Source organism: Cibotium barometz, chromosome 29 (genome assembly GCF_041138505.1).
Source record: "Cibotium barometz isolate CiBa-2024 chromosome 29, ASM4113850v1, whole genome shotgun sequence".
NCBI classification, from domain to species: Eukaryota; Viridiplantae; Streptophyta; class Polypodiopsida; order Cyatheales; family Cibotiaceae; genus Cibotium; species Cibotium barometz.
The window spans coordinates 49,289,659-49,361,747 of NC_141074.1; the positions used below are offsets into that span (position 1 = coordinate 49,289,659).

Genomic DNA, 72,089 nt, shown 5'->3' on the forward strand with positions numbered 1-72,089 from the left:
CACTCCCCATCCAAATACAAAGCCATTGCCTCGCTTAACACCCTGAGTGTAAGTGTAGCTCCACAACTTGAAGCAACCACCCTTTGGGTATGGATAGATTTCCCCTTTGGTAGAAACATGCAAAGAAAACATGTCTTGCTATCTCCCATAGTTAGCCATAATCTTTTGCCATGGGAAACATGGGTCTCTTTGGGCAAACCATCTCTTAAAACTGCCCATGCCAAAGTTTAGTTGCCTAGTGGACAACGCATACAAAGCCTTGGGTCTTTTACACAAACTGTCCATACTGTATCTAACCCATCGGCTTGTAAGTTCTATGTGGTTCCCACAAGCGAGATAAAAGAAGCAGTTGTCCTCCTCAGAGGAAGCTGGGTCCAGAACGCTACTAGTACAATCAACTCCGCTGACAACATAGCTACCCTAAAGCTTCCCCATGGCAAGGTAACAATGATCCTTTGGGATGGGCAGTGCATTGACTCTGATCCTCTGCCCCCACCAACTGCTTCCGAAAAGGGTATTCTCACACCCCACACAATAACTGGTAAAGCTTCCACTGCCCCTGTCCTCGGAGGAAGGTGGGTCCAGAATGCTACAAGTACAATCAACTCCGTTGACAACATAGCTACCCTAATGCTCCCCACCAAGGGCAAGGTATGAATGATCCTTTGGATGGGGACTGCATTGACTCTGATCCTCTGCCCCCACCATAAAGGATATTCTCACACCCCTCACAATAACTGGTAAATCCTCCACTAGGACATGCATCATGTCTACCTCCAAAAAGGGTCTCAAATGCTTAAGGTTAATTTATATACCTGGCACTTGCATCCCACGGCCAATGCTCCCTTTGCTGAAGATTCTGCGAACATCGACATGAGCAATGAGCTCCTAGTTTGCTATGCATGTCATCAAGCCCTTCATGATGCATGGGTGCCATACACGGTCGCTTCTATCAATAGTAACAAAGTCGACCACACGATTAGCTTAAAATCCTTGCTACACTTGACACCCTCCCATGTCTCACAAACTTGGCACACAACTCGTGCTCCCAAACGGCCAAACCCTTCATGAACTCTACAAAGCCATTGCCTCCTCGCTTAACACCCTGAGTGTAAGTGTAGCTTCACAACCTAAAGCAACCACCCTTCGGGTATGGATAGATTTCCCCTTTGGTAGAAACATGCAAAGAAAACATGCCTTGCTGTCTCCCATAGTTAGCCATAATCTTTTGCCATGGGAAACATGGATCTCTCTGGGAAAAACCATCTCTTAAAACTGCCCATGGCAAAATTCAATTGCCTAGTTGACAACGCATACAAAGCCTTGGGTCTTTTACACAAACTGTCCATACTGTATCTAACCCATTGGCTTGTAAGTTCTATGTGGTTTCCACAAGCGAGATAAAAGAAGCAGTCGTCCTCGATGGAAGCTAGGCCCAGAACGCTACAAGTACAATCAACTCCGTTTTGACGACATAGCTAAACTAAAGCTCCCCCAAGGCAAGGTAACAATGATCCTTTGGGATGGGTAGTGCATTGACTCTGATCCTCTGCCCCCACCAACTGCTTCCACAAAGGATATTCTCACACCCCCCACAATAACTGGTAAATCTTCCATTGCCCCTATTCTCAGAGGAAGCGGGGTCCAGAACGCTACAAGTACTATTAACTCCGCTCACAACATAGCTACCCTAATGCTCCCCAAGGGCAAGGTAACAATGATTCTTTGGATGGGGACTGCATTGACTCTGATCCTCTGCCCCCACCAACTGCTTCCACAAAGAAAATTCTCACACCCCTCACAATAACTGGTAAATCTTCCACTGGGACATGCATCATATCTATCTCCGCAAGGGGTCTCAAATGCTTAAGGTCAATTTATATACCTGGCACTCACATCCCATGGCCAATGCTCCCTTTGCTAAAGATTATGTGAACACCGACAGGAGGAATGATCTCTTGGTTTGCGATGCTTGTCATCAAGCCCTTCATGACGCATGGGTGCCATACACGGTCGCTTCTATCAATAGTGACAAAGTCGACACCACGATTAGCTTAAAATCCTTGCTACACGTGACACCCTCCCATGTCTCACAAACTTGGCACACAACTCGTGCTCCTAAACGGCCAGACCCTTCATGAACCCTACAAAGCCATTGCCTCGCTTAACACCCTGAGTGTAAGTGTAGCTCCGCAACCTAAAGCAACCACCCTTCAGGTAGTATGGATAGATTTTCCCTTTGGTAAAAACATGCAAAGAAAACATGCCTTGCTGTCTCCCATAGTTAGCCATAATCTTTTGCCATGGGAAACATGGATCTCTCTGGGAAAACCATCTCTTAAAACTGCCCATGCCAAAATTCAGTTGCCTAGTGGTGGACAACGAATACAAAGCCTTGGGTCTTTTACACACACTGTCCATACTGTATCTAACCCATTAGCTTGTAAGTTCTATGTGGTTCCCATAAGCAAGATAAAAGAAGCAGTCGTCCGTGGAAGCTGGGTCCAGAACGCAACAAGTACAATCAACTCCGCTGACAACATAGCTACCCTAAAGCTCTCCCAAGGCAAGGTAACAATGATCCTTTGGAATGGGGAGTGCATTGACTCTGATCCTCTGCCCCCACCAACTGCTTCCACACAAAGGATATTCTCACACCCCCCCACAATAACTAATAAATCTTCCACTGCCTCTATCCTCGGAGGAAGCTGGGTCCATAACGCTACAAGTACAATCAACTCCGCTCACAACATAGTACCCTAATGCTCCCCAAGGGCAAGGTAACAATGATTATTTGGATGGGGACTGCATTGACTCTGATCCTCTGTCCCCACCAACTGCTTCCACAAAGAAAATTCTCACACCCCTCACAATAACTGGTAAATCTTCCACTAGGACATGCATCATATCTACCTCCGCAAAAAGGGTCTCAAATGCTTAAGGTCAATTTATATACCTGGCACTCACATCCCATGGCCAATGCTCCCTTTGCTAAATATTCTGTGAACACCGACAGGAGCAATGATCTCTTAGTTTGCGATGCTTGTCATCAAGCCCTTCATGACGCATGGGTGCCATACACGGTCGCTTCTATCAATAGTGACAAAGTCGACACCACGATTAGCTTAAAATCCTTGCGACACTTGACACCCTCCCATGTCACAAACTTGGCACACAACTCGTGCTTAGACCCTTCATGGACCCTAGAAAGCCATTGCCTCGTTAACACCCTAAGTGTAAGTGTAGCTCCACAACCTGAAGCAACCACCCTTCGGGTATGGATAGATTTCCCCTTTGGCAGAAACATGCAAAGAAAACATGCCTTGTTGTCTCCCATAGTTAGACATAATCTTTTGCCATGGGAAACATGGGTCTCTTTGGGCAAACCATCTCTTAAAACTGCCCATGCCAAATTTCAGTTGCCTAGTGGACAACGCATACAAAGCTTGGGTCCTTTACACAAATTGTCCATATTGTATCTAACCCATTGGCTTGTAAGTTCTATGTGGTTCCCAAAAGCGAGATAAAAGAAGCAGTTGTCCTCGGAGGACGCTGGGTCTAGAACGCTACAAGTACAATCAACTCCGCTGACAATATACACTACCTTAAAGCTCCCCAGGGCAAGGTAACAATGATCCTTTGGGATGGGGAGTGCATTGACTCTGATCCTCTACCCCCACCAACTGCTTCCACAAAGGATATTCTCACACCCCCCACAATAACTGGTAAAGCTTCCACTACCCCTGTCCTCGGAGGAAGCTAAGTCCAAAACGCTACAAGTACAATCAACTCCGCTGACAACATAGTACCCTTAAGCTCTCCTAGGGCAAGGTAACAATGATCCTTTGGGATGGGGAGTGCATTGACTCTAATCCTCTGCCCCCACCAACTGCTTCCACAAAGGATATTCTCACACCCCCCACAAAACTGGTAAATCTTCCACTACCCCTATCCTCGGAGAAAGCTAGGTCCAGAACGCTACAAGTACTATTAACTCCACTCACAACATAGCTACCCTAATGCTCCCCAAGGACAAGGTAACAATGATTCTTTGGATGGGGACTACATTGACTCTAATCCTCTGCCCCTAGCAACTGCTTCCACAAAGAAAATTCTCACACCCCTCACAATAACTGGTAAATCTTCCACTGGGACATGCATCATATCTACCTCCGCAAAGGGTCTCAAATGCTTAAGGTCAATTTATATACCTGGCACTCACATCCCATGGCCAATGCTCCCTTTGCTGAAGATTCTGTGAACACCGACACGAGCAATGATCTCTTGGTTTGCGATGCTTGTCATCAAGCCCTCCATGACGCATGGGTGCCATACACGGTCGCTTCTATCAATAGTGACAAAGTCGACACCACGATTAGCTTAAAATCCTTGCTACACTTGACACCCTCCCATGTCACAAACTTGGCACACAACTCGTGCTCCCAAACGGCCAGACCTTTCATGAACCCTACAAAGCCATTGCCTCGCTTAACACCCTAAGTGTAAGTGTAGCTCCACAACTTGAAGCAACCACCCTTTGGGTATGGATAGATTTCCCCTTTGGTAGAAACATGCAAAGAAAACATGCCTTGCTATCTCCCATAGTTAGCCATAATCTTTTGCCATGGGAAAAATGGGTCTCTTTGGGCAAACCATCTCTTAAAACTGCCCATGCCAAAGTTTAGTTGCCTAGTGGACAACGCATACAAAGCTTGGGTCTTTTACACAAACTGTCCATACTGTATCTAACCCATTCTTGTATGTTCTATGTGGTTCCCACAAGCGAGATAAAAGAAGCAGTTGTCCTCGGAGGAAGCTGGGTCCAGAACGCTACTAGTACAATCAACTCCGCTGACAACATAGCTACCCTAAACCTCCCCCATGGCAAGGTAACAATGATCCTTTGGGATGGGCAGTGCATTGACTCTGATTCTCTGCCCCCACCAACTGCTTCCGAAAAGGGTATTCTCACACCCCCCACAATAACTGGTAAAGCTTCCACTACCCCTGTCCTCGGAGGAAGGTGGGTCCAGAATGCTACAAGTACAATCAACTCCGTTGACAACATAGCTACCCTAATGCTCCCCACCAAGGGCAAGGTAACAATGATCCTTTGGATGGAAACTGCAGTGACTCTGATCCTCTTCCCCCACCATAAAGGATATTCTCACACCCCTCACAATAACTGGTAGATCTTCCACTAGGACATGCATCATGTCTACCTCCAAAAAGGGTCTCAAATGCTTAAGGTCAATTTATATACCTGGCACTTGCATCCCACGGCCAATGCTCCCTTTGCTGAAGATTCTGCGACGAACACCGACAAGAGCAATGAGCTCCTAGTTTGCTATGCATGTCATCAAGCCCTTCATGATGCATGGGTGCCATACACGGTCGCTTCTATCAATAGTAACAAAGTCGACCACACGATTAGCTTAAAATCCTTGCAACACTTGACACCCTCCCATGTCTCACAAACTTGGCACACAACTCGTGCTCCCAAACGGCCAAACCCTTCATGAAGTCTACAAAGCCATTGCCTCCTCGCTTAACACCCTGAGTGTAAGTGTAGCTCCACAACCTAAAGCAACCACCCTTCGGGTATGGATAGATTTCCCCTTTGGTAGAAACATGCAAAGAAAACATGCCTTGCTGTCTCCCATAGTTAGCCATAATCTTTTGCCATGGGAAACATGGATCTCTCTGGGAAAAACCATCTCTTAAAACTGCCCATGGCAAAATTCAATTGCCTAGTTGACAACGCATACAAAGCCTTGGGTCTTTTACACAAACTGTCCATACTGTATCTAACCCATTGGCTTGTAAGTTCTATGTGGTTTCCACAAGCGAGATAAAAGAAGCAGTCGTCCTCGATGGAAGCTAGGCCCAGAACGCTACAAGTACAATCAACTCCGTTGACGACATAGCTAAACTAAAGCTCCCCCAAGGCAAGGTAACAATGATCCTTTTGGATGGGGAGTGCATTGACTCTGATCCTCTACCCCCACCAATTTCTTCCACAAAGGATATTCTCACACCCCCCACAATAACTGGTAAATCTTCCATTACCCCTATTCTCAGAGGAAGCGAGGTCAAGAACGCTACAAGTACTATTAACTCCGCTCACAACATAGCTACCCTAATGCTCCCCAAGGGCAAGGTAACAATGATTCTTTGGATGGGGACTGCATTGACTCTGATCCTCTGCCCCCACCAACTGCTTCCACAAAGAAAATTCTCACACCCCTCACAATAATTGGTAAATCTTCCACTAGGACATGCATCATAGCTACCTCCGCAAGGGGTCTCAAATGCTTAAGGTCAATTTATATACCTGGCACTCACATCCCATGGCCAATGCTCCCTTTGCTAAAGATTCTGTGAACACCGACAGGAGGAATGATCTCTTGGTTTGCGATGCTTGTCATCAAGCCCTTCATGACGCATGGGTGCCATACACGGTCGCTTCTATCAATAGTGACAAAGTCGACACCACGATTAGCTTAAAATCCTTGCTACACGTGACACCCTCCCATGTCTCACAAACTTGGCACACAACTCGTGCTCCTAAACGGCCCAGACCCTTCATGAACCCTACAAAGCCATTGCCTCGCTTAACACCCTGAGTGTAAGTGTAGCTCCACAACCTAAAGCAACCACCCTTCGGGTATGGATAGATTTTCCCTTTGGTAAAAACATGCAAAGAAAACATGCCTTGCTGTCTCCCATAGTTAGCCATAATCTTTTGCCATGGGAAACATGGATCTCTCTGGGAAAACCATCTCTTAAAACTGCCCATGCCAAAATTCAGTTGCCTAGTGGACAACGCATACAAAGCCTTGGGTCTTTTATACAAACTGTCCATACTGTATCTAACCCATTGGCTTGTAAGTTCTATGTGGTTCCCACAAGGGAGATAAAAGAAGCAGTCGTCCTCGGTGGAAGCTGGGTCCAGAACGCTACAAGTACAATCAACTCCATTGACAACATAGCTACACTAAAGCTCCCCCAAGGCAAGGTAACAATGATCCTTTGGGATGGGGAGTGCATTGACTCTAATCCTCTACCCCCACCAACTTCTTCCACAAAGGATATTCTCACACCCCCCACAATAACTGATAAATCTTCCACTGCCCCTATCCTCGGAGGAAGCTGGGTCCAGAACGCTACAAGTACAATCAACTCCGCTCACAACATAGCTACCCTAATGCTCCCTAAGGGCAAGGTAACAATGATTCTTTGGATGGGGACTGCATTGACTCTGATCCTCTGCCCCCAGCAACTTCTTCCACAAAGAAAATTCTCACACCCCTCACAATAACTCATAAATCTTCCACTGGGACATGCATCATATCTACCTCCGCAAAAAGGAACTCAAATGCTTAAGGTCAATTTATATACCTGCACTCACATCCCATAAACAATGCTCCCTTTGCTAAATATTCTGTGAACACCAGCAGGAGCAATGATCTCTTAGATTGCGATGCTTGTCATCAAGCCCTTCATGACACATGGGTGCCATACACGATCGCTTCTATCAATAGTGACAAAGTCGACACCACGATTAGCTTAAAATCCTTGCGACACTTGACACCCTCCCATGTCACAAACTTGGAACACAACTCGTGCTCAGACCCTTCATGAACCCTAGAAAGCCATTGCCTTGTTAACACCCTAAGTGTAAGTGTAGCTCCACAACCTGAAGCAACCACCCTTCGGGTATGGATAGATTTCCCCTTTGGCAGAAACATGCAAAGAAAACATGCCTTGTTGTCTCCCATAGTCAGACATAATCTTTTGCCATGGGAAACATGGGTCTCTTTGGGCAAACCATCTCTTAAAACTGCCCATGCCAAAGTTCAGTTGCCTAGTGGACAACGCATACAAAGCTTGGGTCCTTTACACAAACTGTCCATATTGTATCTAACCCATTGGCTTGTAAGTTCTATTTGGTTCCCACAAGCGAGATAAAAGAAGCAGTTGTCCTCGGAGGAGGCTAGGTACGCTACAAGTACAATCAACTCCGCTGACAATATAACTACCCTAAAGCTCCCCCAGGCAAGGTAACAATGATCCTTTGGGATGGGGAGTGCATTGACTCTGATCCTCTGCCCCCACCAACTGCTTCCACAAAGGATATTCTCACACCCCCCACAATAACTGGTAAAGCTTCCACTGCCCCTGTCCTCGGAGGAAGCTAAGTCCAAAACGCTACAAGTACAATCAACTCCGCTGACAACATAGTACCCTTAAGCTCTCTTAGGGCAAGGTAACAATGATCCTTTGGGATGGGGAGTGCATTGACTCTGATCCTCTGCCCCCACCAACTGCTTCCACAAAGGATATTCTCACACCCCTCACAATAACTGGTAAATCTTCCGCTAGGACATGTATCATGTTTACCTCCACAAAGGGTCACAAATGCTTAAGGTCAATTCATATACCTGGCACTCACATCCCATGGCCAATGCTCCCTTTGCTGAAGATTCTGTGAACACCGACGACAGGAGCAATGATCTCTTGGTTTGCGATGCTTGTCATCAAGCCCTTCATGACGCATGGGTGCCATACACGGTCACTTCTATCAATAGTGACAAAGTCGACCACGATTAGCTTAAAATCCTTGCTACACGTGACACCCTCCCAGGTCACAAACCTTGCACAGAACTCGTGCTCCCAAATGCTCAGACCCTTCATGAACCCTACAAAGCCATTGCCTCGCTTAACACCTTGAGTGTATGTGTAGCTCCACAACCTGAAGCAACCACCCTTCGGGTATGGATAGATTTCCCCTTTGGTAGAAACATGCAAAGAAAACATGCCTTGTTGTCTCCCATAGCTAGCCATAATCTTTTGCCATGGGAAACATGGGTCTCTCTGGGCAAACCATCTCTTAAAACTGCTCATGCCAAAATTCAGTTGCCTAGTGGACAACGAATACAAAGCCTTGGGTCTTTTACGCAAACTGTCCATACTGTATCTAACCTATTGGCTTATAAGTTCTATGTGGTTCCCACAAGCGAGATAAAAGAAACAGTCATCCTCGAAGGAAGTTGGGTCCAAAACGCTACAAGTACAATCAACTCCGCTGAAAACATAGCTACCCTAAAGCTTCCCCAGGGCAAGGTAACAACAATGATCCTTTGGGATGGGGAGTGCATTGACTTTGATCCTCTGCCCCCACCAACTACTTCCACAAAGGATATTCTCACACCTCCCACAATAATTGGTAAGTCTTCCACTGTCCCTGTCCTCGAAGGAAGCTGGGTCTAGAACGCTACAAGTACAATGAGCTCCGCTGACAACATAGCTAGCCTAAAGCTCCCCCAGGGCAAGGTAACAATGATCCTTTGGGATGGGGAGTACATTGACTCTGATCCTCTGCCCCCACCAACTTCTTCCACCACAAAGGATATTCTCACACCCCCCACAATAACTGGTAAGTCTTCCATTGCCCCTGAACTACCACGAAAACTCAACCTACCAAGAATATGGATAAGGGTAAATTTTAAGGACTAAGCATTAGATCCCAAGTATATAAATTGGACTATTTATTTAAAAAAACATAAATCCATCTATATCATTTGGGCAAATGTTTTTGGACTATATTTTGGGGTATAAATGATTGGCGAATCTTTTGGATTCTATTTACAAAGTGTATAGTATGAAACTTTCGCTCACTGCTTTATGACTCTACAATAATTTCTTACAAATAGATATATAACTCAATAATCCCAAGTATAATTTTATTATTTTTATAACAAGGTCTCTCTCTCTCTCTCTCTCTCTCTCTCTCTCTCTCTCTCTCTCTCCCCTTTAATTTTACAAGCAATGCCCATGATGACCCCAAGTATAATTGTGGGACTTTCTTATTTTCATAAATTTAACAAAGCCTCTCTCTCTCTCTCTCTCTCTCTCTCTCTCTCTCTCTCTTTAATTTTACATACGCAATGCCCATGGTGTCATCTTGTTGAATGCACGTGTCTTGTGATTTGGCTATAAAATCATCATCATTCACAGCATTGTATTGCTCATGAAGCACCTAATGTGCCCAATGCCTTTGCAAATGCACTAAACTTGGCAACCTATCTAATAAAAATACAATCCAATCATAGTACTTCTACCTAGCAACCAATTTTTGATGATCTTGGCACCTATTTCTCTACTCGTAACAAATACTATTTATTATCTTGCCACAAGTGAACATCAATTTTATTGGAAAAGAGGCTACAACCCTTGGATTTACTCTATTTCCTTAAAATATCATGTCATTAAGTGCAATCCATTTTGCATACAATCTCAATTCTCATGAGATGAGAGAATCTCCTTCTACTAATGATTTTTTACATCTCAAAATATATTTCTTGACTACAGCTATGGCTCCTATGCTTGCACATATTGGTAAGCTACAAAAATGTGGAAGGGTCCAAGAGAGGCCAACTAACATCAGTATCTCTCATCTTAACACTTTGAATACATCGATCCCACATCCATGTATGTAAACGACAATACGATCAAAGAAGAGTACTCACATGGAAATAGGATCTAAGCACACCATCCACAATCAATTCAACTTTGATCATCAGAAAGCCTATAACCATATAGACCCATCCACACATGAAACTCAACATTAGTTCACCATTAAGGCCCGCATCAACTCTTCTAAATCATGCATGAAATCTCATCCAGTCCACAAAGAACAACCAATTCATATCTTCAACCCTTAAAGATAGACCCAAGTCATATTCAATTCTAGTGACAAAGACCAATCCAATACTCCCTTTTATGGAGAACACACTGGCCATAGACTACACTCATGAAACTAAATATATGTGTCAACTAGTCCTTAGTTACAATACTTTTCTTCCGAATGAGTTCAAGCAGTTCCAACACATTTAAACTAACTGTAGAGATCACCAAAAACACCTAGATTGTATGACGCAATAGTTACAATACTTGGTTTTGTAACCTTACAGAGCACTAGGTCAGGTTCCTGCAATCTACCACATGAATAAAAAGTCGAATAAGATTATTACCTACAGCAGGCATGAAATCAAGTCCATTGCTGATTAATAGCAAATACACACATCTTCTGCACATTCATGCAAGAGGATACATGAAGTTTCATGTGACATGGGTGGCCCTGTGTCGAGCAAGACATCTTGGCACCTCTCCTACGCTTTTGAACAATGTGACCGTGCACAGAGTTGAAAACATTACCATTGATACAACATGCCACATCTTGGAATGACTCATGCAAGTTCTCAAGTATGTACATGTGAGCAACCTGCACAGTAGGTCTAAATACATCACCATCGAGAGGCTTTGCATCCTGGATTAACTCATCTTCCACTGAACCATGCATCATTGTTTGACATAGATCAGCAAGCTTGAAGTACTAACATTCTCTCTTTAAGATACGAACTCGTCTTTAATTTCCTCCACAATCTTGTCATGGATCTGAGCTTTGATGGTTCTTCTAACTTGCTATATTGCTCCCACATAGTCTGCCCGAAGATGCCTGGCTGATTTATGAGCTCTTTGGGATAGAGAAGTGCATTCACTCTATTGTCATCCAACTCCACACTTTGACCAAACTGATTTGAAATAACTTGAACCTTGTTAGTGAAGTCAATCATCAATGATTTTTTGTCTTTTCCATTGTTCCAATACATGGGATGAACAGTAGCAAAAGATTCAAGGAGTTCATCTTTGGGAAACCATTATTGGATCTCATCAACTAGAGTGGCACACACAGAAATGAGCTCTTTCTTGACAAAGCTTATGAGTTGTGGAAAGGCTAATTGTTTGACCTTTTGACACTTTTTAACTCCCTTCACCTTTCTCGTGAGATGAAGCTCTATCTACTTTCCTTTTGAGTTCATGCACAAACATCCTTCTTGATTTTCTATGCATAAAATCAATTTTAATGAAAATAACACTTCTGAAAGAAAAATAAATCCTTTATGCATCTTTCTATGCATAAAATCAATTTTAATGAGAATAACATTGGTGAAAAATAAATAAATCTTTTATGCATCTTTCTATGTATAAAATCAATTTTAATAAAAATAACACTTTTGAAAGAAAAATAAATCCTTTATGCATCTTTCTATGCATAAAATCAATTTTAATGAAAATAACACTTTTGAAATAAAAATAAATCTTTTATGCATCTTTCTATGCATAAAATCAATTTTAATGAGAATAACACTTTTGAAAGAAAAATAAATCCTTTATGCATCTTTCTATGCATAAAATCAATTTTAATGAGAATAACACTTTTGAACACAAATAACTATTCCCATTCCCAACATCTAGATCAGTATTCCACTCCTCAAACTCTTTACTTGAGAAGCTTGAGCTTTCTCCATAAAGGGTAATTAATTGAAGGCATGCCAACTGCCATGCTACGATATACTCCATGATGTAACAGTCATGCGCTTGTGCTATTTTTTAACATGGGAAGTAATCCACCAAGATATAAAAATGTTTCAACATCAATAAGGAGATCTAACAACCTTGTGGCATTTTCTCTTCCTTTTCTCTTCTTTAGAGCAAGTGCATGCACAGTCCCAATGACTGATTTATTTTTTTCAGATAGGCACCGAACTGGACCAATGAGTGAAATCCACCTGGTATCGACCTACTTCAAGAGCTTCTTACCTTGGCTAACTCCTTTTGCAAACACCTTAAACTCATTAAATCATTTAGGACTCCTTGAGTAAAAAGCACACGATCAAAACTTTGGAGAGTCTTATAAGCCACTTTTGTACGGTGAGCCATACAATGTATGCCGACCATGTAAGGAGTATAAAGCTTCTTCAATTGGACACAAAATCCAGATCGATTCCCATGCATTACAAAACAACCATCAACACCCACACAAACAATCTTTTGAGACATATCTCTCAAGCTCATCCCACCATTTGTTGTCATGCCTTCAAGTAGCAACCTCACTATAGCATTTGAAGTTGCACTACATTCCAACTTGAAGACACCCACATAGCACACCTTTCTCACATGTTCTTCCACATAATATGCATTGATACATACCCATGAGCCATTATCACGAGTGATTACCTCATTAAGTGAGACAACAATGAACCTAGCATTTTCTAATTGCTCCTGCAAGCTTCCCTTAACCACTTCTACCATGTAGTTGGCAAATTCCCAACCTGAAGTCTGACCCTAATGGTTTGTTGGAAAATGTGGAACACGAAGTCCAATGAAGCTCAAAGGCCTCTCCCACTTGGAATATTTTGACATGGGCTTCCCTATGGAGAGTATGTGCAATACAATGGCAAATTGTGCGAGTGTGGATTGGATAGTTGCTCTAGCCTTTGTATCCTCTTCCAATTGCAACAAGTGAGCTTCATACTCAACCATGTTTTGAACATGCCTGCATTCATCATTGATCTTCCAACGAGCAGTATTTCCATCAACCAGCTCTTTCTCATAAACTTTTCCAAGGTGCTTCTCTATCGTGTCAAGCTTTAATTGCAACTTGATTGGCCGACCCAACTTCCAGCTACAAGCTATACAAGTAGAAAACTTTGATGGCTCCTTGTTTTTTGACTCCAAAGGTTGTATGATAGAATACTTTGAGACCCAATCAGCTTGGAATGTCCTCCCAATGTCCCACTGACCTCTCTTCCTCTTACTTTCCTTTTTAATTGTCTTTATTTCTTCTCTTGGATTTGATGGAGATGAAGATGAGTAGCTGTTGTTTGGAGTTGACTGTAATACATCTACTCCTGCACTTTGAACATCCTGTGACTGTAATACATCTATTCCTTCACTTTGAGCATCTTGTGAAGATGTTGATGCAATAACTGTATTTGGTTCCAATGAGTGTAACATTGCATTGCTTGAACAGCCTGGACCATTTTCAACCTGCTCAGTAAATGTTGATGCAAAAGCTATAGTAGGTCTTGCTCCTGATGACTTGGACTCATTGAGGATGCACCCATGGTATTAAAATACTGTGTTAAGCCTCTCTTGGCATTTATTTGAGCACTCTTCTTTCTTGGAGCCATAAATAGATAAAAACCAAAGTAGAGCTGAAAATTTCCCACTACCATGATTAGTATTCTCTCTCTCTCGCTCTCTCTCTCTCTCTCTCTCTCTCTCCACACACACACACACACACACACACATTCATCAGATCATAACACCAGTGTTTACAACTCTTACACGAGTGGGAGCACATCAATTAACTTACCGATGGTGGATTGTTTTACACAATCTCACATGCCTCCTGATTGCTCAAATGCTGCCACAAGCCATCAAATGCATTCATTTTATGGCATCTGGATGAACTCCATACATGTCACTTGACACCCCATCCACTACAAGAACCAGACCCCATATGGTCTCGCCCTTGCAATGGTCACCATGTCTAAGATGATTCCATCATATAGTTATCATGGAGGCACTCCCCAATCTAGCTCACATCTGGAGGAAACATAGCAACATCATGCTACTAGCCATATAGTTTTGCATTGTCACATGCACATGTGCTGTGCAAAGTTGGCAGGTGACAGCTGGCAGCACAACTAGCACCACAGCCAAATCAGCACCATCAATACAGCAACATGCGTAGGCATTTGCACATAGGCAGAAGGCATGTAAAGCATGTAGACATGTTTGTATGGATAGCCAGCAGGTGTGGACAGTTGGCACGCTTTGTCATGGGCAAGGCTGCAGGCCTTGCCGACCAGCAGCCAAAGTGGCCGACTAGTAGATATTATATATATATATATATATATATATATATATATATATATATATAATATCTACTAGTCGGCCCAATATATATATATATATATATATATATATATTGGGCCGACTAGTAGATATTATATATATATATATATATATATATATATGGTTTTTATGCTTGTCCATAACAGGCCGACATCAGCTAGGCTGGCCAACTGGCAGTTTCATAGGCCTATAAATGGGCACATCTTCTCCAGTCATTGGACCATCTGGAGTCCAGCAGATCAGCAGAAGTTCAGCAGCAGTAAGGCCATAGGCAGGCAGCAGTCAAAGCATGTAGAAGATCAAACATCAGCATCACATCAGTAGAATACAAAGCATCAGAAGTATCAGCATCAGCATCATCATCAGTACAGCATCATCAGATAGAAAAGACATTCATAGATCTCTTTTAGATCTTAGTTGTAAGCATTTTTTCGCATATAATATAGTTTGCATTGCATTGCATTGAACACTTGTCTCTCTTGTGTCAGATCTTGTCCATCGATCATTAAGTCTAAAGTGCAGTTAAGGCTGTCTTAGGTTGTTTAACTATGTCCCAAACATCTTAACATGCAACATGCATACCTCATGGTCATGTCAATCACCCATGAACATGTTTATGGTTAGTATATCATCTCATATGGCATTACAAAAGCACAAATCTAGGGGTTTCCACAACTCAGTTTTGGTACAAGCTTATAGCACCTTCTTCAAAATCCAAGTACTCCCCTACTACGTGGCCCCAACATATTCACAAATATCTTCGGAACCATCAATACCCCCTCTCCATTCATCATCATGGAGATCTTTTATCTGCCTTAACCATCCATCAAATCTCCCTCAAATTGAGATTGAGGGAAGCCTCAGACTTTAGAGAGGAGGTATGATGTGATCCAAACTTAGATTAGGATAATCACATCATATAATCATGCATTTTATTATATCTCATTAGCACCTCATCACCTCATCACCATATCATCATGTCATTGTTATTATATCATGCATTTTATTATATCTCATTAGCACCTCATCACCTCATCACCATATCATCATGTCATTGTCATATGAATCATTTCACATAGTATTTATACATTAGCTTAGACGTTATAGTCACCATGCATAGGCATCATTAATAACACCTTTGAATAGAACTCACAAAGGTTTAGAAACCCTAATCAAAGCCTTATGTTGCCTGCAGATGCATGCAAAGCATAGTTACCGCGGAACGGGAACGTTCCGGGAACGTCGGATGCTAGAACAGGAGCGGGAACGGAAACGGGAGCAGATCGGGAACGTCAGGGAACGCCACGTCATATGAGGAGGGGCCAAGAGGAGGTAGGGAGAGTGTGGGGCAGCCAAGAGGAAGGATGGAGTAGTAGGTGGAACGGAGAGTTTGTGGTAGTGTTCCTGGATGATATTTTGATTTATAGTCGTACTCTTGAGGATCATGTCAGACACCTCACGATTGTCTTATCTATTTTGAGACAGAATCGACTATATGCTAAGTTGAGTAAATGTGAGTTCTTTATGACTGACATCATTTACTTGGGACACAAGATCACTCGAGATGGGTTGAGCATTGACCATGACCGAGTTCAGAAGGTTCTGGACTGGCCTATACCGCGAACAGTGAAACAACTTCGTTCTTTTCTCGGTTTTGTAGTTTTTCTTCGGAAATCTGTACGGGAGTACAGATTTCCGAAGAAATCTGTGCGGGAGTACTCTCAGCTCACACTACCGATGACCGACTTATTGAAAGGTTGTGGACGTAAGTCAAATCAGCCTATCAGTTGGAATAACGATTTGGATATGGCCTTCAGACTTTTGAAAGATAAAGTCAAGGAAGCACCTATCTTAGCATTGCCTGATCCTAGTCCTTATGTTCTTGAAACTGATGCCAGTGACTATGCTATCGGGGCTGCTTTATTTCAAGATGGTAGACCGGTTGCTTTTGAAAGTAAAAAGCTAGACGACACTCAATCTTGTTGGCCAACCCTTGAGAAGGAGCTTTATGCTGTGATTCATGCTCTCAAGGTTTGGAGATATTATTTATATGGCTCCAAGTTTGTGGTATTGACTGATCATCAGTCAATCAAGTATGTGTGTGATGCGGATGATTTGAGAGGCAGGAAAGCTCATTGGACAGAGTTAATGCAAGATTTTGATTTTGAGATCCGTTATCGGAAAGGATCCATGGATAGTATCGCAGATGCGCTTAGTCGGATTCGAGAGGTGAATACTTTGTCGTTCACCGAGATTTCTACTGACTTATTTCAGTCATTGAGAGGGCTTTGCAGGACTGATAGTTATTTTGGTCCATTTTGGCAGAAGATCCAGGACGGGAGCTCATTGATTGACCAAGACTCGATGACTGAGCAGTCTACTATTGAGGCTGCAGGAGGCCAGTGGATGATTCGGAATGGTTTGCTATTCCGTAATGACAAAATTTGTGTACCACAGATCCCGGACATTAGGTCCAAGATTCTTAAGGAGTGTCACGACGCTCCTTCTGTTGGACACCCTGGGGTACACAGGACGCTATCGTTAGTGAAACACTCTTTTTATTGGCCGAAGATGAAAGGGTATGTAGAAGATTATGTTCTCAAGTGTCAGATTTGTCAGGCAAACAAAGCTGAACGCTTTAGACAGGCTGGGTTGTTGCATCCTTTGCAAATCCCAAGTAATAAATGGAAAAGTATTTCTATGGGTTTTATTACCGGATTGCCAAGAACACATCAAGGCCATGATTCTATTTGGGTTGTGATAGATCGCTTGACAAAAATGACTAGATTTTTACCGACCCGGAAGACTATTACAGCTACGCAATTAGCTCGGCAGTTTATCGAGCAATTGTTTAGACTGTACGGGTTACCGCAGGACATAGTCAGTGATAGGGACTCTAAGTTTACGAGTGATTTTCGGAAACTTGTTTTTGAGAAGTTGGAAAACTTTGAATTTGAGTTCCTCTGATCATCCTCAATCTGATGGCCAGACTGAAAGAGTGAATCAGATTTTGGAGGATATGCTTCAAGCATATGTATCCAAAAGACAGAGTTCATGGGAGGATTATCTTCCTATGTTAGAATTTGCATATAACAGTACTAAGCATACGAGTACAGGGTTTAGTCCTTTCATGCTTAGGTATGGTTTTCAACCTAGATCACCTGTTACAGTTGGATTCTCAGGACTTCAGCATGATGCAGCACGTAATTTTTTGCAAGATATGCAGGAAATGTTACAAGTTGCGAAGGAATCTATTAGAAATGCTCAAGACCGAGACACGTTTTATTCTAATAGACATCGTTCACCCAGAGAGTTCTCTAAAGGAACGATGGTGTATTTGCGAGTTCCGAAAGATTTCGAGACTTTACGGACAGGTAGATCTCCGAAATTATCCCCCAGATACTGTTAGAAGTCATCTCTTGTCCAGTTTTATACACCAGGGCCTTTGTTGTGGGTGTGCCCGCCCTTATGAGGCGTTTTATCATTTTTCCCCACTCTCCGCATTTTTTTCCTATTTTTTTCCATTTTTCTGTGGCTTGGGAGGCAGCCCATGTGCTGGCCGACTGCTGAACTGGTCCACGACTGCATCTGGGAGGTGGCCGACTGCTGTTGATCTGGCCGACTAGAGATGTGTCTGGTCGTGGAGTTCTCAGGGCCAATCGGCCTGCTGTAGGCAGCCGACTGCACATGTGGGGGCATATAAATAGGCCCCCAACCCCCATACCACACTTGTATCATATTCGGGATCTTCTTGTGTATATCAGAGCAAAGTTACACGCCTACATCTATCTCTCTCCTGTGCTGTTTTTCTGCTTGTGTTTTTTTGCTCATGTTCCCAGATCTCGTCATCATCTCCGCTGCGTATTCTGACATGGTATCAGGTGTTCCACGACCGGAAGTAGAGGAAGGGGAGTTACCGTCGACCCGAAAGGACCGGGAGACCCAGACACAGATGTGGGATCGTGTCAACGCCAGGGTCCGTTCGTTTATTTTTCTCAACTGCACACCGCAGGTAATCAATCATGTAAAGCATATGACGCTGGCCAGAGGTATATGGCAGCATTTGGCCTCACTTTACAACAGGGTATCGCCCATGAAGAGGGTTTCCTTGGAAGTACAGATGCGGGTTATGAGCCCTGCAAAGTCGTCGACGATGCGGGAGCATATTAACAAGCTGCAGGCTCTTCAGCAGGAAGTTCTTCAGGCTGGGAAGGAGATATCATCAGAGGACATGGCCATCACGTTGCTGTCACATTTGCCCTCTTCGTACTCAGCATTTTACTCGTCTTTGATTACCAGTGGCAGGCTCAGCACCATCACGAGGGAGAAGGTTGTGCCCATGGTCCTGGTGGACCAGGAGGAACAATTCACGAACCCTCCTCCGGGTGGAGGTTCGGAGGCCTTAACTGGCCAACGGTCAAAAGGCCGTAACTCGGGCAAAGGGAAGGCTTCATCGGAGAAGTCTTCTGAGAAGAAGTCCGACGCTGACCGCGAGAAACTAAAGGCAGAGAGGACCTGTAATGATTGTGGCGAGAAAGGCCACTACTGGAGGCAGTGTCCCAAGCGGAAGACCGAGAAGGGTGAAGATTCCTCGGTAGCAATCATGAAGACTCCGGCTTTTGTGCACCTGGAGGTGATGGACACCGATGTTTCATTTTCTTCAGGCAGGGAGGAGATTGGAGGACTCTCCGCAACGGATACTCGGGAGTGGATTCTCGATAGTGGTGCTTCCAGGCCAGAGTCACATGGGGACGGGGGACGGGGACGGGGACGGGGTCGGGAACGGGAACGGCAAAAAAAAACCTCTTTTTTAAAAGCAAATTAGGAGTTGTATGCATGACATACATATAGAGACACACTTTGAACAAAATTTTACACCGAATAGACAAAAAAACAAGAGTCATTTTGAGCAAAATGCGCTAATAAAACATCGATGGCACACTGATTATGTGATTGATAGTCTGATAGATACAAAGAGATAAGTACATGCCTCATGGGCAGTGAGGGTTACAAAAAAGAGTGGGTATAAAATAGGGATACTAGATAGATCACAATAGATCATGGCCATTGGCAGTGGGCACAAAAAAGGTGAGATGGCTCAAGGCTCAAGAGTCAAGCCTCAAGCTCCTGAAGTGCTAGCCTGGCGAGAGGCTTGGAAGTCGAAGTCGTCGATGCCATTTGAAGCCTCCTCCTCCCCCTCAGGCTATAGCTCCTCCTCTACCTCCTCAAGATGCTCCTGAGCTGCAGGATCCTGCTGTGCCATCTCCCATTCGGTGAAGGGATCCGCCTTCCCTGTTGCTGTCGCACATAGCATGCGCAAGTTAGCGCTCACAAAAACCAAATCACTTGCCCTTTGCACTTCAAGGCGGTTCCTCTTCTTAGAGGCAATGTGACTGTAAACGCTCCAAAGTTGCTCCAAGCAACTAGAGCTCTCAGCCTGGCTAAGGATGCGAATAGCCAAGCCCTGCAACTCCGGCCCATCTGATCCGTAATCCTCCCACCAAAGAGGAGACCCAATCTTGAGGCGGTCAAGCTGTGCATCTAAACATCCAAAAGATCCCTGCCGCGTCCTGTATTGAGATAGCTGGTCTCTGATCTTCCGCCTGATGGTAGGGTCGGGCTCTAAGCGCTCCAAAATGATCCGCCATCCCCTGCTTACTTCCTTGTCGGCCTCTTGCTTTCTGCCTTGGAACTCTGGATCAACCACAAAGGCAGCCGCATGAAGAGGGGAGTAGTAGGAGTTCCACCTGGACTCACATAATGAGTGGATCTCCTCAAACTCGGCCCTGTCTGGCACAAGCTACTGGAGTGACTCGATCATGCGATCCATGGCCTCATAGACCTTGCCGATACATGGTTCACGGCCGTCAATGACTCGTAGAAGGTGAACAATAGGGTTGACCAAGGCATCGAGTGACTTCACCTTCTCCCACCAAGCGGCATCGTCGGCGCGATCTCGGCATGTTCTCCCTGTTGCCGATTTTGACTGCAGCATGGCAGAAAATTCATCACTAAGGAAAAGCCCTCTTAGGGCTCCGCCACATGTAGACAAGCGGCCTAGCATGAGGAAGTTGTATGCAAACCTTGTCTCAGAATACTTGAGGAGGGAAAGAGTGCTCCTTTTAGAGAACTCATGTCACAGCCTTTGGTGGTTGAGGACAAAGGATACAAGCTGGTTAGCCTCCTCAATGGTGGGTGCAATCCATGGCAAGGCACCTATGTCTTTGAGGAGGTTGTTGAGACAATGGGCCATGCAAAAAGAAACTGTGATGGATGGATACATTGACTCAATAATGCTCCCGGCTGCCCTATTTGACGCCTCTCCATCCGCCACCATGCCGACCACAAGCTCCGGCCCAATGACCTCGATCGTGGACGCCCATTCCGCGGCAAGCACATCCACGGCCTTCCCAGTGCCACTCGCATCATGTGACTCGATGAAGTACACTTTGCCCCTTGAGTAGGCCACCACTCCATGGATGGAGCGCTTGCGCGTGTCACTCCATCCGTCTACAATGAGAGACTCCGTTAGTCTCCCATGTTGCCTTTGTATCCGCTGCCGCCTGCTCAACGGCCAACTTCTCCCTATCAAGCAAAGTGGTGCGAATCTTTTCCGATGAAGGTGGCACATAAGAGGGGCCATATTCCCCGATCTTTGTGGCCATCTCACGGAAGTAAGGAGACCTATTTCAAGTAAGGAAAACCATGTAGCATGTTAGCTTTTTTTGGCAATATGACAAATGCTTTGAAGCATGAGACATTAAAAAAAAAAAGAGTGAAGAGAATTGAGTCTCGACTCTCACGGTGCCGCTTGAAACGCAATGTGGTCGTGGTAGAAGAACCTAGCCACCGACCTATCCACCTCATCCTTCAATTTTGGGTTCCAATACTCGTTAAGAGTGGATTGACGGCGGATGGGAATGGAGGCACCCGATGTGGATGGAGTGGACTTGAATGGTTGAGAGCTTGAAGCAAGATTTGGGTTCCTCTCCACCTCCATTCGCGTCGGTTGCTCTCGTGCTCTCACCACATCATGAGGATCAACGGCAACATGTCGCCCTCTCTTTGCCGCCTCGGCTGCCTCATAAACCTTGAGCTTCTCAAGAAGCTCCGCTCGCTTCTCAGGAGTAACGCGTGCGCAAAATTGCACTTGATGACCGGCCTCATGCAAAAAGTGAGCTCGCACTTTGTTGGCGCCGCCACTTCTCTTGTAGGAACAAAGCTTGCAATTCCATGCCCTTGAACCACCGCCCACTCCACGACTAGCGTAGTGGACCTCATCCCACCATGACCATGTGTGCACCGCCGGCCTCCTTCGTGAAGAGCCCGCAACGGAAGATGTGGCGGCGGCGCCTTCACCTTGAGATGCCATGAATGATGATAGTGTGAGAGAGAGGGAAGAAGGGTGCAATAGAGAGTTGCAAGTATTGCTTGACTCTTGAGGCTTGCAAGTCTCAAGAGGGATGGATCATGGAACTTGGAGAGAGAGAGAGAGAGAGAGAGAGAGAGAGAGAGAGATGGCTTGGAAGTTGGCACAACTTGGAACTTTGAAGTTTGGATTTGGAAGCTTGAGGCTTGAGAAATGAGTGTGGGTGCAATAGAGAGTGTGCCTTTTTTTATAGCTGGAAATCTGCCCGTTTCTGCCCGTTTCTGGCCGTTGGAGACGTCCCCTCACCGCGTCCCCTGCCCGTCCCGCGTTTCGGGAACGCGTCCCCGGGACGCCCTCATGCGTCCCCGTGTTGCACGGCGTCCCCTGCGCGTCCCACCCGTCCTCGGCCGTCCCCGTCTCCGCGTCCCCGCGTCCCGCGTCCCTACGGCCCGTCCCCGCGTCCCCGCGTGACTCTGTTCCAGGCACATGACTCCTTCCCGTTCCGGTTTACAGGATCTCTGCAGGCTTTCTGGTCATATTCTTACTGGGGATACGTCCACTATCCCAATTCACAGTGAGGGCAAGATGGAGATAGTTCCCGATGGCAGAGGGGGGAAGCATTCCTCCCAGGTGTTGTATGTTCCGGCACTTGGTTTTCATCTGTTGTCAGTGCATCAGGTTTGCAAGACTGGCGTACGGGTGGAGTTTGATGAGCATTTTGTTGCTCTCCAGGACAAAGCTACAGGCCAAGTGGTTTGGGAAGGCGGAGTGGAGAATGGAGTTTACAGGCTTTCAGCACTCTCTCTCCTAGGTCCTCAGGTTTGTGATAAGTGGCAGTCTGGTAATAGCCACTCCAGTGTGGATACGCTGCAGGTGCGGGCTTTCCGGGACCACATGGTGGATAGCTTGCCAGTAGATGGCAAGCAGTTGGCAGGAACTTTCCAGTACTGATGTTGGTAGTTCTTGTGTTCGTCAGTCAGAGGAAGCTGGACAGGTCACTTATGCTCTGATGTCTCGTAGTGTTCGGGACATAGAACCTCCAGTGGATGAGGATGTTCTTTCCACGGGGACCTTTCGGAAAGCCAGGCAGGTGACAGGTGCTTACTTGCAGAAGGAGGTGGTTTCTCCAGGCTTTGTGGTTCCGGATTCACAGAGGGTGGTTGACAGGTTTCATCAGGTTTCCAGGACTTGTTTGTGCACCTTAACAGGTGTTGATCCTTGTGAGCAGTGTGATGCCTCTTTGACTCAGAAGCAGGATGGTTCATTGATCTGGTTGATGGACACCAGATTGGACGGGAGCTTCCTGATGAGGCAGTTGAGCTCATGGTTGCAGATGTCTCTTTGGGAGGTAGGATTGCGTTTCCTGTGTTTTCTGCGGCATGCGAAGGATCAGGGACTCTTGTACACAGGAGGGGGATTGTTGGATGGAGTCTGACTCCACGGTTGGAGTGACTCGGTTTCTAGAGGAGATATGGACACAAGGAGCTCTACTTCAGGCCCAGGAGAAGTTTTACGAAGCAGTAGGAGACAGTCATCTTTTGCCTTGTCGAGAACAGAGGCAGAGTACCGGGCTGTTTGTGATGTTGCTTGTGAGTTGGTGCGGATGCAAAGGTTGCATTGCAGGTTTGGGCTTCCACTGGAGGAACCCATGGTCATCCAGAGGCACTTTGTTCGTGAACAGATCGTTGTTGATGACATCTTGCTAGAGTTCTGTTCGACAGAGGACAGTACGGTGGACCTCTTCACGAAGTCGCTCTCTCAGGCTTTGCTCAGGCGGCACCCCGACTCCCAATGGTTGGTTTCACAACCAGGAGCTGAGAGGGGGTGTTAGAAGTCATCTCCTGTCTAGTTTTATACACTAGGGCCTTTGTTGTGGGTGTGCCCGCCCTTATGAGGTGTTTTATCATTTTTCCCCACTCTCCGCATTTTTTCCCTATTTTTTTCCATTTTTCTGTGGCTTGGGAGGCAGCCCATCTGCTGGCCGACTGCTGAACTGGTCCACGACTGCATCTGGGAGGTGGCCGAGCTGTTGATCTGGCCGACTGGAGATGTGTCTGGTCGTGGAGTTCTCAGGGCCAATCGGCCTGCTGTAGGCAGCCGACTGCACATGTGGGGGCATATAAATAGGCCCCCAGCCCCCATACCACACTTGTATCATATTCGGGATCTTCTTGTGTATATCAGAGCAGAGTTACACGCCTACATCTACCTCTCTCCTGTGCTGTTTTTCTGCCTGCGTTTTTTTGCTCGTGTTCCCAGATCTGGTCATCATCTCCGCTGCGTATTTTGACAGATACTGTGGACCATTTCGTATTACACGACGGATTGGTTCAGTTGCATATGAATTGGATTTGCCTTCTCATGTGAAAGTTCATCCTGTATTTCATGTCAGTAGACTTAAGAAAGTACTGGGTGGAGCAAATCAATTAGTTACTCCTCAAGAAATTATAGATGTCGAGGACATGACATTTGTTCCGCATGAACCTGAAAAGATTCTTGGATTTCGTGAACGAAGATTGCGTAATATGCTTATCACTGAATACAAGATCAAGTGGAAGGATCGTGTTGAGGAGGACGCTACATGGGAGACATTGACTACTCTTCAGAGAGATTACCCTGGCTTTTTAGTGAGCTCAGGAGTGAGCTATTAGAGGAAGGGGAGTATGTCATGTGCACAGTGTGTATCTACCGTGTGCTATACGCATGCAAGACTAGTTTCGAGGCTTGGGGAAGCTTGGAACTAGGCAGGCTCATTGACGAGCTGAGTTAGGGAAATACTAACAGGCGGGCACCCAAGTATGGACGGGCGGGCGCCCAAGTGTGGACGCCCGATGACCGACCAAGAGCCTATAAAAGGGTGGCCAAGGTTAGTTATTGTGTTATATAGAGTCTCGCGAGTTTGTGAGAGCTCTATGGTCTTGGAGCTTGGATCTAGTGCAGACGTGCACCTGCTTTATGCAGCCGAGGCCGGCAGCAGTCTCGAGGCCCGCGAGGGCAACGTCGTGGCTGTATGGGACCTCGCGAGGAGGAGATTGGTCGGTATGTCAACCTAGTTAGCTCAGCTCGTGGCTCGGTGGGGACAGCCAAGACTGTGGGCTCGCCCACGGCTGTCATGGTTGGGAGGTGAGTCAGGCCTGCACCCCGTTGCTTGTTTGTTTGTTCGTTTGTTTGCAGGATTCGAGTTTCGAACCAAGATCGATCACAAGGGGATCCGTGGGGATTTGACAAGTTTCCTAGGCGTTCCGCGCTCCGATTGCGCGTTCCGGGAACGCGGCATCTTCCAGACCGACGTTCCGGCGTTCCAGGAAGGCGGAACGCCGTTCCGCGGTAACTATGATGCAAAGAGACCTAATCTATCTATGTTCAATAATCCTTGTGTTGTCAGTATTCTCACATGGTATTAAGGCCCAACCTGTGAACACAGTTTGAGTGCAGCCATTGTGAAAGAGTGAAAGGTGCTGATGTGGTTGGTTTACACCTGTAGTTAGCCTTGTGTATGGCAGGTGGGTGTGTCTTTCCCTATGTGCATTTTATCTTCTCTTACCTTTTGGGATCATCGAGAATATTTTTTCATTAGTGTTGCCCGTGTTTGTGGAAAACACAAGTTGGATTGCACCAACTATCCTACCTAGAAGGTAAAAGCAAGGAGTCTGTTGATTGCCCACAACCTCCTAGAAGTGGTCTATGGTAAAGAAGAAGAAGAAGAAGAAGAATATATTATCGTCCTCGGCAGACAAGACAAAGTCCGACATTGATTCAAATGACATCACCAAATGGGAGATGAAGAAAAACTTTGTACTGGCACTCATCATAAAGCTGCAAGTGAGGCATGGGGGATTCTCAAGGGTCTCTATGAGACCAAGACTCTGTTCCGAGATCTTGAACCTGGAGTGCCAATTGCTCAATCTAAATATTGAAGAAGGTAGCTTTGTTGTAGAACACCTAGTGATGATGAAGGACTTACATGATTAGCTTGCCGTAGTTGGGAAGACCATGAACTCAAAGTCTATGGTGCTGAGACTCCTACATATGCTCCCCCAGGAGTTATGAGAGTTTCACTTTAGCAATCTTCATGCAAGATGGTGCTACACCTTTCAAGTCCGAGGAAATTTCACCCTTAGTTCTTCAGCATGAAGCGAAGAGGTTCAAGAAAGAAGAGGAGGTTGTGTTTACAACAACCTTCATGCAAAATCAGGCCGCCCCTCTCACGTTCAAACCCTTAGTGCTTCATCATGAAACATGACTAGGGAATGCGAGGAAGCAACAACAAAAAAGGTAAGGGAGGGTCAAACAACATCACAGTTGTGAAAGTTTCAGACCTCTCTACAGAGCCATGGACCCCTGGCACTTGCCAGCTATAGGAGTTTATCAGCAGCATTGCAGCATTCCCCCTCTATGCTCGAAAAACCCCCGACCTATTGATCCCTCTTTGCACCTTTGCCTACCATAACACACTACATGCTGCCTCTAGCATAGCATCATCACATATATATCCATACTAAGATATCCATAAGTTGCTTAGATCGATCTAATATGGATGGACCTTGTTGATAAGAGCCAAGTCATGAATGCAGCATTGGATTGACTCGTCGTGGCATTGGAATGTGGCATACATATGAACTCTTCATTTGAGTATGACCGGCAGGGGAAAAAACCCTTGCTAGGAACAATATGTTAAAATAGTATGAAGTCAAGGGTGTGAATAATGGCCTTATTAATGCAGATAATCCTAGGCACTTGCAAGATGTGTGTTAAAAATTAGCATAAAGTATGTGTGTATAGAGGCATGAGAATTTCCTCTTATTAAAAGGTTAATGATTTAAATGGAAATATTAGCATGGACCCCATAAGATGTTCCATAAAAAAGTGAAGGTGGACTGATCGGGAAGGAGGCTCATGGGCGGGTCAACAAGTTGGAGATATTTGTCGAATGAAACTTCAAGACGAGGAACTCTATGGTGCCTCACCTTGCCTTACTCAACATGAGCTACTCTTACAATAGCCCTCTCAAAAGTCAAAATCCCCCCATTACCATCGCTCCTTAGTTAGCACTTATCACCTGCACTGCTTTTTGCTTTCAATGCAACCCTGCCTGTGTGCATGAAAGAGAGAGAGAGAGAGAGAGAGAGAGAGAAAGAGAGAGGTGAGTACCTGCACGATGGCTAAGAAGTTGTGCTTGTTGCCTTGCTTCGAGAAGCATTGAAGCCCATGCGACAGTCCGATCTGACCTGCTACTTTCTCTCTAGCCTTTCTCCATGGTGTGGCTCACTGATAAGGGAATCAGGATTGGCAATAAGGCGTTCCTGGCATTGGCAAACAGATCATACGTATATCCAAGCCTGCTGATACAGTCGGGCGAACCTCATCATGAAAAGGAAAAACCTTAAGAAGGAGAGGCGATACGATATGTGTAAGACCCAAAAACCTGAAGAAGGTGTATAAGACCCAAAAAGAATATAAATTGTTTAAATTCTTTCGTATAAAAAATAGCCGCCTTCAAAATTTTTAAATCACTTTAAATTCGCCTTTGGGCTAAAATTTGGCCTTAAAATTTACGCTGATATAGTTTACAACGGTGGCAAGCCCACATATATCATATGGTCCACACCAATCTCATATTCTTAGAGACATGGAAAGCTCTTGAAAATCCCACAATAACAAAAGAAGACACTTACATTCAAAACTCACATAAAATGTGTCTCATGAGTGTTGGGTATTTAATTCCTAAAATTTATATAGGAAATAACCAGTTGGAGTGCAGATTTCACGTCATAGATGCAGGTGCACTCCAAGGCCGAATTATTATTAGAAAAGAGTGGATTGATACCACTCACTACCAAATCAATTGTGGCACGAAGAAACGGCCACCATGGAAATCAATGACACCAAGGCCACTGTCCTCTTGTGTCCCCAAGAGAAGATCATCCACTCACCCTCATCCTCAACTACCCTTTCCTCTCCTGCCCCATCCTCATCACCGGCAGTTTCCCCTTTTCCCCCATCCCATGCCTCACTAAATTCGGTTGAAAGACCACTGTTAACACCATCCACTATTGACAAACAAGCTGTCGACATTGCCCCTCAACTCTACATCCTTGACCACCCACACTGCAAGCACCCCGACCTCATATCTTTATCATGACAATCAATGGTGGGTGCCCAAGAATCTTCTTGCCGCTCAGGGATCCTACGATGGCTACTCAGAACTATATGGATCCCCAGAAGGCCATCTCTAAAACCTGAGCGCAAAAAGCCAACTAAGCCAACAACCACCAACCCTAACACAAAGCTTCAACATTGGCTAGTTCCCGACTGCCTATTACGAGCATAAGGCTACTATGAAGAAAACACTCGCCTCTGGCTACCCAAGCATGCTGCTTGTGCTCATCCACCACAACTTCTTCCCAAGAAGCCACAACAAAAGGTCCCACAACCATGGGTTCGACAACCCCAAGCACAGCGAAGCCAACAACACTGGGTGCTTATCAATGTGCTCAAAGCACAAGGCTTCCAAAGGAAACTCACACATGTGGCTCCCCAAGCCACAATCAAAAGCCTTTCCTCTGCGTTGATAAGCACCTCATAGCTCAAAGCCTCGTCCTTGACAAAAAAGGTGAAAGCCTCGCCAACCATGGACCTTCATCACTCGGCAGCGTTGGGTACCCAAATCTCTCTTAGAACCCCAAGGCTTCCATGATAGCAATTCCATCATTTGGCTCCCAAGGCATACCCCTTAGCAGTTTGCCTAAACCACACCCATCACACCAGTTCCTATCTAATCGACAAAGATGGTTTGACGACCAACGGGCAAGCAAGTTCCCTCCTTCTCGACAAAATCCTCCAGACTTGCCCCCACCCAACACATGGGCACTCCAAAGCTCAATTCACCCAACCCTTTCAACCCACGGAGCCTCATCCACGAAGCTCCACCCCGCCCCTCGACTTGGTCACCAAACCAAGGGGCAGTGCTACACATGGCTGAGCTTATCCAACCACTCCAAGATAAACTCAAAGGTAAGCCTTAGTTAAAGATATTATATGAGATTAACACAACACTTGATTAATTGGGATATGATAAAAGCTATCCAAGTATTATTTTGGGAGAATTTGGAATAAAAAGTTCCCACACATGGCCTTGACAAAGACAAGTGAGTTCTCCAAGTGCAACTTGTGTAGTTCACTCAAGGCTAGAATGGGCGCTAGGCCAAGTCTACAAGAAAGAGCAAGGATCAGGGAGGAAAGGAACATTCACATGAATCAACAACAAAGTTGTAGAAGCTTGTACTACAGATGGTGTGAGTTTTTAGAAACACAACCAAAAAAATATTTGTGCATCATCCATGACAAGATGGATTGAAATAAGATAGTCATTCTTAGACTACATATGGTACCAAAGGATACAGATTTGGCATGGCAACTATAGGTGGCATTGATTGGTATGATCACTCATGGGCATGGGAGGGACATTATGGGTACTTTGTGCTAAATGGTTTATGGCCATCTGACAGTTGGCTCCAAGTGCAGGTGAAAACAAAAATCAGTACTTGTTTTCATATTTGTCTCTTCTTAGGGGTGTATTCAAGGTTGTCCAATTGAGATTTTTAATGGGTTAGGTACACCCAAAGGACATAGATGCAATTTTTAGTAGTTTTTTTTAGAAATTGAGAGTTCACCAGACCTTCACTTTACCACATTTGAGATGGAAACCTTAAGGACGAGCTCAACTTCCTCTCCAGCGGTGCCGTCCTTCTTGCTTACAGAAGTCCCCGACTTCAAGAGATATTGTGATGGCTACCTTTGTGATGGGCAAGAAGCACTTATAGGCCACTCGAAACCGCTTCAATTTTGGTTCCTCATGAATGGGGACATACAAATAATGCAATATAAAGTGCATCTAGAGATAGTTTATTGGAGACCTAGTGAGGGAGGTATCCCATTATGGAAGAAAGACAGTGAAGGCAAAACCGATGCTACCATTGGGAAATCCACCTCTATTGCCAATGGGGTAGAGTCTGTAAAGGGCATGAAGATGTCATATCAACAATAAAATCTTACATAAAATTTTGGAATAATCTTAGAAATGGTTCATGTGTGCCAAGATATTATAGGCCTATTAGTATATTATTGGAATAATGTAATCCAAGAGCTTGAGAAACTAATAGCTCTAGAGGCTAGATTGTACACAAATTTTTGGCCAAATTCTTCCCAACAGTTGGATGATGTGGATGCTCAAATGGATGCTTGAAGATTCTCAGGTTACAAAGAGCACAATGATCATTACTGTGGGCCTCATGAGAAAAACCAAGGGAAGAATTCAATAGGCATGACGTTAAGCAAGGGGAATTTATATTGCTGCACCCAGATAATAGAGACATCTATCCCATTTAGCTTGTATGGTTGAATCACATAATGATATAGACAGGATGTCACCATACTACAAGAAGCTTTTGACACAATATTGGGGGCCTTGTGCAAGGAAGAATGGTATTACAGATGTAAAGGCCTACACTGATTGTTGAAAGGGATTTTGGATGGAGAACAAGGCAGATCCATGAGTGTGGGGTTGATGCAATTTTTTGGTCATGGAGACCCAAAAGACCAGGGCCATATACAAGAATCAAGATACCAATTAAGGAAGCCAAAAAAGCACAAGAAGGCTTCCGCCTCACTAGCGTTAAACCAAATGGGGATGAACTTAATGGTGCCTCCATTGAGTAGTAGTAGAATCTTGACTCAATTTTGTGGTGTTATAGTTATGCTTTTTGTATCTTTGTCAGCACTTAATATGAACCATCTTTTGTGCCTATGATGTTCTTTTGTCTTGATAATGTTGATATTTATTAGATTGTTTCATAAAATTTGTATCATCAAGACTATAAAGTTTCTTTTTAAATCTGTAAGTTTTGTTTTTTTTCAATGTTAAATCTCATTTATGTAGGTCTATGTAGGAGACAAATACCACTTCCTTGTCGGTGCTTTTCAACACCACCTTTCCACATGATCTATTAATCACCTTGCAAATTTGGAACTCTATACCTATGTATGTTTTTCCACATAAGTAAGAAATTCCCAAATTATATGAAACCTCTCAATTTCAAAATCTCCAAAATGAGAGATTTTTTCCATATTATCTAATATGGTGTCAATAGGCCAAGGAGACCATGATGTGGACTTGAAGCCAAATGGGCTAACACCATCGATGCCCAAGCCAAGACATAAGTGACGGGACTCATCTTTAAACTCTGTCCATTGATGTTCCACATGTTGCCACACCAATGAATCAACACGATCCTCATGATGTCATTGGTTGAGCGATGAATTGCATGCCATGTCTTGAGTTCTGTAATCCCCTTACATTTAAAGGGCATATAAATATGTGTTGGATGCAAGGAATGATAGGAAAGTGTCTCAGCACCTTTCGGAGAATTTTATTTCCTTGCAAATCATCTCTATATTGGCTCTCTCCACATTGTGGAAATTGTATTGCATCTTTATCAACCCCTCTAAATAGTATGTAATCACTGGGACATGCGTGTATTTTTTTATAATTCATACCTAGCATAGAGAGCAATTTATGAGACCCATCTCGTGAGTCCGACAATAGATTTTGAGGGGGAAGAATCTTCTTGAGAATCCTACAACATAACATAAGAAATCACATGTCAAAATATAAACAAGAGAGTATAAAACAAGAGACATTATCCATTTAAGAGAATATATATTGATTGTATCTTACCTAAGACTTGTAACACTTGCATCACTCCATCTATAAGTTGTTTGCAAGTTTAACAGCTCCAAGTTTTCTCAGAATGTAGAGTACAAAAATCCCTCATAAAAAGAGGTGCTTACCTCTCTATGCAAGGTTTGCTCCTATTATGACATTAGATCTTTCTCTCCATCATCAATGACCTCCCGTTCAAAAAAATCATTCACCATGTCTTCCATGATGAGATCGTCTTCCTCCTCATGTGGCAATGGTAGAGGCGCCTCATTCATTGGATGGAGAAGATGATTCTCAACCATGCTTTCCCTATGAAGCCTTGCCACCTTTTGCAATCTACCCGGTGTCATGGAATGATGTAGCATATTGTGTAACACTCTCCTATGGTTCTCCTCCATGTCATCATCCACACTTGGTCGTGCCAATGCCTCATGAATCCCATATGTACGAACATAATCAATTAGTATACGATGTTGTCATATATATTGGCCCTTGTATCGATCAAACATACATCATATCTTTTCTCTCAACCATGCTTCAAAACCAACATCCAGCCCTCACTGTCAGACATTTGCAATCAAACCACAAGTGAATATATATTAGCATAAAAAGATATATGCTATCCATAACTGCCAGGTGGAAAGTGTCCTAGGGTTTTGCTCTGCTGCTATTATGTAGCATTTACAGCAACAAAATTTTGCTACTAGACAACGAAATATCGCTGCTCAGCAGTAAAATTTTTCTTCTCAGCAACAATAACTTACAAAAAGTACTCCCACCTAAATCTTTGCCCGTCGCGTTTTTACCTACCCCCCCTAAAGAAGCACATGGCTTGGATGATAATTGATTGATTGCATCTTTCCTCCCATCCATGCCACTTCCATCCCTTCCACCTCTTTTTCCATCAAAGCTCATCCTCTTCCAAGGTATGTGCTATTCTCTCCCTCTCCTATGCTCTCAAGCTTTCATGGAAAGCTTCATCCCTTTCTTCTTTACTCTCAATCTTTCATGGAAAGCTTCATCCATGCTTTGAAGTGGGCTTTTCTCTTCTTTCCCCTCTCTTTCCTTTCTCTTTCTCCTCTCTCTTTGCCTTGCCCTAACCCTAGATTCTACATAGAAGTGCCATTATAAAGCTTTGATGGAGAGCTCTCCATCAAAGCTCTCTATTAGGCTTTCTATTTAGAAGCAAGGGTTAGGGTATCATAAGCCACAAGCTTTCTATTAAGTTTTTATTAGGGTTATGGTTAAAGAGACTCACCTTGTTTTTCTCCTCTGCCCCTTCTCCAATTTCACTTCTCCTCTTGCTTTCTCAGATGTTAAAATGTAGTATACGTTTTAACTTTTTGTTTATTTTGTTGATATTTTGTAGGGTTATTCAAGTCAAGACTTACAACATTCTTGAGGTAAGAGGGAAGCTCCTTTCTATTATGCTTTTAGGGTTTTGTTTTATTTTTTTTGTTTTATGCTTTTAGGGTTACCTCTATGCATGCATTAGCTCTCAATGCATGCTCTACATGCATAGAACTCTTAATTCTCTCAATGCATGTATAGAGCTCTCAATACATGCATAGATCTCTCAATGCGTGCATAGAACTCTCAATGCATGCATAGAAAGGGTTTATGCAAGATCTAGGATTTATGAACATAGAGCTTATGCATAAAGCTTTATGAAGCTTGAAAGGCTTTATATGCAAGATCTAGGCTTTATGAAAGATCTAAACATAGAGCTTATGCAAGATCTACCCCATATGAAGCTTTTCAAGGACTCAAGCTTGAGGTACATTATCTCAGAATATTTGGTTGCTTAGCTTTTTCTCATATTCCAGATGCACATAGGAAGAACCTTGAGGATAAGTCAAGAAAGTGTGTGTTTGTTGGATTAGTAGTGAGTATAAGGCTTAAAAACTTTATGATCCAATAAAAAAGGAAACATTTATGTTAAGGGATGTGATCTTTGATGAGACTGTCAACACCAGCTGGACATCAGCTCTCATCCATAAGATGCAGACACCCCTTCTTCATCTACTCTCAAAAGGGAGATAGCACCTTTGGAAGACTCCATTGAAGAACTAGAGGAAGAAGATGATGCCCACCACCAAGTAGCCCTTAAGAGGTCTACTAGAGACATAAAGTAGTAAGGCCTTAGTTAAGTAAGTTTTAGGCGTCAAAGTGTGAATAAGGTCCAAATGTATATAAGGCATTTTCTCATAATGAATAGACCTTTGTGCTATTTGAGAGCTCTTCTTTGTGTCTTGAGAGATTGAGAGAGAGCATCCTAGCACTTGTGCCTCTTCTATGCTTGTGTGTTGCCTTATGCGATGGTGCGAGCGACTCTACGGTGACAGCATGGAGGTCGAGCTTAGAAGATTGAAGCTTGGAGGATGTGAGCTTAGAGGCCTTAAGGGACTCAAGTTTGAAGCATTGGTAAGTTCCCTAATGACAGTTGTGTTATATTGCTCTTCCCTTAGGTGAATGCATTGTGTTCTCTCTTGGAGGTGTGGTAGCCCATAACATTTTTGGCACCGCTACTAGGGAAACACCTTTGTTTCTTCCTTCCTCTTGGAGTTTCACCTCCCATTACATAAGATTCATAATTGTCTTTGCATTTTGGTAGTGCATTGTGTAGGAAATGAATGGATAAGATTTGTGTGAAAGTGAAAAACTATGAGAAATTGGTTGTGTTTATTATATATTTGTGTGGTGGAGTGGTTTGAAGAGAGATTCACTATTTTTTAAGTTAATTTTGATGTTTGCATCACTGGAATCATCAACGTGAACGAGCAAGTTGGTGTTTTGCTTTTCTTTCTTTTCAAAAATTTATAAAAATAAAAAAAATAAGGAGCCATTGATTGTGCCGTGAGGTTGTATTACATTCCTTAGGCGTGGCACAATCATTTTAGAAATAGTTGGATAAGTATTTTGCATTCAAAATCACCTTAGTCGATGCGGGAAGTTCCCATGTGAAACTACAGGAAAATCGTTCACAATGTGAACCGTTTTCTACAACTTCACGCTGTGAAACGCTCCCGGCATCAACATCGCAATTCATGGGATTACCCTATCGAAAATAGGTAGCCTTATCCTGACACCTTTGACATCACAGATTTGACAAAATCAAGAAACATGAGTTAGCATAAAACTTTCATGACGTGAACTATTTTAAAGCAGTTCACGATGTGAACCGTTTGCATTTTACGGCGTGAACCTTTTTTAGTTTACAATGGGAACCATTTTAGAACCCTTCATGGCATGAACCATTTTTAGTTCACGAAATTGCTTGAGACGTGAAATCTTTTTCCGTCGGCATGAACTTTTTCTACAATTTCACACCTTAATCAAATCCAACTCACAAACCTGGTATTGTCAAAGTAAGGCTAAGGAAGTCTTGAGAACATTAAAAATCATAGCAAGGTAATGTGGAATTCTGAGTCCAAAAGTAAAAATTTTAAAAATGTGAAAGTGTAGAAAATCATTCACGATGTGAACTATTTCTGACACTTCATGCCGTGAACTGTTCTCTGTAATCTAACGGCCTCAGAAACAAGTCAACAGAATCTGATCAAAATTTAATTGGGACAACAAAATAGCTTATCAAATTCAAGCCACTCAGTAAGTATTCAATTGAGTGTCTTAAGGAATCTGACCTCTGTGTTTGAAACTAGTAGTGAAGAATCCATGGAAGAAGGGCTGCAATACTCTCGGTGTGGGGAAGAGGAGAAACCACCCTCCCCAACTAGATCCAGTGGTATCATTGATATAGCCTGGGGATTTTTTGGTCTCCAAACCAACAATGATGAAGAAGCACAATCTGTGGTATTGGGTCCGTCAACCAGCACCGGACTTGGTCCAAGGCAAGAAGTGCCTATCTAGACTTCAAATTTGAGGCTGTCAAACACTGGCACCCCCCGAATGAGAAGAGACATGGAAAGTGCGGCCAAGATGGGTCAACTATTCTTCCCAACCTTAGAGGAAGTAGAGTTAGATCTGAAAAGGATCGAGGTAGAACGACAACTACGGGAATTAAGCATAAGGAAATAAGAGCTCGATACTCGAAGGGCTAGAGCCTAACAAAAGGAGATGGGAAGTGTAAACTTACTCCAATCATGGGGTAAAGAGCTGAAAATAGTCATGGATAGAAGTGAGGGAGAAATTCCAAACTTAGAACCCATTAATGAAGAGCCTAGAATAGAGGAAGGGTTTATAACCCTAGATAAAGAGGATAACCTACCAAGAGTAGTGGGTGAAGTGGAAGACCGCCTGTACACCAAAAAGGACATCGAGCAGATGATCAATCATCCCATGTTCCTATAAGACATGGAACTCTTAATTCTACAAAGGCATACAGAGGCGGCTAATGATGAGCCATTCCAGATGAGGTGGCCAGACCATCCCATAGACCGGAGATGCCTAGAAGAGCCAACATAGGAAGAGGAAGAGGTCTAGGTAGGGGGGGAGCAATTCCTCAAAGACCAAGGGTGGATCCAAGCATCGATCTTAATGTAGCCACAAGGACAGATCTGTTGAGTATGGCTGTGGAAATGGGTCGAGGAATGGTTAGGGAACTAGGCACTGCTCTAGAATCTCGACCCTCCCAAATAAAGCCACACATCATTTCTAAGCTCGTTCAAAAATTCTCTGGGGATGGAAATCCTATTTAACATGTAGAGATTTTTGAATCCACATGCGAAACCTGCAGGGCCAGTCAGTGAGAATGATTCATGCTTTCTCATCACTACCCCTAGAAGGAAAAGCACATCAATGGTTCTGAACCCTCAAACTCGAGGATAAGGTTAACTTCACATGACTTAAGAATGTGTTTGTGCCCAGCTTTGCCAGAAGTGGTGATAGATGGAGTCATGTGGCATAGTTGCACAACATCAAACAAAAGGAAATAGAGTCGATGTGAGAGACTATGTGTCTTAGCTAAAGCACTTAAATTTAAGGTGCAAACTATGGGAAAGGCTAACTGATGATCAATTATTACCTTTCTTCCGGAGAGGAGTTAGAGACCATAAGATGCATGATTATCTAGTACTGGCCCGCTGATCGGCTACTCTAGATGCATGTTGTAAACTGGTAATTGAATATGAAGATAATATGCTGGAATTGCCACAATCGGAAGATGTCTGAATGTCTTCGGCAAACAATGACTTCACGTGTTTTGAGTCACCAAGAGATTGGAACTCGGAGCAAGTCAAAAACATGACGGTTTACGAACTCAGTAATGCAATACTAGAAAAATTGAAGGTAAAGGAGGGAAGAGAAACATCTGGGCGCAGCATGCCAGGCATACCCATCTTTATCCCCGTAGGAAATTGATGTGGTGCTCTATGTGCAGATTGAATCATACTACCACCGAATGTCCACAGTTAAGAGCAAGGCCACTACTCTATTATACACACTGTGTAAAATTAGGGAATCATGACACCTCCATGTGTAGATATCCAAGGTTCCAAACAGTTGCACAGCTCCCGCACCTAGAGCTCCATTGGCCTTACCAGCACCACTTGTGCAAATCATTGCAGCAGCTGCTGCAGGACAACCCAACTCTTCCTATTTACCTAGGGGGATGTTTTGAGTGCAGGACACTTCACCTCTACCACCACATGTTCTACCACCACAAGCACGACAGACTAAAATCAACCAAGTATTGATTGAAGAGCCATCGGAAGATATAGATATGGTGCATAAAGTAGAACTTAGTGGAGAGTATTATGAGGAAGCTGCAGAGATCACAACAGAATTCTATGTCCTACAGAATAACATGCCAGTACCTCTATTTCAAACCATGGCATAGTGGAAGGGTAAGGACATAAACTTAAACATGAGGAGAGGACCGCTACAATGTTTTGGCTATGATGGGCCGCATCGAATCACTGAGTGTCCAAACAAGAATGTGGTTCATAAGCACCAAGCCTAGCAATTGACTGATCCACCCAACGACATGCCGGTACTTACTTGTACTAAATGTGGCATTGATCATCTGATCAAGGATTGTCCATACTGCGTAAGTGGTTTGACTTCCACTTCTAACCAGGCCACCGTCCGAACCATTAGTGTGTAGCCTGGAAATATCATGCCACTCAATGTCCTACCATGAGCCCAGGCCCAATTGGGGGACAAGGGGAAGAACCGAGCAGATCCACTTCCAGAACTGGTCAGAGAATAAGAGTGAAAAAAGTGGATAAGGGTGACACCAAGGTCACAATCCAAGATGGATCCAAAGAAGATACGATTGACACCAAATCTACCCAATCAAGAGAAGAAGGGGATCAAGCGGTCAAACAAAAAGAGCATGATGACCTAGAGATGCAAGGGGAAAGACCATCAACCCCTAAAGGAGTCAGGGAATACCCAAATGCCAAAGAGGAGATAAGGAAGCTCAAAGATGCCAAGGCCTTAGTAGAAGAATGTCAATGGCTTCATGAAGCCAAGTTAAGGGCTAACCAAGTCAGGGATACAATGTATCCAAGAAACAAGCCAACAAGGGAAAGAGAATTGGACTTACCTACTCCAATTCCAGAAGATACGGAAGAGGGATCTCAAGCAAACACATCTCAAGAATGTTGGAGGAAGATGCGCAGGGTGAGTCCATCCATTCATTTCCTAGGGATGGATACGAGACACACACATGGAAGGAACCCTCAATTTCCAGAGAACCCAGAGACATTGGTATCGCGGTACAGTCCACTTCTATGCAAATGCCATTGGGACAACTGCTACATAGTTCACTAACATTATAGGTAGACATAAATGAATGGGTAGAAGGAGGACTAAGGCCCACTGACACTACAGAGGATGTTCTATCACCTCTGGCAGAAAGAACCTTAAAACATACAAGGGAAGGAATAACCTGATTCATCATCAAAATACCGATTAATCAATTGGGGTGCTATTACAAAAGTGACGACACTAATGCTACAATCCCAATTCATCATAATGGTACCATGCACACTGGCTATCCTAGATGGTGGCACGAGGGTTAGTATCATCACAAAACGGTGTTAGGCTACAATCAGGTGTCTATAGCACTAGAAGACCAGCATAAGACAACTTTCAATACAATGTAAGAGACATTTGCATACAAAGTCATGCCTTTCGGTCTCACCAGTGCCCCAGCAACATTCCAACGATTGATGTGCACACAGCCTTCAAAGACTACTTGTAGAAGTGGTTGGAGGTATTCATTGATGATCTGTGTGCACACTCTCGATGGGCAAACCATCTGGCTTGCTTAAGGAAGGTGTTTAAGCGATGTTGATTGTATCGTATATCCCTAAACCCTTTAAAGTGCCAATTTTGGGTCAAACATGGTGTGATATTGGGACATTCCATGGATAATAGCAAGGTCAAGTTGATCTTGGAACTACCACCACCCACTAATTACAAAGGTGTGCAAAGATTTATGGGCCACATTGGGTATTACCGCCACTTCATAATCTTCTATGCTGAGATCACCATGCCATTGTACATGCTACTCATTGTCTTTGGATGGATTAAGGAATGCCAGGAAGCATATGATCGATTGAAGTAGGCATTGACTAGCGTGGTAATTCTAAGACCACCCGATTGGGACCTCATATTTCATGTGCATATCGATGCATCGAACTTTGCTATTGGATCCGTACTAGCATAGCCCGATGAGTTCAAATTGGACTCTCCAGTATGCTTTGCTAGTCGTCAATTGAATGATGTAGAAGTGAATTACACTACCACAGAGCGAGAAGGATTGGCCACGGTTTATGCAGTCAAGAAGTATCGATATTACCTATTGGCCAACAAATTAGTATTCTTCATGGACCATCAGTGCTTATTATATTTGGTGAACAAGCCTTGCACCATGGGAAGAATCACACACTGGTATTACTATTAGAATTTGACTTTACAGTTACGGTAAGAAAGGGGACACAACATGTGTTGGCCGATCATATGTCAAGAATTCCAAATGGGGAACCAACAATTGGTGTTGATGATGACCTCCCTGATGTTTATTTGTTCAAACTAGACATGTTGCCTAAATGGAGCGAGGAGATATCAAATTATCTAGCTTATGGTTTTCTCAGAAACACCCTTAAACAAAGATAAAATGTGGCATCTTATCAAGCTTGCTGTACCTTATCAATGGGAGAACTATATAAGCTAGATAAGGATAATGTCCTAAGCATGAGAGAAGATGAGTTCGTCACAATATTGGATGAAGCTCATTTAGGGATAGCGGGAGGGCATTTTGCTGGAGAGATTACAACTCTCAAGGTACTTCAAGCAGGACTTAAGTTTGAAGCATTGGTAAGTGCCCTACGAGACAGTTGTGTTCTATTGCTCTTCCCTTAGGTGAATGCGTTGAGTCCCCTCTTGGAGGTGTGGTAGCCCATAACAAGCTATTAAATCCAAACTATCAACTAAGTTTGAGATGAAAGACCTTGGATGCCTGCACTATTTATATCCTTGGGATTGAAGTATCCAAGACCATAGTAGGTGGTATCTTCATCTCTCAACAAAAGTACTTGTAGACTATTCTCAAGAAGTTTGGTATGGAGACGTGCAAGCCAATATCTATAGCAATGGAATCCACTCTAAAGTTGACAAAGGATGAAACCTGTCATCCTTATGATACTACTTTGTACAAGCAACTCATTGGTTATCTCATCTACTTGGCCTAACCTCTGTTTTGCACTACATAGTCTTGCTCAATTTATGTTGAACCCCAAATTGTTTCATTGGACTATAGCCAAAAGAGTGCTCAGATACTTGAAAGGCACTTAGCACTAGGGTATCTTATTTGAAGGTGACACACTAAGTATGCATGGGTTTAGTGATTTTGACTATGTAGCTTGTCTAATGGACAGAAGAAGCATTAATGAATTCTTTCTTGGTGCAAGAGCCACTTCTTGGTGTTCTAAGAAGTATAATACGATTAGCCTTTTGTCTATAGAGGCTAAATACAAGGCTTTAACCACCTTAGCTTGTGAAGCTATATGGCTAAAATGATGCTTGTAGGAATGAATGAGTCAGAGATTACTATGGATGAAGAAATGAAGGATTTTCATCATAACCATATATGGGATTTGGCTCCATTACCTTTCAACAAGAAGATAATAGGTTGCAAATGGCTGTGTACAAGCTAAACTATGTTCATGATATTTCAATTAGCAGGTACAAAGCTAGGTTGGTTACCAAAGACTATGCACAAAACCATGGGATTGATTATAAATAAACCTTTGCTCTCCAGCAGTAGCAAAGATGAAAAAACCATAAGGATAATTTGATTTACTGTCAATTCTTACATTGGAATGCTAGGAATGTTTTTTTTCAACAGGGTGCTTGGATAAAGACGTCTACATTTTGTTTATCAACTAAATGTTGAGAATATTTTTTCAAATGGGTACCTATATAAAGAAGTCTACATAGAACATCCACTTGGTTATGAAGTGAAAAGGTAAGAATACTTGGTTTATAAGCTTAGGAATATGGTCTGAAGCAATCCCCAAAAGGGCTTGATATGCAAGAATGGCCTCTTCCTTATTAAAGCTTGCATTTGAAAAATATCCTTGTGACTCAACAAAAAAAATCATCTTTTGAACATTCTCTTTACGTTCAAGAGAAAGATGACCACATTACTTTTCTTCTTTTCAACATCTCTTTACTTTTAGTAGAAAGATGATCACATTACTTTTCTTCTTATTTATGTAGATGAGTTGATATTTATAGGTCCATGTGTGATTACCACATAGTAAAGATCAAGAATGCTTTATTTTAGAAATTTGACATGAAGGATCTAGGTCCCTTGCATTGCATATTGGGGATTGAAATGTGAAGGTGGATACTTTTAAACTAATTTTTACCACTTGGAAGCCAATCTCAATTTGGATATTGATGAAGGAGATGTTTTTACCCATTCTCATCCTCTTTTAAATGATTCCTTCTCATCTTAACTCCAAGATAATGCTTAAGTTCTTTTTTAAGAGCCTTTTTAAAGATATCTTACACACAATCTTGCGAACTAACATGAACTAATGTAATATCTTTGGTTTCAATCTACTCCCTAACAAAATGGTGTGATGAAACTCAATATGTTTGGATTATGGGCAAGATGTTGTAAACTTGTATTGTCATAAAAATGATTCACTAGTTGGTGGGAATCCTATATGCCAACCTCAACAATCAACATCTTTAACCATAAAGATTATCTTGAGCTTCACATAAGGCCTTATACTTAACCTCACAATAGCTAAGTGAAATAGTTTCTTGTTTTTTGCTCAACAAAGAAATAGGTAAAATTTGTAGTGAACTTCCAATCCTTCGTGCATTACTTGCAAAGTCACTATCACTAAAACCACATAGATTTAGCTTGTGTTGTATATTCACAAGATCATAGACTAAGATACCACTCAAGTTCTTTTTGGTGCACCACAACATCATTGATTATCTCCCAAAATAGAACTTGTGCCATTGTGTCTTCCTCTTTCATTTCGCAAAAGAAGCAATAGGTAGTAGATCTTCATTTGTATTACATTTCTCAAATTTTGAATGGGTTTGTTCCATTTCATAGTCCTCATGGTGGTCATATTGATTGTTAGTTGCATTTTCCATTGATTGTCCACCATGCATTTCTTCTTTAACATCTTGACCTTGAAATATACGTTTATATTAAGGATCTCTTTGGTCCGAAATGAAACAAAATCTAAAAAGAAGAACCATAAAATATTTACAAAAAAATATATGCAATGCCTTCCTTTTATCTATAGATTCATCATCAAAATTAAAAATCAAGTGCAAACCTGTTCACAATGTTGTGGTAGAACATATGTGTCTCTTGAATCTTGCCATTCTTTAGTTGAGTCAATTGCAAAAAATCCACCTAGATGCTTGATTGCTTGAGTACCTTTATATACCACTTTGCACCACTTAACATTAAAGATGAACACTTTGAAAGCTCTAAATCCAATCTCCAAGATGTCTTGAATTGTTCCACAATATTCAAGTTTCTCTGGTATAATGTTACTATCTCTTCTAGTAGCTTGACTATCTTGGTCAAAACTTGCCATTCCACCACAATCATATGTGATTCTCTTGGAGTCCATACATTGAGTGCGAAAATGTTGACCTTATGACCACATTGTATTATGCACTTTATACTGCAACCCAATCAAAAATCTTAAATATAGCTTATATGTAAGAAATTTAGTATTCAACATTATATATCTTAGGAAAATACAATATATGTTAGTTAAATATTAAAACATCTTTACTTACATGGTAGTCACATCCCCTTGCATACTCTCATTCTTCTCTTGTAATCTCCTCTCCTATCCTTTCGGCTTGCTCTAGGGCATCTCTTAGCCATTCAGTATTGTAACCTCTCCCATCCTTTCAGCTTACTCTAGGGCATCTCTAAGCCATTCAATATTCCAATCCTTTGGAAGAGCCTTTAGGTTGGGTGGGTATGCCATGTGTCTTTGTGTTGATCTCTTACATGCTCTTCTCTCCTCTATCCTTATCTTTCTTGTATCTTCATATTTCTCAATCCACTTTTCCATCATAGAAGTGTTAAGAAGATAACATTTAATGACATTTTTACTCATGGACTCATCCAACTTTCAAATGCATCCTTTTCCATGTGACACCAATTGTTCATCCTCATCATTATGCATGAATCTAGACATAGATGGATCAATTTGTTTCAAATATTATGAGATGTATATGAGGGATTCTTGCACCAACCATTGCTCTACCATGCTTCCTTCTGGCCTTGCCCTTTACCTCACAGATCCCTTCAAAGTTTTCATGAAGCATTCAAGAAAGAACATCAAACAACCGGCTATGAACAATGCCACATATAGCCACCTCATATGCCAAATGTACTAGAAGGTGCAATTCAGTTACGATTATACTTCTTGGAAAGCTTTATTCAATCATACACACCCTCTCAATTGACTCAATTTGAGCCTTCTTAATGGAATCTTGATGAATCTCCTTTGACACTATCCACCTATTCAACAAAGCAAGAAATGATAAATTAAAGAAGAATAGATAATTTCAAAGCTACATGTTATACTAAAAGCATAAATCTATAGTTTTGATTGGAACTCACCTTGCCAGTCCACCTAATTTATAGATGGCATTCCGAGCTTTCTCTCCTCCGCACCCATCAATTGATATTGGAAGTATGAACTACTGAAATCAATTTTCAAAAACAATAAAAGATCAATATAGAGTCCACATAACATAAACTGAGGAGTGCCCCAAAAAAAGATATAGTTATGTACGTACGAGCATCATCTTGTTCCAATCATGTGATTTGAGACCATACAATTGATGCTCACTCTTCTTCTTTGTTATTGTAAATGCACCCTCTAATGAGTGAATTACATTGCGGCTGGTGTATGAAAAGATGAAATTTGATTCTTGACATTCTTTTCCTCTTGCCTTGTCAACCTCTATGGAACCTGTTGGTAAAACCACCTTGTCATTGACTACCCTTGGCTATGCATTTTCCATGCATCTAATATCCTTTAGGTCATCCCTTATTGCATTGGTGTCTTTTTTACCAATTAGATGGTCCCACATCATTGATGCCACATTCTTTAAAATGTGCATTGGATCCAAAAGATGATTTATTCTTGACTTTGTCGAGTATGGTAGATGATAGAATATTGAGTACCTTTTCATGCCCGCAGGTGCTATGATGGGAGTCACCCTCCATCTCTCGTCCCACTCTCCATCTCTCCATCTCTCGTCCCACTCTCCATCTCTCCATCATTGATGCCACATTCTTTAAAATGTGCATTGGTCCCACATCATTGATGCCACATTCTTTAAAATGTGCATTGGATCCAAAAGATGATTTATTCTTGACTTTGTCGAATATGGTAGATGATAGAATATTGAGTACCTTTTCATGCCCGCAGGTGCTATGATGGGAGTCACCCTCCATCTCTCGTCCCACTCTCCATCTTCCCTCCAATGGTATTTTAGGAGGCGAATGCCACATGGCTTCCCACTTTGCACCTCTCATCACAATCGGAGAAACCTCCGATGGACCATAATTAGGGTGGTTTGGAGGAAGAAAACTATGATAGTTATCATACATCACTTTTTTTAGTGCATGTGCTTGTTTGGATACAAGTGATGGTCCACAAATTGGACATGCATTATATCCTACAGTTGTGAAACCTACCAAAATGGCATGAGAATTGAAATTTAATAGACATTACAATACATTAGAGTTATAAATGAATCATGTGTGCATGCTTAGATAAGAATCGATTTATTTAACGACGTACCTGACACTCCATATAGCTTAGAAATCCATGCATTGTCCATATCAAGATACCCTTGACCATTGCATTTGACCATTGCATTGTGACATGAAATTGGACAAGAAACATCATACACCCTTATGCCTCTCCATAATTGCTCGAGCTTATGAATAAAGGGCTCAAGTTATACATCCATATTCTTTACCTTGTGCTTCCCGAGCACAAGAAGCGCAAGCATCACATGACCCTTCTTGATGGACATCCATGGAGGAATATTGTAATTCACAACAACAATGAGCCATGTGGACCATGATGTAGACCTCAATCCAAGTGTGTTCACCCCATCTATACCCAATCCAAGCCGTAAATTATGGGGTTCATCTTTGAACTCTAGCCATTCATCCTCAATGTGAGCCCAAGCTGGTGAGTTAGCAGGAATCCTCATCATGCCATCAGTTAAACAATGGTTCACATGCCATGTCATGAACTGAGCAATGGATTAAAACCTAAACACATGTTGAATGCAAGGTATAATAGGAAAGTGCCTCAATAAATTTTGTGGAATTTTTCCACCTTGTAAATCCTTCTTGTAAACAATCCTCTCCACACAAATTAGACATTACATGACATTTGCAAAGGAACCCTAAATAGTACACAATCATTATGCCATGCATGAATTTGAGTGTAATCCATACCAAGCTTGGAAAGTGTTTTTCAAGTATCACTTCTTCTTTGCGGGCATCAAATTGCTTTTTGGGAGCATCTTCTTTAATAATTGGAAATGCTATTCACACTATTATTTCTCCATCCATATATTGTTTGCAAGTTGAGGAGCATGCTCACAAAGTTGAGTACTTTGCACCCCCATACACAATGGTGTATTAGCCTCCTTGTGTAACACATCCTCTATTTTATAAGTTTAAAGTTAGGTGTCTCCTCCTCACCCTCTCTTTGAAAAAAGTGAGTGATCATCTCCTCTATGACATCTTCTTCCTCTATCTCATGTGGAGGAAATCTTGGGTCTTCCAATGTACTAAATATGCTCCACTTTCCAATCTTGGGTCTTCCAGTGTACTAAACATGCTCGACTTTCCAATGTACTAAACATGCTCCACTTTCCAAGTGCTCCTTATTACGACACTTGTACTCCTTCCTCAAGTTTTCCCCAATGATAGAATAATGAGGCATATTGTGTAGTACTTGTACATGAATGTCCATGCCCTCCTCATCCTAATGAAATGACACTCAACATTACATATGTCAAACCATGAGTATAGATATCATCTTATAAATTTATATACTAGGTGAGGGATTGGCTTGCATCATCATGTTGGCTGGCATTGGTTCAAACGATCCCCATTTTCTAATATGCTCCAATGTGACTCGATGTTCATGCTGCACACAAACATTCTTGTATCTTGCACATAAACAAGGGATTCTTCTTCACACCACTCTGGACCTCCAATTAATGGTGACCCATCACTATCTGAATTAGTAGAAGACATCTGTACTAGGAAAAAAAGTGTGCAATTTAAAAACTTAATGGTTTGCTCTCTAGAATTTTTCCAATGTTGCTATAAGCGTCATTATAAGCATCCCTGAAGCACTGATGGGTGTCAATTATAGGGGTGTTTATAGCGGAATGAATTTTTCAAACCCACAATGCCGTCAACTTCAATCTTTATCCCCCCAAAAAATCCCTCCACTCGTTTGTTTGAGGGACTGCACTGGCTCCATCTCCAATCTAGTTCTATCACGTGCGGTTGTACTCTTCTTCTTCCCCTTCCCCTTCCTCTTCCTCTTTCTCTTCCTCTTCATATTTCTCCTTATTCATCGCCGCTACATGGCTATGTTGTGAGCTAATGAAGGTAATCTTCTGTTATGCTTAACCCTAATATATTTGTTCTTCCTTTCTATTCCTCTTTCTCTTTCTCTTCCTATTCATCACTCTACAAGTGATGGTGTGACCTAATGAAGGTTTTCTTCTATTATGCTTAATCTTAATGATTAATAGGAAACATAATGAGATTAGGAATAAAGTTTAGATTAAAAACCTTCTTTTAGCTTCTTCTCCTTCTCCTTTTTGTGAGCATGCTTAATGTGTATTGGTCTTTTGTATGTCTCTTGTTTTTGGCAGGTAGAGTTCATTAAATGTGTTACTAATCACTCTTTTACCATTTTATGTTGTGTAAGTCTTGCACTAATCCTCTCCTTTGGCTTAACAAGGGCTTGATAATAAAAAGGTAAGCTCTCTTTTTCATGTATTCCTTAATTCAAGCTCTTTGTTTATTGCACCCTTGGGTGTCGGGTTTAGGTTTAGTTTAGTGCATTAAGCTCTAAACACAAAGCTTATGCATACTTAAAGATTATGTATAAAGCTTAAAGTATAGAGCTTATGCATGATTTAAGCTTATGCATAGAGCTCTATGCATGCATTAAGCTCTATGCATAGAGCTTAATGCATTAAGCTTTAAAGCACGTGCATAAAACTTAAAACATAGAAGAGATATGCTCTTTTTTTCTCATAAATGTGCTACTAATCACTTTTTTCATGTTATGTTTTGTAGGTCTTGCATTGTTGTCCCTTCCGTTGGCTTGACATTGTTGAGGTAAGCTCTCTTATTCATGTAACCGCCGTTAATGCAAGCTCATGTTTATTTTACCCTTGGATGCCGGGCTTAGAGTTTAGCTTAGTGCATAAGGCTTAGTTCTTATGCATAAGCCTTATGCATAGAGCTTTAAGCAAGCTTTATGCATAAGGCTTATAGCTTATGCATAAGCCTAATGCATAGAGTTTATGCAAGCTTTATGCATAAGGTTTATAACTTATGTATAGAGCTTATGAATGCAAGGGCTTATAGCTTATGCCTAGAGCTTATGCAAGGCTTATGTATAAGCCTTATGCATAGAGCTTATGCAAGCTTTATGCATAAGGCTTATAGATTATGCATAGAGATTATGCAAGATTTATGCATAAGGCTTTTAGATTATGCATAGAGCTTCATTATGCATAGAGATTATTCAAGCTTTATGCATAAGCCTTGTGAATAGAGCTTATGGCTTATGAATAGAGCTTTAAGTAAGCTTTATACATAAGGCCTATACATAGAGCTTATGTAGGCTTTATGCATAAGGCTTATAGCTTATGCATAAGCCTTATACATAGAGCTTATGACTTATGCATAGAGCTTTATGCATAAGGATTACATATAGATCTTGTGCAAGCTTTATGCATAAGTCTTATAGCTTATGCAAGTCTTGTGCAAAAACCTTATGCATAGAGCTTTAAGCATTCTTGTGTTAGAGCTGTGAAAAAGGTCTACATCCTATCTACGTATGGTGACTCAAGTATCCCGAGAATCATTCCGTCTCTTGAGGTAAACTTCAATGCCCTTATTCTTCTCAACTATTTGGATTGCACCCTTGGGTGCTGGGTTTCAAATTTTATATGCATTAAGCTTTATTTGGATTACAAGCTTATGGCTTATGCATAGAGCCATAAGCCTTATGCGTAGAGCCTATGCAATCCTTATGCTGCATAAGGCTTATACGTATAGCTTTATGCATAAGCCTTATGCATAGAGCTTATGCATAAGCCTTATATGCAAGATTTATGCATAAGGCTTATGCATAGAGCACTTAAAATTTTTATATATATAAGGCTTATGATTAGAGCTTCAAGCATATGCATAAGTCTTATTCATAGAGCTTATGCAAGCCTTATGCATTAGCCTAATATGCAAGATTTATGCATAAGCCTTATTCATAGAGCTCTATGCATAAGTCTTTTATATAAATCTATATGCATAAGCTCTATGCATAAGGCTTGCATAAGCTCTATGAATAAGACATGCATATGCTTAAAGATCTAATCATAACCCTTATGCAATCTTTATCAATAAGGCTTATACATAGAGCTTTATGCATAAGCCTTATGTATAGAGCCTATGCAAGCCTTATGCATAGAGCTTATGCATAAGCCTTATATGCAAGATTTATGCATAAGGCTTATACATAGAGCACCTATAATTTTTATGCATAAGGCTTATGATTAGAGCTTTAAGCATATGCATAAGTCTTATTGATAGAGTTTATGCAAGCCTTATGCATAGAGCTTTATACATAAGACTTATGTATAGAGCACCTGCAAGTTTTATGCATGACTTATGCATGGAGCTTTAAGCATATGCATAGTGCTTATGCATAAGCCTTATGCATATAACTTATGGCTTATGCATAGAGCCTTATGCATAGAGCCAATGCATGCCTAAAGCTCTATGCATGCATAAAGTATACACATAATAGATTTATTTTTTAAGTCCTCCTTGTTCTATAAACATGATAGCCTTGTTTTCATAATGTAGATATGTGGGGGGAGGATCCAAACTTGAGAAGTCTAACGGGCTCGTTGTTTAATATCTAGATTTATTTTTTAAGTCCTCCTTGTTCTATAAACATGATAGCCTTATTTTCATAATGTCGACATGTGGGGGGAGGATCCAAACTTGAGAAGACCAGCGGGCCTGTCGTTTAATGTCTAGATTTGTTTTTTAAGTTCTCCTTGTTCTATAAACATGATAGCCTTGTTTTCATAATGTAGACATGTGGGGGGAGGATCCAAACTCGATAAGCCTAGCGGGCCCATCGTTAATGATCCAAATATGGAGCAACTCTCATGGTTGGTCGTAAGTTTGTTACATTGATATAGGAGAGAGAATGTGTGGAACATTTTTGCTCCACCCTTGATCCCTTCCACAGTTAACCCTACACCTATGGGGGATACTCCGATGGGTGATTCTACTCTTGGGTTATGCACTCCTATACCCTTATCCACTCCCATTCGAGGATCTAGTCCATTTTAGGGTGATGGGCCTTCACGTGTAGGTTGCAACCAACCCACTCCCCTTCCTTCTATGGAACCTAGTCCATGACCTCGTACCACATCCTTTTCAAATAGGAAATCTACCTCTTCTCGTCATCGTTCTAGTGGGGGTGGTTGTTGTGGTTGTTTTGGGGGTAGTAATAGATCTACTTCCAATTCCCCATCAAAGGATGTCACATGCACATCAGATGGTTGATCCAAATATCTATGACCCTGTGCCACTTCCTTACCGTGTGAGGAGGACAGATGGGAGTATCATTGAGGATAGCAAGGGAAAGCATGTCATAGCATGCATGCATCATCTGATAAATCTTGAGTTCATAGCATGCATGCATCATCTGACAAATCTTGAGTTCAAAAATATTTGGGACATTGATTGGAGAAATCAAGATAATGCAAAGAAGCAATACATTCTAAGTGTATTGAAGACAGAATTTTATGTGCCACATCCCGGCTTATAGTTTAATGACCTTATATATATATATATATATATATATATATATATATATATATAATTAAGGTGTTGGATCATATGCGGGGACATGTGTCATATATGAAATCATTGATTACTAAGGCCATCAAGCGTGGTGGCCTCAAGCCGCCAAGAGAATCAAATAAAGATTAGAAGAAGGCAAAAAAGACATATCGAGAAAACCCCAATCTATTCAAGCAACAAAGAGAAGAAGCCCAAGTACGACAACATAAAAGAGGGGCTTCTCATCTTGGATTGGGTGGAAGGCCATCTTTCCTTGCTCAATTTGTGAGTATTTGAACCCTTAACATTTTGTATTCAAAACTTTTATTTTCAAAGAATTAAACTTATATAAATTTTTCTTTTGTAATGTATTTTTAATGTAGGAAAATGTGGTGGGTCATTCTCCTTCTCTCGTGAAGAGTACGACTATGCTTATCGTAATGGGATCTCAACTACGTTTAAATGGTTGCGTCAACAAGGTGTCACTTTGTAATGTATTTTTAATGTAGGAAAATGTGGTGGGTCATTCTCCATCTCGTGAAGAGTACGACTATGCTTATCATAATGGGATCTCAACTACGTTTAAATGGTTGTGTCAACAAGGTGTCACTTTGAACAATGATGCTTTACTTGTTTGAACAAGTTTTCAAAGTTCAAATTCCTTTGGTTTTAGAAGCTTTTAGAAATTTATCTAATTTTTATTTTAATATTAGTTAATCTTGTGTGATATAGTCTGAAGATGAATAAGAGGCAATAGGCGAGGAGGAGGAGGAGGAGGATAAGTAGAGACCAGCCTATTATGTTTTATGTTGTATATCTCCAAACTCGATGTAGCTCATCTTTTATGGCATTTTAGCATTTTGGATGTAACTTGCCTTCTATGGCATTTTGGGTTTAATACAAAGAAGATTTTGGGAGTTACTATGTTTCAAATGTATTTTCATATGTCGATATGTTTGTGTATACAAATTAGATCTGTCTTCAATATATTGAATTAAAATTAAAATGGGATAAATTGGGGATAATGCACCAATCTATTCCAAATTTGTTTTTCTCAGCGGCACTGAGCGACGAAAATAGTGGCACTATTATTTTTAAATAGCGCCGCTAGTGTTATTTATTTTTTTAATAATACCGCTCAGCGGGGCTAATAGTGTGGGATATATGAGTGCTTATACCGTGGGATATAGCAACGTTTATAGCATGGATTATAACGGTGCTTATAATGGCAAATATAATGGTGCTTATGGCATCAAAAAAATAGTGTCGCTTATAAGCAATGCTTACGTGTCGACACTTTTCCAGTTCTTTTATAAAAGCGACGCTATAAATGCCATTACCTTCTCTTTTTGTTATAGTGATAGCCCTTTATATTTGATTATAATAATTTAGATTTTTAAATAAGTAATAGAGGTAGTGTAGGGTTTTGGAGGTAAATATACACATGGTGAGGACTAAGATTTAAAATTAGGACCACATAGACCATAAAGTATTGTGAAAGTAATGTGAAAGGATGCCAAGTAAAATGATAATTGGGTGAGAGATCAACATGATTGGGTGAGTATAAAATATTTATACAAGGGAGCTATAGCTAAATATTTGTACAAGGGAGCTCTAGCTATATATTTGTACAAGGGAGCTCTAGCTAAATATTTGTACAAGGAAGCTCTAGCTAAATATTTACACAAGGGAGATCTAGCTATATATTTGTTCAAGGGTGAGTGAAGTGGTAATTGGGTAAGAGATCAACATGATTGGGTGAGGGTACAATATTTGTACAAGGGAGATATAGCTTACTTTATTAAAAAAAAGTGAAGGCTAAATTAGGATAAAAAGTTAGGCATTAGTGTAGATTTTTTCACATTGATCTCAACTAATCTTGATTGTTTTAATAGGATACCTTCTCATGTTGACATTATAAGACCCATACAAGGCCCAAGATGAGAGCTCGAATGGCCATGGGAGGTGGAGATAGTGCTAAGCATAATTTTGAAGTCCTTTATGGGCTGAGTCTACATCACATTTGTGCCTTGATCATTGTATCATTGATTAACCTTATCTTAATCTCGTATTAGTATTTTCTTAGTCTTTCATCATGGGGTTTAGAGGGGCTTAATCACTTGCTATGAGCTGCCTTAGATCCACATTTTTAACATGGTATAAGAGCCATGGTAGGGATATAATATGGTGGATCTAGGCTACTATAGGATAGTTTAGGGAGTGCTTTTCCTAGAGTATCATTTCATAATTAACATGGTAACAATAGAAGGTTGTTGGTGATCTCTCCTTTTATCAATCTTGTGTTAAGAAACAAGAACAAGGCACTTAAGCTTCTACAACATCAAAAAGCAGCTTTGCTGGTTAGTGCAAGAGATAAAGAAAAAGAAGTATAAGTGTTATGTGCAGTTCGCCCACAGCAGGTAGAAGTGAGAGGAGGAAACTTCATAGCTCTAGCAGACATAAGCAGCTCTATTTTTTATTAGCGGTCACATGAGAAGCAATGAGCAACTAGTGTAGAAGACGGCTAGAGCAGCCAATAGAGATAAAGACTGCAATAACACCGAAAGCCAAGCGGGTCATTCTAGTCGATACTCTACAACAATGAGAAAAGAAGTTGCAATAGTAACAAAGCACATCAGCACCATCTCAACACAAAGCAAGAAGGCATTTCCCTTAACACATTCACAGCAATAGCACGATGTTGATGTCCACCACAGGGTAACCACCACATTTGTGGTTAGTAAAGCGCTTGACCTACTGCTCTGCAGTGGTCCGCCCGTTGGCCAATGCTTGTACCAATCTCTACAGTTATCTGGCCGCTACCTGCGCTGCATCATCAATCTTTGCCCAATCCACAACTACAACTGCTAGTGATTGTCCATACAAAAATACAGCACACGAGCAAGCGGCTACCTCCCATAGGTAGTGAGTAAGTGCCTACCTCCCGTAGGCCATTCAACAACACCATTCAGCGGACATAGCAAAGGTTTTCAGCACAGAAGAGTGTCGACAAGGTGAGAGAGGGGAGTAAATAGAAGAGAGAGGTAGCAAGGCACTATAGGGTTCGGGACACAGTGGAATCACCCCCACAACTAAGACCGAGCAGAAGGCGCTCAAGACCACCAAAGCGGGGAAGAAGCCTACTCAGGTAAGAAGCCCACGGCTGAGAAGAAGCTCGGTGCAACAGCCAAGGAGGGTAACGAGAGAGGAACAAGCAGTGGCAGCCAAAAACTCCAGCGAGTCCTCATCAGCAGCACAGCTACAACCTAAGCATAGCAGCAAAGCTCGCCGCCGTCGCCATCACAGTGATCCGCCTCGCACAATCTCTTCAACACTGTGAGCAGAACCAAGATAAGAGATAAGATATTCTATTCTTTATAGCTAAAGGCTAAGCCTTTAAAAATTGTGGTGGAAAAGAATCCTACATAAGGGTGTGTTCACATGGGTGCAAATCAACAACTACCATGGGCACCAAATTTAACCTTTCATGTAACATTTCTCATAATCTTGCATGGAATCTTCATTGGTTTTCGTATCAATTATGACATGGATTTATTTCTTTCGACAAAATGTTTTCACCAAAAATATGTAATCTTTGTAAATGTCACCAATATGAGGAGGCAACTTCATGACCAAGAATTGAAAAATAATGCAACCCTTGATGAAACATGGACAAATGAGCACGCGTGGAGTAAATGTGTGAGAGCAAAGAAAATCTCTTGGGAAAGAAATGGGCAAGAGCCACTAAGTCATCCACAATAAAAAGGAACAAGCTAAAAGCCTTTAAGTCCAAGGTGGAGAACAAGCCAAAGGGCCCAACAAATGAAGGACACTAAGGGTGCTAGTAAAGGAATGGCACGGCTCCTAACCCTTGGTTGTAACTCCACTCTCCCGGTGTGTAAAGTGTCAAGACAAAGCCAACATTATAGCTCATAGAGCAACCTAGACAGACCACTCCAACCATATGAGTATGGAGTGTAGGTCAGGTCAATACATGTTAGGTGTTAGACCCTCATCACATTGAGGGTAGGTGTTGAGAGAAACAATGTGTGAGGGTGTAACATGAATAGAGCAAGGGGAGGAGCATGCACATTAGAAAAAGAAATAGACTAAGGGTACATTGGCAAAGGTTGATTTGTTTGGTCATTTGTAAAAGGTGAAGTCAAAGGTCTAAAAGGTAGGACATGGAAAGTGCAGGGGATCACATTTAGTGTGAGCATTTATGGACACATGGTTGGCACTAGGATTCACACATCTTGTGAGTTGGGACCTCCATGACAGCTTTAAAAGGATGTACTTGGATCAACTCTAATGCAATGAGATTATGGAGTTTGTGCCTTGATCATCGTATCATTGATTAACCTTATCTTAATCCCATATTAGCATTTCCTTAGCCTTTCATCATGGGCTTAATCACTTGCTATGAGCCTCCTTAGATCCACATTTTTAACATAATGGAAATTCTAAGTTTGATCTTTACACATAGAGTATACAATAATAGTACATATAGAATAGATTCAATAAGTTTTAGTTATTGCTAGTTTAGTAATGGAATGTGAAAGTGTTAAAGAAGATCTTTATGATCCTATAAACTAACCTAGAATCCATGTTTTATCATTCCCTTTAGTGATACTATGAATACTTCCAAAATAGATTGTGATTAAAGGTGAAAAAAGTAAAGAGAATTTTAAAGTCTACAAATTTTAAAATTATGATTCAAAATAAGTCTTTAAATTGCTATTGTTTGGTGGAGGAGTTTACCTCACATTATTTATATGTAAAAATAAGCCAAGATTTCTTTTCTTTTCCTTCGGAAGTAGGTTGTAAATTATTAAGGCTGTGATTGTGACAATATATTCCCATTCAATAAGGTTCAAATAAATATGGTATTCTTTAGTGCTTGTATTTTTTTCATGACCCCTTGCATGTGTAGAGCTCACCTATGCATGGATCCTCAATAATGGATGAATTATTATCTAATAGGATCATTTTACCAACCTTGAAACATGAAATTCTATTGTGCCACTAAACTAGCCTCTGTGTGTAGGACAAAGAATGCATGAAAGGACAAGGAATGAGTGGAAAATAAAGCCCATATGAGGACCAAACCAAATTCAATAGCTCCATAGAGCCACATGTTTATGGTTGCTTTTGTTTAATTGTATTAAATATGTAAACTATAAGTTCACAATAAATGGTGGTTCAACCCCTACATTTTATATGTTTCATTTTCAAACCCTAGATTTTATATCCTCAACACCTAGATTTTATATATTATATGATTATTGAGACGATTTCAATCATACCATTAATATAGTAGTTCCAAAGTCATTTCCTTTTTTATAAATACTCTTTAGAGTGAGACACATGATAAGTAGGGAGATACTTGATCATGAATAGATGTCAATATCATGGAATTAATTATTGTGCACAAAATGCCATGATTGGAGTTATTTTTTATAACCTCTATTATTTTTAAAAGTTACTCATAATAAAGATTTAACATATAAAAGTAGCTTACAGTTATGTAAGAAAATATTTTTAGTTCTAGATACATAGCTCCTCATTTAGTTATTTCTTTCCTTACATCACTCTCATGATTGAGAATTTATATATTTATTGCATTGACATTGAAAACTTTTACTTTTTAAAATAAACTCTCAGTTTCTAAATCAGTATTCATTTACTCTAAAGTTTCTCCCGGTGGATCTTCTTTGGTTCATAGGTAAGCATCGTTGCTTTTGAATTTGGTTAAATTTACCGAAAAAAAAGTTATCAAAAAATTTTGAGAATTTGTTTTGGGAATTTTGTATTAAATTTCCACTCTTATTATATATGGTGATGATTGCCTAAAAAGTGATTAACATGAGGACTTCAAAGGTGGATGGTCACCAAAATAATGGCTTAAAAGGTGGATGGTCACCAAAATAATGGCTTAAAAGGGAGTGTGAGTGTGTGTTGGGGGGAAATAATCCTTAAAGAAGAGGAGATATGTATGGGGAAAACGGCCTAAAATAGGGGAAGCATTGCAGCCTTTGGCTAGAAATTTTGGGAGGGTCTCCAAAAAAAAAACACTCGTAATTAGATAAAAATTTAAAAATGAAGACATTAGCTAATCATTAATAATAGTCAATTTGCACTTTCAAAAAGATAGAGAAAGTACAAATTCTTCAATTCATGTGCTAACAAAGAAAGTTTAGTGCTTGCAGAAAGAAAAGATTATAATTAAAAATTAATAAAGTTTGGTGCTTGTAGAAGGAGAAGAGAGTAATTAAAATGAATAAATTTTGGTGCTTGTTTAAAGAGAAGAGAGTAATTAAAATGAACAAAGATTGTAATTAAAACAAATAAAGTTTGGTGCTTGTAGAAAGAGAAGAGAGTAATTAAAATGAATAAATTTAAAGCTTTATAACCTTGATGTAATGAGGAGGTTCAACACAAATTGATATGCATGTTGAGGCAATGAACATAGCAAAAAGGAACCGAACTTAAGATATGCAACTAATTATTAGATCTATTCTTAAATGTGAGTGAGGCCCCAAATACATTAAAATTAATTATTATGCAATTGCATGCAAGTTAATGCTGCACTAAAATATATTATATAAGAACTCACTCTAATAGCAAGTTTAGAATTGAAAAACTCCTCACATGCAAAGATGCAAATTTTCTTCATGTTTTTTCTTATGCAAAAGACAACAATTGAATTAGGGTCACCCTAGATCTATATAGGTAGACATTTTAACCAAAATGTTAAAAAATACTTTCATCTATCAAAGTATAGATCATATAAATGAATAGTTTAAATGCATCAACTCATTAAAATAATTCCCACCAAAAGGATGTTGCTTTGGAATATGTGGTTCCTTAAGCTTTTTTTTAAATATAGAAATGGAATATTGGTATTAGTAAAATGGTATTCTATGGTAATGAAATAAATTAGCTTTTACTTATTCATTTCCAAGAAAATTGCAGGAATGGAATGACATTTATACACAAGGGAACAGCCAATGTAAGAAGTCAGAAGTCTTTGTATAGTTAAAAACTTGTATGCACATGTGCTAAATATTATTCTAAACTATTTATATTATGACTTATAAATACATTTTATTAATGTTATAACTTGGTTACAAGCTCTCTCTCTCTCTCTCTCTCTCTCTCTCTCTCTCTCTCTCTCTCTCTCTCTCTCTCTCTCTCTCTCTCTCTATATATATATATATATATATATATATATATATATATATATATATATATATATATATATATGCATGCATGTGTGACACGCGTGCGCGCTCACACACACACACACACACGAATGCAATTGCATATAATGCATGAACATGCATATGCACTTGATTTTTTATGAACATGAACATGCCTATGCACTTGGATTTTTATGAAGTAAAAGCTCCAAGCTTATTCATCTTCTAGGAGCCTAGATGATGTAGCTATACTTCCTTGGGCTTATCTATTTACACAATTTACTTAATATAAGGGACTATTTTATGTGCAAATTGAAGAAATATTCTCATATGCATAGTATCAAATACTATGTTAATCATATGAAATGCCTTTTGGTAATGGCAAGATCTATCATTCAAGTGATAAGGCCCTTATTAAAGTGGCTAGCTTGCTTTAAAAATGGATGAAGCTCATTATACGAATGGAATGAGTACATCTTAAAACTTCATAAACGATGGTTCCATTGATACCCTTAGGCATATTTTTTGCTTAGGGTTCAAATATCCAATATCTCTCAAGACCTTCACTAGTTTATGATCTTGCAAACCCTTTTTAGAGCTAGTCACGTGTGTGTATACAAGTTCTCTTATAGTAAGTGGCAACCATTTCTTATGGTTCTTCAAATCTAAGCATGTATATTTGTTTAATAGTTATGGTATTTTAAGATTGAGAGACATGGCTTTTAATTTACAAATTTCATAAATTCTTACAATCTTAAGTGCCTAATCAGCATAACGCCATTGAAACTAATGGCATATATATTATATTTATTGAGAAGATAATTTTTGAACTCCACACCCTTTGCAATTTGTAGTCACATATATAAAAGTTGAGAAGATAATTTTTGAGTTTCAATGGCATACATATTATATTTATTGAGAAGATAATTTTTGAACTCCACACCCTTTGGAATTGGTAGTCACATATATAAAAGTTGAGGAGATAATTTTCGAACTCCACACCCTTTGGAATTTGTAGTCACATATATAAAAGTTGACATTCTACGTGGGATTCTGAAGTCCACACTCTTTGGCATTTGTAGTCAGACATAGAAAATTTGACATTCTACGTGGAATCAAAGCATTTTTTATGTGAGGAATGATTTGTTGTATGGGGGGGATGTGTGTGTGTGTGTGTGGCCCGTTACACATACCCCACCGTCCATGTATGGGGCGGGGAGATTGTCTGCCCATGAATTATGGGCGGTGGATACCCCCACCACATCAGCATGGGCAGGCAGGGGTATGGGGACCGTTACACATACCCCAGCGCCCATGTATGGGCGGGGGAGATTGCTTGCCCACCATGAATTATGGGAGGTGGATACCCCCACCAACATCAGCATGGGCAAGTAGGGAGGGGTATGGCGATTTGTAATGGGCCTGAGAGAGAGAGAGAGAGAGAGAGAGAGAGAGAGAGAGAGAGAGAGAGAGAGAGAGAGAGAGAGAGAGAGAGAAGAATCCACAAGTATTTAAACCTTTTGTTGACTTGTGCATTGGATATGGATCATGAAAATATGCTCCTATATATTATGGGATCCTTGTGGTGGAAGAAGGCATATTTTTGAATGGAGACGAACAGTCATTCGTCACAATGGGGCTCTTGATTAAGAGTCATGGTCACAATTAGGCTGGTGATTAAGCAAGGGGAGGGCATAATGACAAGAGCTTTCGTATAAGGGGAGGCATGCAAGAAGTGGGGGGATGAAAGGGAGAGGTTACGTGCCGAGGAGGGAGGTAACGTGCAGGGGAGGAGGAGAAGACGTGGAGGGAGGCAAGGGATGGAGAGAGGCAAGCAATGGATTAAGGCGCAGGGCAGGGGGGGGGGGGGGGGGGGGGGGAAGAAGACGCTGACTTGGGGGGGGGGGGGGGGGTTAGGGTTACGAGGTGGCGGCGCGATGAGGAAGCTAAGGGAGTCGTCGTCGTCGCACGACTTGTGTTTTGGGGGGGGGGGGGGGGGGGGGGGGGGGGTTCGTGACCCTTGCAAAGGGCCTGCGCTGCGCTGCTAACACATGCTTCACTATCCTTCCTTCTGCGCCCAAAGGCCAACCCTTTGAAATTCGCCTTCCCCATATCCAGCACCCCCTCCACCTGGCCCCACCCCTCCACCTGGCCGCATCTTATACGTGCAGCAGCACCAACCCCCCCTCTCATTGTCAACCGTTCCACCTTTCAACCGATGCACCCCCTTATTAGGAGTTTCCATGTCACCCTCCCTATTCTCTTGTCCATCAATGTTTAGACCAACGTGCCACATTTATTTTACTTATTTTTTTTCTCACTCAAACCCATCCATCCATCCTCTCACCCAACCATAAATGACAACTTCCTATCCATCGGCTTCACCCGCCGCTCCACAAGCTACCTCACACGTCTCTAAGTGTAAAAATCTCCTTCGAGTCACTACGAAACTTGTATATACCTAAACCTCCTTCACTTGTAAAATCCCGGGATACTCGGTTTTCAAAGACTGGTGTTCTCCCCTTTGTGGAGCTGATGAGCGAAGAGTGATGAGCGAGAGAGGTGGCCTAGAATCAAACTCGTGTTAGAGATAAAAGCTTCAAGATCTAAGATTTGAAGGACATGTAAATAGAGAAAATGATCTCAAGGGTTCTAAGTATACGCATATCATTGACTTTATTAGGTCCTAGATGAGCCTATCATATGAGTTAGGCTATGGCTATCGGCGGTCTCTTCCCGCATATTTGTTTATGATTCTTTTTGGATTGAAGCAAGAGTTTCTCTTTATCATCTTTCCTAAACAATAATTGTATTGTAGCTCGTTACGCCACCTTAGGTGGGTGACTTGATTAGGTTCTAGATAAATAAATTTGTCGACTTTATTATGCATTTTATGATATTATTATGAATGTAGAACCTTAGTATGAATTGATATACATTTGAATGAGCTTTTTTCACACATAAATAGTAAACAGAGTTGAGCATCTCAAAGAACATTCCCTGTAACTTCCTTATAAATGTGATGTCATTTGACATGAATACCATTTTGAACAACCGTCCCTGCAATTTCCTTACAAATGTAATGTCATTTGACATGACTACCAATTTGAATTTAGAAACAAAGACATGGCATAAAGAAAGAGTGCTAATAAGGTAATATATTGACATGAGAGGCGTGATATTTATTCAAAGAAAGTAAGAACTATAGTAATTCCTAAGGCTTCGAAAACAAGGAAGAGACTAATATGGATCAAGTTTAGAAAAATGGCTATTTTAGGTTATGGCTATCATGAGTCGCTCCCCACAAATACATTTATGATTCTTCTTAATATAATTTACATCACTTCTCTTTAATTATTTTATATTTAAACAATCATGAGAGATTTTACTCTAGAAAGGTCCATCTTTACAAAAGGGTGCACGCATTCAAAAACTTAAAATTCATCAGTACATCATAGGTTACCTAGAGTGTTAATCCCTCAAGGTTGAGAATGGTAGATTGTTATTTGTATAATGACATAGGTTATTTGGAGTGTTAAAAGGTTTAGTATGGTAGATTATAATTTTTATGATGGCATCGTAGATTTTGAGAGGCAATTGAATAATAGGTGCTTTTTAAGGTATTCAAACTCAATGTCTTTCATTCAACTTCCTTATCCTAAATGGAGCATCCGATCACATGAATATAGTCAGTACCTCTATAATAGCCTATTTTCTCAAGAGGGTCGCCTTTATAAATAGTACATTGATGGAGATCACAAGGCCTTACTATTATATACCCCCTGAAACCACTAGGATCATGGGGAGACATACCATCCAACCAAATACCCATCTGGTTCATCACTTCAATCATATTACCATAACCGAAAAATAATAATAATCATAAAAGCATATCATAGCATGAAAACACAAAAGGGAATCATTGGGTGCAATCTATCCCCCCTCAAGAAGTGTCGGCTTCCTTCCACTTCTTAAGTATTTATGCTTTATTAATAAAAATAGCTCATAAGCCAAAAATAGATGCACGCTTATGCATGGGGTTGCCCTTTACAAAAATGGGGTTTGCTTTTAACACAAGCTTAGGTAAAGTGTTCCTATCTAACCACTAAAGGATAATTACAAAAAGAACCCCAAGGGCTAATTCACGTGCAAATAAATAAGTCCACGCCCAATATAACATAAGCAGGCGGCTCAATAGGTCCACGCCCAAATACATCAAAATAGGGCGGCCAACAACAATACAAAATCTCGTAAGAGAAACTACGGCAAAATACCAAAATGAGAACCATCCTGGTAATAGCTCACACCATATCGCCACCATCACGTCCCAGCCATTCCAGCTTACGAGCACAAGGCCCGTCAATCTCACCAACCTACAAGGTTGTCCATTCAAACACACTACAAGTTAGCAACACATGCTACAAGTCCATGATAGCACATAAGTAATAAATCCAACACTTAGTTCCAGCTATCCCTAATTTCATATGTCCTACACATGGAATATTCGGAATCACCCAAATGCCATGCTATGTACATAGTAGTAGTAATTAGGCATCCCCAATTAACCACAGAAGGATGGACGGACAAACCGTAACACCCCCATTGGACAAATCTTACATTGTTAGCTTCTAAACTAATCATGAACTATTGATTACATTATGAGGGCTAAATTCCCTCCTTTCTTAGCCTTATTCTCTGCAAATGATTCCTCAATACTTTGGATCAAATTTGTAGCCATTTGTAGTATTTTTCATACCTGGTAGAAGTTTCATTTTTTTGGCCAAAATCCACCCTTGCTACTATTACACATGTTTCTCAACCACCTTACTCATAGGTGATATTAAATTTGCGGACTTGTTATAGCATGGGCCTATGTATCAAATGAAACACAATCAATTTGATCATTAACAAAGCATGCAACAACTTGGAAAGTCGCATATGTGTGACGCCCGCACTACTAGAATAAGTGTGGTTGATACTCTGATCAAGAATGTTGAAGGCATAAGTTTTAATTCTGTTGTCTCTCCAAGAGGCTCTAAATATGTGTAATGTATGCTTAAATTAAGAGGAGATGGGCATGTCAACAATGCTATAAAATAGTGGAGTGTTACTCTATTATATAATCATTACAATTAAATCAAAGGAGTTGAGTGTTACTCTATTAGATAATCATTGCAATTAAATCAAAGGAGTGAGATAATGCTTGGATTTTTGTCAATGGGATGATGAGAGTTTGAATTTAGATGTTTTTAAAAACCAACATTTTGTTTGTTGTGAGGGGTCAACATTGGGTAGCCTCGAGGGTGAGAGAGGGAGGGAGAGAGAGGAGATGCTTTTGAAGGGCAAGGTTAAATCAAGGATTAAAGCTAGAAGTGGATGAAACTTGAACTCATTGCCAAACAAGTAATTAGCTTGATGGCATGCAGAGTTCAAACTTGGAAGCTGAAAATGTTGACTCTTTTTTTGCAAGTGGAGATGAAACTTGGGTTGATACTTCTCATCAACACTTAATTATATATTAATTAATCAATCCCACACACGCAAGCTCGGGCCCCGCGCGCGCATTGGAGCAAATATTAGGCGATGACGATTTCCAGCATCATTCCAGGCCCCTTTGACCAATTAATTTGCCAAAATTAAAATATTTCTGCCTTGCATAAGACCAGCTTCCCACACTCCCATCATTTCTTTCTTTGCCGTCCACACAACCTAAATCTTCTTTTTTTTCCATTAATCTTTACAGAAGAAGCCATCATTACTCGTTAAACGTAAGAACTTTTTTGATTAAGCTATGGTTGAAGCTATTATCATGCAGGACGATTCCAATGATGCAAATAGAGAAGGGCCGGATTGCAATGATATTAATCGAAGCGATCAAAACCACCTTACAGATTACTTGTCAGGAGATCAATCAATTGCTCATGATAGCGATCATTGCAAACCGGCTCAATCAGATGCACCGGAAGATGGTGGTCAGCAATTATTTAATCATATGGGAAGCCCCATTACTAAGGTTAATTCCCCACAAATGATTAATCAAGACTCGCCGATCAGAGATAGTGATCACACCGACTTGAAACTCGATTTGAAACTCAGTTTGATTGATCATGATCGTTGGCCTGCTGCGATTAATCACCAGGTTCCTCTCCCGCTCGTTAATTTTGACAACATTCAATTTGTTGCAACAAGTTATATTCGCAGCTGCCGTTTGATTGGATCTGGTCATTTCCTGTAGCCCTAATTATATACCGTACTTTAAACGTTGAATTAATCTAAGTATTCATTATAATCTGAGTGCCCTTATCACAAAATCTAATCGCGTTACTCTAACCATTCATCTTAAATTGAGTGCCCCTATCACAAGATCTTATCTTGTTTACTTGCATGAGATTGTAAACTCCTTGTCAATTCATCTTAAGTTGAGTGCCTCTACCACAAAATCTATTCTTGTCAATCTAACAATTCATCTGATTTTGAGTGCCCTTATCACAAAATCTAAGCTTCTAAACTCCTGAAGATTGCTCTTGACCTAATTTTCAATCTTAACACCCATTCAGAGATGTATCACACTTACGATACTTAGATGTTCGTTCATCTCATTCTTATTCTCTCTCTCTCTCTCTCTCTCTCTCTCTCTCTCTCTCTCTCTCACACACACACACACACACACAGCGACTAATTAAGAATTTAAGTGTTTTCTCTCTTCTCAAAACAATTTTGTAGAGACAAGGACGACGGGTGTTTTCTTCCGATGTTAGCAAGAGCTTTGACATTGCATGTACCTCATCGCCTTCCTCCCCTCCTGGTCGCGGAGTGGAAGCCTCGAGTGCTCACGTAGTGCACAACCAGGTAATAACACCAACCCCACGACACTAATTAATTAGAGTATCGCTGTCAAGTTATTACCACTAAATCTTCCACCTTAAGAGTTTAGAGTGAACTAATGAGGAGTTTACCAAGTTAACATTAGGAACACCCAGAGAGATTAGAGATATAGAGTACTTGGAGGTAGGTATTAAACCATATGTAATGTAAAAATACATACTGTTAATTATTTCTAACACGTTTATTGTAGTTCAGATGCATTAAAACCTAATCAAATTCAAGTCACTTTTGTAAATATCATGAGACATCTTCACATGAATATGGATTAAAGATGATGTGTACAAGTATAGAACAGCTCATTAATGTGCCAAGTTGGAGGTGTGGTTGATCGCACTGATCGAAAAAATATATTTTTTTCAACCCTTAAAATTAAAGGCAATGCTTAGGTTTACACTTGAAAAGCATTAGAAATCCTACAAATAACTAAAATGTACAATTTCAACTGTTAAAATTAAAAACAACTTCGAATTTCAACCGAAAAAATTACACTACGAATCGGGTTAGGTGAGCACTGGTGGTTAATCAATTAGAAGGGGCATTAAGAAATGATCAGTGAAGAATTGATGAAGTAGTTAGTGTTAGTATAGTTACTCTTAAGAAAACAAATATGAAACCCTTACGATGATGGTTTAATATTTGATGATATGCACTGTGGTGAATGGAGCAAGGTGGGCAAGGGTAATACACCACCTTGCAAAGGACCTTAGTGAGTTATTAAGAAGAAGAAGAAAAAAAAGTGGCGGACGAGGGGCCGAGTGGGGTATTATTGCCTAAATCTGCTGAAAACCTGTGGTAATTGACCAGGTAATGACCTTATAAACGTGTGTTCTGGCTTAATAACAGCTTACAGCGCTTCAAATGGAGATGGCTGAAATGAAGGAAGAGAATGAGAGGCTGAGGCACATACTCTCGCAGATCATGGCCGAGTACGCGAACCTGCAATCGCAGCTCGGCTCTTTCACTGCAGAGGCACATGGCGCCGTTCATGATGCAGACGGCCGCGTGCCACAGCTGCCTTTGGTTAGTTAATCTTTAATCGCTTTCTCTAATTAGCGCTCCACGATCGTTCACAACACGTTTTCTGTACTCCGCCCACCAACGTTGAAAAAGTGCGAAGATTATTAGTTGATTAACCCTTTTATATTTTGCTTAACTGGCCAGCTGCGAATGGTATAATTTCGATCGTGTACTAATCGATACGATATTAGGGTTATGCTGGATTACACTAGTTATCCATAGACGTAGCTTGATCATTAGTGATGAAGTGCTATCATCAATTAGAACCTGCAGGTGATTTTTCTAGATAATTAAGTACACTGGCCCAAGATTACCTTAGTGATTTGTGGGATGTTTAAAAGTAGTTTGATTACTATTACTTAGGAATTAAGTGCGATCATTACCAAGACAGAAATAATCAACCAAACGTTTTGCTTAGTTAACCTAGCTAGTGATTTGTACAGTGTTAAAAGTTGTTCTGATCATTTTAATTAACCTAGCGATTTGAATGGTGTTTGATCAATAATATACTTTGGCTTACATGATCAGCAGACAAGTACCGGTAGGGAGGGCACTGTACTGCAGCTGCATGAGCAACCGCGTCAAGCATCCACAATGAGGCGCATCAATGATCCTAGTACACTCTCGAATGAAAATACTAATCTGGGTTATGCGGGTGAAGGCTCGGCGTCATTAGAGTTAATCTCGACGTCGTCGGCAGACAGGATGCACAGCAGGCTGCAAACTGAATTAGAGGCAAAACCAAGCAACCTGCAGGCAAATTACGAGGGTAATTTGAATGACAGAAATGGCGCCAATCCTCGCAAGAGGAAGATGCAGCTGGAAGGGATGAAAGAAGAGAAACTTGCAGTATACAATAAGCAGGTTTATGGAGGCGAGAGGCACAGCTCGCCACCAAGACCTAAAAGCTCTGCATCTCCATTATCTATGGAAGACTCTAATTTGCTAATTACAGCCGAAAATAAAGATTTAGGTGGCAAATTAGCATCAATTAGCAGCAACAACAGTGAGGCAGCTAATCTGCGGGCGGCCGGCGCTACGGCTACCAGTACTGCAAGCGCTCTTAGGAATGCTGATCCCCTTATTCGCAAGTCCCGTGTATCGGTTCGTGCAAGATGCGATGCACCCATGGTAAGCTGCCAAACGTACTTAATTTTTTTCTCTGTTTTTTCTGTTTTTTTGGGCTTTGGTTAAAAACTTGAAAGTACACTACCCATCAATTAATTTGATTAGCAAAACATAATTAATTTCAATCACACAATCGGACTAATTTTAATTGCCTATTTCTGGTCTCAATATCACTATTAAAGTTTACTTATTAGTTTCTCATTTGGGGTTTACCCAAGAATATTTTGTTATGATTAGCAAGTTCAACAAAAGAGAGTCTGATACATTGTAAGTGTACAAAAGAGAGTCTGATACATTGTAAACATGAAAGGTGTGAGAATATGTACTATTTGATTCTTGAAAGTGGTTTCACTACCTCCAAATTTGGAGGTAGTTAGTAAGTTCAACAACAAAAGAGGCTTGATACATTGTAAACACTTACACTCAAATTCACTTACATAAAACAGGTTTTAGAGAGTGTGAGAATATAGTTTGGTTTTTACAAGTGGTTTTATTACCTCCTTTACTTGCACAAAAAAGCAAGCTTTTATCACCTCTAAATTTACAACTCTAAATTTACAAAAATGGTATTTTCAAAGTGCTAAAATTTGTATAGGAGTTTTTCTAATTAATTCTCGAATACATGTGTGTTTCATGTGTAATGACCCTCTCGAGACTTGAATAAGCATTGGAAGTTTCAAAACTTCCATGTTTTAGACATTTGACCTAATTTAACCTAAAATGGGTGTTGATCAAAGTGGAAATAATCATGCTCACTACCTTGGAATTACCTACATTAAAACTTGTTAAATGTTCTTATTAGATGAATGATGGGTGCCAATGGAGAAAGTATGGGCAAAAGATAGCAAAGGGAAACCCATGCCCTAGGGCGTACTACCGATGCACGATGGCCCCCTCATGTCCAGTCCGCAAACAGGTCTCTCTCTTTCTCTCTCATCCTATGTTGGTTCTCTCATCCTATGTTGGTTCTAATATTTTGACTAGTACTTGTGAACACTCCCAATGGCATGCTAATAACCACCCCCCCCCCCCTCTCTCTCTCTCTCTCTCTCTCTCTCTCTCTCTCTCTCTCACTCTCAGACTCCCAATGGCATGCTAATAACCACACTCACTCTCTCTCTCTCTCTCTCTCTCTCTCTCTCTCTCTCTCTCTCTCTCTCAGAGTCTCATGTAAGGTTGGGTTGTGTTTGTTCTAATGGCATGCTAATGACCCCTCTCTCTCTCTCTCTCTCTCTCTCTCTCTCTCACACACACACACACACACACATGCTAATAACCACCTTCTCTCTCTCTCTCATGCTAGGTTGGGTTGTGTTTGTTCTAATGGCATGCTAATGACCCCTCTCTCTCTCTCTCTCTCTCACACACACACACACACACACTCATACTAGCTGGATGTGATTTCTAATGCCGTAATTGATATCTAATAACCACCTAATAGGTAGCACCTAAGCCTCTATTGCTGGTTACCAAAAAAAACCACGCTTCTCTCTCTCTCTCTCTCTCTCTCTCTCTCTCACACACACACACACACACATTCATACTAGGTTGTGTTTTGGCAGATGGTTCTAATATCTTAGTTGATATATAAAAACTCCTAATGGCATGCTAATGACCATCTTAATCCATTAATTACTAGGTTGTGTTTTGGCAGATGGTTCTAATATCTTAGTTGATATACATAAATACTCCTAATGGCATGCTAATGACCACCTTAATCCATTAATTACGGTTTATAGGTGCAAAGGTGTGCGGACGATAGATCCATACTGATCACAACGTACGAGGGGACACACAACCACCCATTGCCGTTGATGGCCGCAGCGATGGCCACCACCACGTCAACGGCTGCGTGCTCCCTGCTAAGCAGCTCGATCTACAGCCCTAACAGCAGCATCAATGCAGGCCCTAATTCCACTAACCCACCATGGGGTCTCAACCCCACCTGCAATTACCTGAGCTACCCTAACAGCCCATCACACAATATAGCGTCTACCTCTCAGTACAGTAACCATCCGCAACCTCACATAAACCTCTTCTCTGATTCCCTCACTCTGGATCTCACCAATAAGCTGCAGCCTGCTGCCAACACACAATTAAGCCTTGGTAATTCCAACCCTTGCTTAAATATCCATTCATCTGGACCCTTCAATATCACCCCTCGGGCCTGCAACACTACTTCTATGGTGGGTCTCAAATCATCGCTGCCATTTTCGCTCGCCAGCACTAGCAGCACCAACGCCGCCACCATTAACCCTAATGCTGTTTCCGACCAAACTCAAAACCACTACAATCTTGACCAAACCCAAAACCATTACAATCTTGCGGAGCTCATACAATCGCCGTCCAGCTTCTGCAAAACTCTGGGATCCTCCTTACCAGTAAGTGCCATGTCCCTGGACTCTCAGTTCACAACCGCATTGGCTACAGCTCTCAGGTCTATCATGCATCGGAACAACAGCAGCAGCAACAACAGCAACATTGACAATACATCTCTCTCTTCTAGTAGCTCTCCAGCCCGCCCTTGGACTCAGCTCCTTGCTCTTCAACAGCAACAGCTCAACTCTACTGCTACACCACCTCCCACCATCAACACCCTAAGCTCCCCACCAGCTCGTAGCTTCCCATTACCCACCCCAGAATCAACCTCTAATGGTGCCATCATCACATCAGACGTTAAGACGGGCAAACCCACAGTCGCTTGCCAACCAACCACCTTCCAAATGTAGTTACCAAATTCAGGTGGACTAGTTTTAGAAATGGACCCTTATAAAACAGCTCTCCAATTCATACTGTTGTATCCACTTACACTATGACAAATGGGATTATCCCCCACCAATTCACAACATCATGTAGACTTTAGAGTGTAGAGTGTACCAATTCACAACATGTAGTGTGTACTTTGCACAAGGCAAAAATACAAGAACAAGCATGTATTTCATTGTTTTGTTTCTTTGTGTTGAGAGATTTATTATTATAGTACATGGTAGTGTTCCAACCGTGTACCGAGGTGTTACTGCTTGGGCTAGAGTCCTCTAGAAATCTTCATTTATTGTTTAAAGAAAATCAAGCAATAAATATTGTTTTCTCTTCTTTTAATTGCTCAGGATTTGTTTAGAATACTCTAAGTTGTATGAGGATGGAGAAATGATGCCTCCATTTATAGTATTAATAGCATTAATTCTGATGTGTACATTAATTAAGTCCCCCAATATTCTAGTTTTCAAATTTTGTGAAATCTCCCGTCTCACAATTTGGCATTATGATAGATTCCTTTAGCTTGCTTGAACCAAGGCATACCTATAATGAAAGTTATATAGTTGGTTAGATACTTCAATATCCACCACAATAACTAGGGGCACCTTTTAAAGAAATTTGTACAATCCAATCCTTGGTCGTTGTTTCTAAACTTACTGACAAAAGAGTTACCTCAACTTATGTAATTTAAGTCTGCGATTCCCAAAAGATGATTCATGAGTTGAAGCCCCACTATTAACTATAGCACTAGTTTATATCTTGCGCACCCTAAAGGAACGAGGTAATAGGAAAATCCTCCCGATTTCCATTAGTAGATAACACTATAACATAAAGCAAGCATAGACGTGCAAGTTACGGAGGCGTCTATACTAGCGTCTATGCTCGCGTCTATAAGGCCGTCTACTTCTTTGAAACTAGACGCATAAGTTACGTTTGCGTCTATGCTCACGTCTATAAGCGCATCTAATTCCTTTGAAATTAGATACACTTATAGATGCAAGCATAGATGTGATTACATACGCGCTTATAGATGTAGTCTGCAATAATTGTGGACCCTATAATCCCCAAAAATATCATTTGCTGAACTATGTGCACAAGATTTTGATAATATGCATGATTTTTTGGTACATTTATATACAAATGAATCTCTAGAAAGCATATTTGCAAGGAAAAATATGCTAAGGAAAGAGAAAAGAAATAGGTATAAATCGAGTAATGTGGTGAAAGGGATGGATACATGCAAAGGCTTAGGTATATCAAGTAATGCCATGAAAAACAATCCAAAGGACAATGATTCCATCCCCACATCTTTTCATCAAAGTGAAGCTTTTTTTTAAAATCTTGAACCTCCATGAAAAGCAGTCCAAAGGTGAATGATTAAGTAATGCCACGAAAAGCAACATATCACAATAAATATATACATGTAATCTCAAAAAGGCATGAATCTATACATGTAACCTCAAAAAGGCATGAATCTATACATGTAATCTCAAAAAGGCATGAATCTATACCAAAAGGAAGACCAATATAGCCATAATAAAAGTACAATGAAAAAACTAGAGTTCAACCTTATCTTCAATGAGGTCAACCCTTGCTAAAGTATCTATCTCAATGTCCATGCCTATATCCAAATCTACAAAGTGATCCATCCCACTACTAGAATCATCACTATGAGAGGCAATATCATCATCTCCAATAGCACAATCATCATCTCCAATGGCACGATCATCATCAATGTTTTCCAAGCCATCTCCCTCCATAATTGAGTTAACATGCTCCTCCATATGCTCAATGTGGGTGAATGTACTATAAATGGCTCTTGAACGTGGTGAGATTGGGATTATATGCCACCATCTCTTATTGTCAATTATTGGTTGATACACAACCTATTCAAGCACAAAGGTACATCATACAAAAAATTTACATCTCTGCTATCTGTAAATGTATATATTATAATTACCAATAATTATATATACCTGTTCACAATATTGTGGTAGCACTAGAGTCCCATCCTTTCCTTGCCAAAACTTTGTAGAGTCAATGGTCACAAAGCCACTTGCATGAAGCTTGATTGTTGCATTAGGACCTCTTTCCACCACATCCTTAAACCACTTGACATCCAAAATATATACAAAGAAGCTTCGAAAGTCAAGCTTAATGATATTTTGGATCAATCCATAATAATCATCCATAGCTCCATTGGCTCCCTCAAAGCTTGTAATTACCCCACAATCTTGGGTGTTCCTCTTCTCATCAATCCTTTGTGTGCGAAAATGTTTACCCTCCCACTACAAAGCATTAAACATTGTGCACTATACCAAGACAAAAAAATTTATAAATACCTCAAAATAAATTTTCACAAGTTTAACATACTAAAATATGATTGAGAACACAAGTTTGTTTACCTTTTTGAAGCATCCTCGGGCATACTCCCACTCCTCCAATGTGATATGCATGTTTTCATCTTGCACCACTCTCTCCATCTCCTCATGTAGCCAATCTACATTAAGATCCTTGGGAAGTGATCGTAAGTGCTCGGGCTATGGCACACTACGTCCATGGCACTTACGAAATGCCGACCTTTCACTTTGTCTTCTTGCCTTTTCATCCTCATACTTTGCCACC

At 41.2% G+C, this 72,089-nt stretch overlaps 1 protein-coding gene and 1 long non-coding RNA gene across 4 annotated transcripts; one reads left to right on the forward strand and one right to left on the reverse strand.

Annotated features, from left to right (window-relative positions):
• Positions 1-10,224: 10,224 nt before the first annotated feature.
• On the reverse strand, positions 10,225-27,553 carry LOC147622301 (uncharacterized). 2 transcript variants are annotated; one of them, XR_015269682.1, is made up of 2 exons: positions 27,290-27,547; positions 10,225-10,591 (listed from the first exon to the last, which is right to left on the reverse strand). It is a non-coding gene; the product is annotated as an uncharacterized LOC147622301 (long non-coding RNA). The 2 variants fall into 2 exon arrangements; XR_015269681.1 differs by lacking the exon at positions 10,225-10,591 and adding an exon at positions 12,829-14,063 and having other exon boundaries at positions 27,290-27,553.
• Positions 27,554-63,386: 35,833 nt separating this feature from the next.
• On the forward strand, positions 63,387-69,689 carry LOC147622302 (uncharacterized). Of its 2 annotated transcripts, none has more exons than XM_086823707.1 (6): positions 63,387-63,816; positions 64,401-64,526; positions 65,406-65,582; positions 66,108-66,710; positions 67,510-67,623; positions 68,447-69,689. In XM_086823707.1, exons 1-6 carry the CDS (start codon positions 63,469-63,471, stop codon positions 69,434-69,436), a joined length of 2,358 nt encoding a protein of 785 aa, XP_086679833.1. In that variant the 5' UTR covers positions 63,387-63,468; the 3' UTR covers positions 69,437-69,689. The 2 variants fall into 2 exon arrangements, with proteins under 2 accessions (XP_086679833.1, XP_086679834.1); XM_086823708.1 differs by having other exon boundaries at positions 66,111-66,710.
• Positions 69,690-72,089: the final 2,400 nt, after the last annotated feature.

Coding starts and splice junctions, on each gene's coding strand:
- LOC147622302 (XM_086823707.1), top strand. CDS start 63,469: ATGGTTGAAGCTATTATCATGCAGGACGATTCCAATGATGCAAATAGA. Junction 63,817..64,400: donor CTGCTGCGATTAATCACCAG/GTTCCTCTCCCG, acceptor ACAATTTTGTAG/AGACAAGGACGACGGGTGTT. Junction 67,624..68,446: donor CATGTCCAGTCCGCAAACAG/GTCTCTCTCTTT, acceptor TACGGTTTATAG/GTGCAAAGGTGTGCGGACGA.